At 37.1% G+C, this 59754-nt stretch overlaps 1 protein-coding gene across 1 annotated transcript; it reads right to left on the reverse strand.

The window, feature by feature from the left end:
* Positions 1–15845: 15845 nt before the first annotated feature.
* LOC118481208 (ras-related protein RABF1-like) lies at positions 15846–24048 on the reverse strand. Its single transcript, XM_035976527.1, has 8 exons — positions 23885–24048; positions 23672–23745; positions 18406–18489; positions 18076–18170; positions 17517–17622; positions 17337–17426; positions 16232–16318; positions 15846–16158 (listed from the first exon to the last, which is right to left on the reverse strand). Exons 1-8 carry the CDS (start codon positions 23907–23909, stop codon positions 16120–16122), a joined length of 600 nt encoding a protein of 199 aa, XP_035832420.1. The 5' UTR covers positions 23910–24048; the 3' UTR covers positions 15846–16119.
* Between the last annotated feature and the right edge of the window lie 35706 nt (positions 24049–59754).

Below are 59754 nucleotides of genomic sequence, written 5' to 3' on the forward strand. Positions count from 1 at the left end.
TTTAGATGCCCGAAATCCTCATGGTATGCACACCATTTGGACTTATCTTTAGTCCCGGATGGTTTATCATTCTTCCTGGGCCATCTAGCTTTTTCACCTAGATTCTGCATTGCAAGGATCAGTTCATGATTATCGACGGAAAAACAATATTCTGAGATTGGAGGATATTCTTCATCATCCTCTTCTTGGTCAACAGCATGCACATTCTTGTTCTCGTTTCTATGGTAGGATTTGAACTTGTTGCTTTTGAAGGAGGATCCTTGCTTATCTTGTTTTGAGGATCCTACTTGTCTTTCCTGGATCCTCTTGTCATCCTCTAGCCGGATAAACCTGAGTGCTCGAGTTCTTACTTCATCTAAATTCCTGCATGGTGTCATAACAAGATCATCATAGAATAATGAATCCTTAAGCAGTCCCATTTTGAAGGCTTCAACAGCCGTAGCCATATCCAAGTTGGGAATGTCCAAGGATTCTTTACTAAATTTAGTTATATAATCCCTTAATGATTCGTTATGATTTTGAGTTATCCTGTATAAATCGCTAGTTAATTTTTCAAATTTTCTACTACAAGAGAATTGGTTATTGAATAAATTAACTAAATTAGCAAATGAAGTAATAGAGTAGGGGGGAAGACTTAGCAGCCACTTAAGAGCTGATCCAGTAAGAGTAGATCCAAATCCTTTACATAGGCATGCTTCCTTCAATTTTTCTGGGATAGGATTGATCTCCATCCTCTCCCTGTATTGTGCTATATGCTCCTCCGGATCCGTTGTGCCATCATACAACTTCATGGTAGGGATATGGAACCTTTTGGGTACCTCTGCGTCACAAATTGGTGGTGCAAAACGAGATACCTTGTGGCTTCCATCTGCAATCTCTGGGATAGGCTTGACTACCCCTGGAACACTTGAGATCATGTCCTTTAGTTTCTGTAATTCCCTGGCCATAGCATGATTGGTACCTGTATCCTGCATGAATCCAAGGTTAGTAGTAGGATAATTATTTAAAGTGTTACCTCCCATTGGGTTCAAGTTAGGGAATCCATATTGCTGGGATTCTGGAACAACGGAGGGACCAGTGGAAGCAATGGTCTGCATTGGAATGAAGTCCCCTTGATGGACATCTAGACTTCCTGTTTGCAAACTTTTTAGGGATCCTGGCATCTGTAAGGATCCTGGTATCTGGGATGATCCTGGAATGAAGGAGGATCCTTGAACCTGGGATGATCCTGGAATGAAGGAGGATCCTTGAACCTGGGATGATCCTGGAACAAAGAGGATCCTTGGCCCTGGAATGATCCTGGAATAAAGTAGGATCCTTGAAACTGCTGTGCCCCTGGATAGGCTCCCGGATTCATGAAGGATCCCATGTATTGAGGATAGGATCCTATTGGCTGAAAATGTGAATCTGATGTCTGAGTCATTGCTGCCGAGTTGAGACGTGATCCTCTTGACTCCCCTATGATTTGCACGTCGGGGATCCCTGATGGCTGGGAAGTGATCATTGGAGTATCGAAGCTCAAGGATTTGGGCATCAGTGGAGAATGATCCTCTGCCGCTTTCTTTTGTCTTTTGAGATCTCCAATTTCCCTGAGGATCCTTTCGTTGGTTTCATCTTGCCGCTGCATACGATCCTTCATCTGCAAAATTAAAGCAAATACATCACTAGTACTGGGAATAGAAGAATTCATAGCAGAAGAAGATAGAGGTTTAGAGGAAGTGGGAGTTGATCTCTTCTCAGTATTTTTCTGAGATCCTGCCGGTGGAGGAGGCAAGGTGATCTGTGATGAGGTGACTGCAGACATCGCCGTGGACGTGTTCTTCAATGATGAAGCCATGTAACTCTTTGAAATGATTTCGAACAAAAGATTTTCTTATGAATGAAGCACCAATTGCCCCACGGTGGGCGCCAAACTGTTTTGGTCAAAAATCACACAAGGATAATGTAACCAAACTTTATGTATACGGGGTATGATGCTTGGTTAATAATGAAAGTAAAGGATCACTTCTGTGATTAAGGATGCAAAAACACAATGATTTATACGAGGAAAAAGCCCTTGATCAATGTATGATCTCCGGCATAAAAAACCTCGGGTGATGGCAACTACCGATCACCAACTTCAATATAATAAAAATATGATTACAACTTTGGATGATAATGAGCTGAGTACAAGGATCACTGAGTGTCTAAGTGTTTGAGAGTTGTGTCGTATGTTGTGTGTGTTCTTCCGAATGAAGAAGAGTGGTATTTATACATGTGTAGGTGACCTATTTTAGGTAAAATGACTAGATATCAGCTCATTACTGTTTTGGTCAAAAATCACACAAGGATAATGTAACCAAACTTTATGTAAACGGGGTATGATGCTTGGTTAATTATGAAAGTAAAGGATCACTTCTGTGATAAAGGATGCAAAGACACAATGATTTATACGAGGAAAAGCCCTTGATCAATGTGTGATCTCCGGCATAAAAAACCTCGGGTGATGGCAACTACCGATCACCAACTTCAATATAATAAAAATGTAGTTACAACTTCGGATAGTAATGAGCTGAGTACAAGGATCACTGAGTGTCTAAGTGTTTGAGAGTTGTGTCGTATGTCGTGTGTGTTCTTCCGAATGAAGAAGAGTGGTATTTATACATGTGTAGGTGACCTATTTTAGGTAAAATGACTAATTATCAGCTCATTACCCCTTTAGAAATAAAGACAATCTAGCCTAAATTGCTGCCCATAAATCAAGCCTAGTTTCCATATCCTGTGCAACGTCTTTCTTCGATTAAGCTCTTGCCATATTTGTGAAGACGCGTTCCTGGATCATGATGTCTAGAGCATATCCTGCTAGATGTTCCTGCAAAACAATATTGTATTGAGTGGAAATAGCCGTTAGTATGAGGATCACCATAATGTCCCATGATCCTGATCCTGAAGTTCTGCTGAGGATCACTGTCTGCCAAAGAAACAAGGATCACTGGTTAGGATCATGTATAAGGATCACCTATAAAAATACAGCCCTAACAATTGCCCCCAAAATATAAGGAGTTAATTGTAAATAGACGAGTTATATTTTGTTTCGATCTTATCTCTAACGGGCGACTCCAAGAAACTAGCCGTTATGCTCGGACTAGCCGTTGTGATCATTACGTCAGAGATGTGACAATCCTGCAGATCATGATTATAAATAGGAGATAGGGTGAGGATCAGTTTGTATTTAAATTCGAGATACACTCCCCTTATATTCTGTACCGAAGGTTGTTCAGGTATCCTCTTCTTCTCTCTTTCCCTTCTTCCTTTTCTTTACTCTGTTTTTTCTACTCCGTCTCTGTTTCTATTCCGTCACAAAACATGTTGCTCCGAAATTCTCCACACAAGGATTCCAAGAAGGATAGTCCCTTAAAAAGCCAGGGGATTATCAAGGATTCTCCTACGGAGAGGTGTTGCTTTAGTGACGCTCACGTAGACAAAATTCGTCACTGCTTTCCGGCGAATGCCGTTTTTAAATCCTTTGATCCTACTGCTTTGAGCGACTATATCTCGGATGTCTGGGTGGCTTTTCCTGCTACCCCGTTTACTATAGGGTACTCGTATCCTTTTCCAGACTTTACCCAGTCTTTCTTTTCCTTAACCGGCATCTCTTACATCCAAGCTATGCCGATGATCTGGAGGGTTCTTTATACCTTTGAGAGGATCATCGAGCCGGAAGGGATTGATCTGGGGATGGCGGAGTTAGCTGAGTTTTACGATCTCACCACCTTCGGTTCTCACCGATATTTGTTGAAACGGAAAGCTGGGGAGGATCACCCAATCTTCAAAGTTACTAAGAATGATACCAACTGGAAACGTCGGTTTTTCTTTGTTAAGAGGGATTCAATCCCGGATGGGAAGGATTTGCCCAAGGAATGGGCCACTCATGGTAGGGTAGAGGATCCTCGAAGGATCACTATCAATCCTGTCTCATATGATGAGGATCGCTGATGTCTTTTTTCCTTTGTCTTTTATACAGCTATTTCCATTGCTCGTCTGAAATTAACCCCTGCTGCAAAAGAGAGAGTGTTAGCTTTTAAAAAGCTTGATCCTGAAGTTAGAAGCTTCCAAATCACTATCCAAGATTCTCAAGAGATATCCTCTGCATCTGCCACAATGTCAAGTAAGTATCCTCATAAAAAGTAAGTTTTATGTAAAAGTATTTAATTTAATAAGGGAACTTATCTTGTTTTCGAATTGTGTAGGTGCTGGAAAATCTGCCAGGTCTGCTAAATCTGCCTCCATATTTGGGATAAGTGATCTTGCCAATGTCACATCTTCAAAGAAGAAGAAGGCTCCTGCTGCCAGTCCTTCAGCATCAGCTCCCAAAGCGTCTATCCGGGGCAAGGGAAAAAAGAGGAAAACCTCTGAAGATCTCCAAGGATTTCCCCTCCTCCGTCAGCAATTCCTTGATTACGTGAATGAGGTAAGGATCACTGCCCCTGTTGGTCATCCGTTTTGTATATCCTGTTTGTGTATCCTGTTTCTTCGAGGATCATCCGGTTCTGAACTTACCTTATTCCCTTCTTTGCAGAAACTTGCTGAGATCGAGACCTATCTTGGCCATGTTGAGGATCAAGAGAGCCAGATTGCTGACCTTCAACAAATGGGCGTGCTTAAGGATCTCAAGATAGCAGATCTTGAGAAGGAACTCCGGGCCATGAAGGCTGAGGCTGCTCAGAGGTTGATCGATATGGATAACGAGAAGCAGGAGATCACCCAAGATGCTAAGGTGTCCGCGGCAATTGCTATGTATAAGATACAACTTCAGATGGCCGAGGAGGCTCAGGATCCTACCTTTGACAAAAGCTCGTGGGATGTTGAAGGTTGGAAGGCAAGGCTGGCAGACCTGGAGGATGAGGATGAGGCTGAGGAGATCCCCATGCTGGAAGGTGGTGATGCTGAGAAGGATCAAGGTGGAGATGCTAGTGGTGATGAAGCAGCGAAGGTGTAGGCTGCATGATTGGGCGATGATGGATATTTCGAGACTAGGCCGGAGCCCAATTTTTTAGGATTGGTAGTGGTTTTTTGTGGTAGTGGTGTTTGTGAACAATTATGGTTTGTAATCTCTGAACAATAGTTTCTTAGGGCTAAGGATCCTGGATCCTTTGAACAATAGGTAGGATTACAAAAGGTGGAGGGATCCTCTGTTTGAAGCCTTTGTGATCTTGCCGCTTTTATTTCCTGCAAAATGCTAAGACCGCATAGACAATGGACACCCTTTGCCAACCCATGTGGACGGGCCACGTTTTGCTGGTAGAAATGTGGGTTGGCAATTTTGACAATCTTTTGAAAGGGTTAATGATCCTTTTATTTAATAATATAACTTAACTTTTCTGGCTTATCTTGTGTTGTTATCCTTCAATAATCCTCTTATTTCTCAATTGCTGTGTTTGTTAAAATAACAAGAGTTGAAAAAGTGTTTAATAAACTTAGGATATGATCCTAGATCAAATATCCTCATATTGAAAATTCTCAAAGTGTTTTAGTTCAATGATCATAGGTTCGGTTGTCAAAGTATAAGGGTTGGTTAGGATAAAGAGTATAATCAAAAATAGTCAAGGATCATACCTGAGGATCCACGTTAGGATCCTAACCTTCAATCAAGACAATCATAGATAAGACTTTGATAGTTAATAAGGATTAAGGACCCTTATATGTTTAGACTTCCAAAACCTGAAAAGTGAGATATAACTTGGGACTAAGCCAATGTAATAGATAGATTAGTAACTGGGGACATGCCCAAAGGATAACTGAGAATGATCCCAGAGGATCACTGGGGACAAGCCCATAGGATAACTGGGGACAAGCCCGTAGGATAACTGGGGACAAGCCCAAAGGATCGTATGTAAACTGGAGTATGGCCCTTTCTGGCAACTATCCAAACTTAGTGACATGAAAATGTCAAAACCTTAGCTAACGTGAAAACGTTAGAAACCTTAGGAACGGATGTATGGTGCGTCCACCATTATACGTAGGATCCTAAATATAGCCAGTACAATGAGGTTGTCAGCCCCGAAAGCGGGTACTGGTCCCAAAGACGTGAACTATACCAGGATCATCGTGCGCTGCTGGCGGAAACTGGGGATAATCCCAAGGATAACTGGGGTTGGACCCAAGGATCTGTGGTGCTCTTGGAGATCTTTGACGATTTGCTGAAGATACCTGAACTATCATAACTCAAATGGTTTGTGAGTAGAGGATGAAGGATACATGATCCTTATCCTTAGGCAACAAGTAAGAAAATGCAATAGTTTTAGGATAAGCATATTACCAGAGTAAGGATTACTGATATCTCCGGGATCCTTCAAGGATATTTCAATGTAAGGATCACATGCATGAAGGATCATATTCACATGAAATATTTCTTTAAGTGAACAGCATTCCAGGCTCTTGGTAACAAGTTTCCTTCCATGGTTAGCAGCCTGTATGCCCCCTTTCCTGCTTCAGCTTCAATCAAGTAGGGACCTTCCCATTTTGGTGCTAGCTTCCCGTCAGCAGGATTGATAGTATTTTGAAATGCTTTTCTCAACACCATATCTCCGACTTGGAACTTCCTTATCCTGACATTTTTGTTGTAGGTACCAGCCATTCTTTGTTGGTAGCTTGCCATCCTTATTCTAGCTAGATCCCTGATTTCTTCAATAGTATCCAAATCCTGAGCTAGGATTGCAGCATTTTCTTCAGGATCGCGAGCAATTGTTCTAGCAGTTGGGATCACCATCTCTGTTGGGATCACTGCTTCTGCCCCAAATACTAAAGAGAAAGGTGTTTGGCCAGTGGCATTCTTGGGAGTTGTCCTATCAGCCCATAGCACATAAGGTAACTCCTCTGCCCATTTTCCTTTCTTGGATCCTAGCTTCTTCTTCAGATTGTTGATGATGATCTTGTTGGATGATTCTGCTTGACCATTGGCTTGTGGATGAACTGGTGTTGATGTTATCATCTTGATTCCCCAACTGTTACAAAAGTTAGTGGTTCTGCTTCCAATGAATTGGGAACCATTATCACATACAATTTCAGAGGGAATGCCAAATCTAGTTATAATATTTCTTTTGATAAAGGATATAACTTCTTTTTCTCTGACTTGAGCAAAGGCTTCAGCTTCCATCCATTTGGAAAAATAGTCAGTCATGGCAAGCATAAATACTTTTCCACCAGGTGCTTTAGGGAGCTTGCCCACTATATCCATTCCCCATCTCATGAATGGCCAAGAGGATGGTATGGGGTGTAGTAATTCAGCTGGTTGGTGAAGGATATTGCTATGTCTTTGGCAGGGATCACACCTCTTAGCATACTCTATAGCATCCCTTTTCATGGTTGGCCAGTAGTATCCTGTTCTAAGGATCCTCGAGAATAATGCCCTGCCCCCAGTGTGGTTTCCACAATCTCCTTCGTGGAAGTCTCTCAACACTTCTTCAATTTCAGGATCTTCAATACATCTTAAATATGGTCCTGCAAGGGATCGTTTATATAGCACATTATTTAAGATTGCAAATTGAGATACCTTAATCCTGAAAGCTCTAGGATTTTCTCCCGTTGGAATCTCCCCATGTTGCAAGTATCTCATGATTGGTGAGATCCATGATCCTGAATAAGATTGGGCTTCTTCACTAGGGATCATTGCAGTATCCTCTTCTATTTCCATGGCCACCTGATTTTCAATAGCAGGAGCCAGGATATGGATGATAGGGATACTTATATCTTCTGGAATCTTCAAGGATGATCCTACGTTGGCCAATGCATCAGCTTTCGTGTTATCCTCCCTTGGTACCTGTGTTAAGCTAAAAGAAACAAAAGAGAGTGCCAATTCTTTGACTATCTCTAAATATTTTGTTAGTTTTTCACCTTTAACAGCATAGGATCCGTTAAAGTGATTAGTGATCAATAATGAATCTATATATACTTTGAGATATTTTACCCCCATATCCTTAGCAATTTGTAAGCCAGCAATTAAGGCTTCATACTCAGCCTCATTGTTAGTTGCTTGGAACTCACAGGCTATGGAGTGGGGTATTATGTCCCCCTGTGGCGATTTTAGTAGGATCCCTAGCCCTGTGCCTTTGATATTTGAGGATCCGTCGGTGTGTAGTATCCAAGGATCCTTGGTCTCATCCAACTGCTGAACCTCCAATTCTGCTTCTTTTTGTAGATCACTACTGAAATCAGCCACAAAGTCAGCTAGTGCCTGAGATTTAATAGCTGTTCTTGGCTCGTATCTTATATCATGGGCACTAAGCTTTACTGCCCACTTAGCCATTCTCCCTGACATATCTGGTTTCCTGAGGACATTCTTAATTGGAAAATTAGTTCTAACAACAATAGTATGGGTTTCAAAATAATGTCTTAACTTAGTCGATGCCATGATTAATGCAAGGATAAGTTTTTCGAGGTGTGAGTACCTGGATTCGGCATCAAGTAGACTTTTACTTACATAGTAGATAGGATATTGTGTACCTTCGTGATCCTTAACAAGGACAGCACTTACAGCGGTTGAGGATACCGCCAGATATAAGGATAACACATCTCCTTTTTCCGGTTTTGCTAATGCTGGTGCTGAGGACATATACTCTTTTAGGGCTTGTAAAGCATTCTCATGCTTCTCAGTCCATTCGAACTTCTTATTCTTCCTTAGGATATCGTAGAATTCTTTGCATTTTTCTGAGGATTTCGATATGAACCTGTTCAAGGCTGCTATCCTGCCTGTCAGTCTTTGAACATCCTTGGCATTGGCAGGAGATTTGATATTTATTAATGCTTTGATTTGTTCCGGGCTTGCTTCAATGCCCCTCTGGGTTACCATGTATCCTAAGAACTTTCCTGCCTTAACACCAAAATGGCATTTTGAAGGATTAAGTTTCATGTTGTAACTATCAAGGATATCGAATGCTTCTTCCAGGTCCCTTAGGTGATCCTCAGCTTTCTTTGACTTGACCACCATATCATCTATGTACACCTCCATAGTTTTTCCAATTTGATCTTTGAACATCATATTTACCAGCCTTTGATATGTTGCACCTGCATTTCTTAGTCCAAAAGGCATGGCAATATAACAATATAAACCGGTTGGGGTCATAAAGGCTGTATCCTCTTGGTCAGATGGTTCCATCTGGATTTGTTGGAATCCAGATGATGCATCCATAAAAGTTAACAGTTCATGCCCCGCTGTTGCATCCACCATAGAGTCAATGTGGGGTAATGGGAAAGGATCCTTGGGACATGCCTTATTCAAATCAGTGAAATCGACACATACCCTCCACTTTCCGTTTTTCTTTTGGACAACAACCACATTGGCTAACCATTTTGGATACTTTACCTCTCTGATCATACCTGCTCGAAGTAGTCTCTCTACTTCTTCTTGGATAATGGCATTCCTTTCTGGTGCAAACTTCCTCCTTTTTTGATGGATTGGCTTGATAGACCTGTCAATGCCAAGTTTGTGAGTAATAATATCCTTAGATATACCTGTCATATCTTCATGTTTCCAAGCAAAGGTAGATTTTCTTCTTTTGAGGAAGGATATCATGTCTTCTTTCATGTTGCCAAGGATCCCTGATCCGATATAGATTTTTGATTCAGGATCACTAGGATCCAAGAGGATTTCATCTGCATCTTGTTCCCTTGCCTCCAAGACATTCCTTGGAGGATACTGTAATTGCTATTGTTCCCTTGGCTTCGAGGTTGGCTTCATAGATGAGGTATAACAATCCTTAGCCTCTTGCTGATCACTGTCGATCTTGATTATCCCCCATGGGCTAGGGAGCTTCACACATTGATGGTAGGTAGATGGGACTGCTTTCATGTCATGTATCCAAGGCCTGCCAAGGATAACGTTGCAACAGGATAAACAGTCAATAACACAAAATTTTTGGTAATTATGTAATCCTTCCACGTAGATTGGGAGTTTGATGTCCCCCAGAGTTTTCTTCGTTTCTCCACTGAATCCTACAAGCACGGAGGATCTTGGTGTGATGTCTGATTCTGGGATTCCCATCTTCTTCAGGACATCAAGCTGGATAATGTTCACTGAGCTCCCTCCGTCAATAAGGATCCTGCGGACAAAATGGTTAGAGATAAAGAGAGTGATCACTAAACTATCATGGTGAGGATCCTGAAGGTTAATGCGATCATTCTCATCAAATGTTATCATCTTCCCTTCTGAGACACTTGAGGTTCTAATAGGCCTTTCTCCATTATCCATTTTTGATTCTTTTGCATGTCTTTTGGCCGCTGAAAAGGATGTATCACAAATGTCCGATCCTCCGGATATAAAGTTAATCACTTGTGCGTCTGCCGGAGGTGCTGGAGCCTTTTCAGGGATCCTTTCAGGATCCTGGGTCCTTTGCTTTTTTCTCCCCAATAATTCTTTTAGATGCCCCTTGCTTAGCAGGTATCCAATTTCTTTTCTTAAGGCTATGCAATCTTCAGTTAGATGCCCGAAATCCTCATGGTATGCACACCATTTGGACTTATCTTTAGTCCCGGATGGTTTATCACTCTTCCTGGGCCATCTAGCTTTTTCACCTAGATTCTGCATTGCAAGGATCAGTTCATGATTATCGACGGAAAAACAATATTCTGAGATTGGAGGATATTCTTCATCATCCTCTTCTTGGTCAACAGCATGCACATTCTTGTTCTCGTTTCTATGGTAGGATTTGAACTTGTTGCTTTTGAAGGAGGATCCTTGCTTATCTTGTTTTGAGGATCCTACTTGTCTTTCCTGGATCCTCTTGTCATCCTCTAGCCGGATAAACCTGAGTGCTCGAGTTCTTACTTCATCTAAATTCCTGCATGGTGTCATAACAAGATCATCATAGAATAATGAATCCTTAAGCAGTCCCACTTTGAAGGCTTCAACAGCCGTAGCCATATCCAAGTTGGGAATGTCCAAGGATTCTTTACTAAATTTAGTTATATAATCCCTTAATGATTCGTTATGATTTTGAGTTATCCTGTATAAATCGCTAGTTAATTTTTCAAATTTTCTACTACAAGAGAATTGGTTATTGAATAAATTAACTAAATTAGCAAATGAAGTAATAGAGTAGGGGGAAGACTTAGCAGCCATTTAAGAGCTGATCCAGTTAGAGTGGATCCAAATCCTTTACATAGGCATGCTTCTTTCAACTTTTCTGGGATAGGATTGATTTCCATCCTTTCCCTGTATTGTGCTATATGCTCCTCTGGATCCGTTGTGCCATCATACAGCTTCATGGTAGGGATATGGAACCTTTTGGGTACCTCTGCATCACAAATTGGTGGTGCAAAGCGAGATACCTTGTGGCTTCCATCTGCAATCTCTGGGATAGGCTTGACTACCCCTGGAACACTTGAGATCATGTCCTTTAGTTTCTGTAATTCCCTGGCCATAGCGTGATTGGTACCTGTATCCTGCATGAATCCAAGGTTAGTGGTAGGATAATTATTTAAAGTGTTACCTCCCATTGGGTTCAAGTTAGGGAATCCATATTGCTGGGATTCTGGAACAACGGCGGGACCAGTGGAAGCAATGGTCTGCATTGGAATGAAGTCCCCTTGATGGACATCTAGACTTCCTGTTTGCAAACTTTTTAGGGATCCTGGCATCTGTAAGGATCCTGGTATCTGGGATGATCCTGGAATGAAGGAGGATCCTTGAACCTGGGATGATCCTGGAACAAAAGAGGATCCTTGGCCCTGGAATGATCCTGGAATAAAGTAGGATCCTTGAAACTGCTGTGCCCCCGGATGGGCTCCCGGATTCATGAAGGATCCCATGTATTGAGGATAGGATCCTATTGGCTGAAAATGTGAGCCTGATGTCTGAGTCATTGCTGCCGAGTTGAGATGTGATCCTCTTGACTCCCCTATAATTTGCACGTCCGGGATCCCTGATGGCTGGGAAGTGATCATTGGAGTATCAAAGCTCAAGGATTTGGGCATCAGTGGAGAATGATCCTCTGCCGCTTTCTTTCGTCTTTTGAGATCTCCAATTTCCCTGAGGATCCTTTCGTTAGTTTCATCTTGCCGCTGCATACGATCCTTTATCTGCAAAATTAAAGCAAATACATCACTAGTACTGGGAATAGAAGAATTCATAGCAGAAGAAGATAGAGGTTTAGAGGAAGTGGGAGTTGATCTCTTCTCAGTATTTCTCTGAGATCCTGCCGGTGGGGGAGGCAAGGTGGTCTGTGATGGAGTGACCGCAGACATTGCTGTGGACGTGTTCTTCAATGATGAAGCCATGTAACTTTCTGAAATGATTTCGAACAAAAGATTTTCTTATGAATGAAGCACCAATTGCCCCACGGTGGGCGCCAAACTGTTTTGGTCAAAAATCACACAAGGATAATGTAACCAAACTTTATGTAAACGGGGTATGATGCTTGGTTAATTATGAAAGTAAAGGATCACTTCTGTGATAAAGGATGCAAAGACACAATGATTTATACGAGGAAAAAGCCCTTGATCAATGTGTGATCTCCGGCATAAAAAACCTCGGGTGATGGCAACTACCGATCACCAACTTCAATATAATAAAAATGTAGTTACAACTTCGGATAGTAATGAGCTGAGTACAAGGATCACTGAGTGTCTAAGTGTTTGAGAGTTGTGTCGTATGTCGTGTGTGTTCTTCCGAATGAAGAAGAGTGGTATTTATACATGTGTAGGTGACCTATTTTAGGTAAAATGACTAATTATCAGCTCATTACCCCTTTAGAAATAAAGACAATCTAGCCTAAATTGCTGCCCATAAATCAAGCCTAGTTTCCATATCCTGTGCAACGTCTTTCTTCGATTAAGCTCTTGCCATATTTGTGAAGACGCGTTCCTGGATCATGATGTCTAGAGCATATCCTGCTAGATGTTCCTGCAAAACAATATTGTATTGAGTGGAAATAGCCGTTAGTATGAGGATCACCATAATGTCCCATGATCCTGATCCTGAAGTTCTGCTGAGGATCACTGTCTGCCAAAGAAACAAGGATCACTGGTTAGGATCATGTATAAGGATCACCTATAAAAATACAGCCCTAACAATTACCCCTTTAGAAATAAAGATAATCTAGCCTAAATTGCTGCCCACGAATCAAGCCATGTTTCCATATCCTGTGCAACGTCTATCTCTGATTTAGCTCTTGCCATATTTGTGAAGACGCGTCCCTGGATCATGGTCTTTAGAGCATATCCTGCTAGATGTTCCTGCAAAACAATATTGTATTAAGCGGAAGTGGCCGTTAGTATGAGGATCACCATTATGTCCCATGATCCTGATCCTGAAGTTCTGCTGAGGATCACTGTCTGCCAAAGAAACAAGGATCACTGGTTAGGATCATGTGTAAGGATCACCTATAAAAATCCAGCCCTAACATTATCCTTGTGTGATTTTTGACCAAAACAATATATATATAGGATTAGGTTCAAACGTGAACAAAATCCCAAGAGTGAACTGCGTGAACTGATCTGGCCCCTTGATTTTTATGATCTTGAGATTAAAGTGAGTGGCATAATGGTAATTATTTGGTTAATTTTTTTCATTTAATTAAATACAAAAAGGGTATATGTGTAATTTCAATCTTAAATTGATTACATAAATCTCTCACAAATCAAGTAATCAATTATCCTCTTAAATTGATTGCATAAATCTCTCACAAATCAAGTCAAGGATTAGGAAAGATGTAACTTAATTCAATTATTAAAATAATTATTTGTTTAAATGCGATGTACACATGTGTATTCTGATTTTGCCCTCTTTTTAATGCGATGTACACATGTGTATATCGTCTGTTTTTGTGATATCTCATAATTTTTTTTATTGAATGTTGATGTACACATGTGAATTATTGTACACATATGTACCATGCTGAGTACACATGTGTATTGTTCTATTTATATCCAAGTACACATGTGTATACCGTTGAAATACGAAGGTTACGTAGATCTTAAAAATCAAAATTTGAATTCTGGTGATGAAATCTCAAATAAAAATTAAAATTGAAATCTGGTAATTTGTTGTTTGTTTTGATAATTATCTTATTAATAAATAAACATAATGTGGATAATGAATTTAAATTAGGAAAGATATAACTTAATTCAATTATTAAAATAACGATTTAAATCTAATTTTTTATATAATTACAATCCTACCCTTAACAACTAAAAAGGAAATCAAGGATCCATATCTGTTCACGCAGTTCACTCTTGAGAGGTTGTTCACGCTGGAACCCTACCCAATTAACCAAGTGACGTGATTTTGGTTAATTGGAAATTTAAACACCCGAATTGAAGCGTCGTTTTCATCGTTTGGAGCACCGTTTCGAGGCAAGTTTTACATCAATGGACTCGTATCGTCGTTCTAATCAAAAGCCCTAAAAATCTGTTTGTAATTTGGAAAAAAGCTTAACTCCGTTAAGGTTTTTTTTTTTTTTTTTTTTTTTTTAACGGGGGACCATTGTAGGAAACATATGTGAAAGGTGGGACTGTTGGGGGAATATTCTGAGGTGAGATTATTAATGGCTAATAAGGTCTAGATGGGATTATTACAGGGCCAATTTCCCTTTTTTTTTTTTTTTTTTTTTGAATTGCTAGTAGTGGTATATGGAAGTTTCAAAACTTGCTAGACGTGTGACAAAGAGACTCTTTCCAAAGAGACTACATGCTATAGGCTACAAAACAAACAAATAAAAAAGTTGTTTCCAAAGATACTACAGGCTACAAAACAAACAAACAAACAGCATGTGACAAAATAAATAGATAAATCAATCAAAAGAGAACAATACGTAACATATAGACACAAATAGTGAAAGAGATTAAAAACACATGAAAAGTACACAAAAAGCGTGGGATCACCTAGAGGCATAAGACCAACACAAAGCACACTTGTGCCCTCCTCTTCGCATGCCAAAATCACCTCAATCTCTATTCTCTTATCTGATATACTAGTCAATTCTAAGCATTTTTTTTTTTTGGGAAATTGGTCTGTAATAATCCCACCTGAACCTTATTGCTCCAAGTGACTTGATTTTGGTTAATTGGAAATTTAAACACCCGAATTGAAGCGTCGTTTTCATCGTTTGGAGCACCATTTCGAGGCAAGTTTTACATCAATGGACGCGTATCGTCGTTCTAATCAAAAGCCCCAAAAAATCAGTTTGTAATTTGGAAAAAAGCTTAACTCCGTTAAGTTTTTTTTTTTTTTAACGAGGGACCATTGTAGGAAAATAGATGAAATGTGGGACTGGTGGGAGGAATATTCTGAGGTAGAATTATTAGTGGCCAATAAGGTTTAGGTGAGATTATTACATGCCAATTTCCCTTTTTTTTAATCATAGATAAATGATAAAAACTAACCTAAAATCTATATTTTTTCTTTAATAGGTTATGTTGAATAGGGCTGATCAGGTTTCGGGTTGGACCGAGTAACCAGAATTCCCGACCAACCGACATGAGACCGGAACTGATTAAGCATATTCGGTTCGATTCTCAATCTTAATTATGAGGTGAATTCGGGTTTGGTTCAGAAATCTGAAGCATCTTGACATAAAAAAAGGTCATATCCTGTTCTGACCCAATTTGGGACCTATACAACCTGAAAAGAGTCAAAAGACCAAGATGAACCTATCCTATATTATATTAGTGAAAAGAGTCAAAAGACCAAGATGAACCTATCCTATATTATATTATATTAGTCCAATATTTTGTTTTAATTATTTGGAAATACCTGGTTGTCTGGTTCATGATAATCTTATTTTATAGCTTTGCTTAGTAATCAACAATGGTATGTTTGAATCAAAATATAAAATAAATATTTTATCACCCTATATTTTTATAGCATGTGGTTAATTTGCAACAACATATCAAATTCCAATAACGATAAAACAACATTCGCTCACTTCACACGTATGTTGTTTTACAAGTTAACTGAGCTCGCCGAGGTGGTGAGACACCGAGACGTGCCTTCTCGGTTTAAAAACAGTTCTTGTCTGACAAATGCAACACGAAATCAGCGTTAATAACGCGTAAACATCAAACATTATCTCACAAATATACACACACAATCCCTGGTTACACCGCAACCAGCAATAACAACTTTCACTTGATGTTTTGAAGTTATCATGACGATGAAGGTCGTGGTAACCTCTTTGCAATTTCCTGTATCAATAAGATTACTTGTTCAGCAAGAAACGTAAAGAAAAGGAAGTATAGATGCAAGTTACTGCAGTACCTCAAATAGCTGATTGATGTTGTCAGCTGTTTTTGCAGAAGTTTCAATGAAGAACATCCCGTTCTTTTCCGCATATTCAGTTCCATCCTTGAGCATAACAAACACCACAATGTTAACCAACGGCGGTTCAGTAATTTTTATACATAATTATTGGTTCAATAGTTCATATATGGTTATAAAAATTATACTTTTGTAATAGTAATCTAATGGTTTTTTAAATAAAATGATTTAGAAGGTTTTATGCATTCAAGATAGGGGTGGCAATTCTTGACACCATCCGAAACCCGACCTAAACCCGGGACGAAAAAAAAGGGTTGGGTTGACTAACACGATCTGTTTAAAAAACAGGCCGGGTTCGCATTGACCCGTATTAAAAACTGGTCAGGTTCGGGTTGACCCGTTAACCAGTTTAACTATTTAGAAAAAAAAAAACTTTTATATTTTTTTTTGTTTTTTCCATTTCTATTTTACATGGTTAGTCATAATAATGTTAGTTTTGACACATTACAATTTATATTATTTATTTCACACTCATACTCACCATTAAACATGTTATTGGCAACCTGCTTAAAACCCAACAACTCGCTTATTAATCGTCAAGTTGTATGACTCATTTAAAAATACGGGTTAAACAGGTCGTGTTCATGTTGACCCGAATTTATATGTTTGCGGGTTAGGGTTGAAATCTTTGACCCGAACAATAATATGGGAAGGGTTCGGGTTGAACATTTCAACCCACCAACCTGCAACCCGACAAGATTGACACCTCTAATTCAAGATACACTTCATACGACTTCCCAGATTTCCCAGGTTCGAATCTTGGTGTCCGCAACCCACGGCCAAGCTCTTCGCTCTCGGTTGGGTATTCACTCCCAGGCAGCTATGGGGCTAAGCTAGCTTGTGGAGTGTGATCACTCCAGCGGTTGGGAGGACCGTGGAATATCCCCCCCCCACCCCCCCCCCCCCACTTCATACGACTTCCAACGCGTTTGGTCATTTCCTTTTAAGCTATCTTTTTATATCTTTACACGTTAAAGGGATACAAGCACAGCCAAATTCGACCCATTAAATTTAAATAATCTATGAAAACAAGAACGTCTCTTACTTGAACTGACACCTCCCGTTTATCTTGAAGATCAGCCTTGTTACCAACTAAAGCCAAGACAATATCTGGGCTCCCATGCTTTTGTAGTTCCTATGGAACACAATCTTTATTCAGTTGCATGTAAGAGACCAATTAAAAAATGATATTAAAAAAAACAAAAACAAAAACTGATAGATAAACCTTGACCCAATACTGAGCTTTGTGGAATGAGTGAGGATTAGTTATATCATATACAACAACCGCAACAGCTGCACCTCGGTAATAAAGTGGGGCCAGTGCTGCATATCTGGACAATACGCAAAGAAAAAACTTTTATCATGTTAACGATAATATTAAGAGTTAAATGCCATTTAGCCCCTGTGGTTTGGGCCATTTTGCCAGTTTAGTCCAAAGGTTTCATTTTTTGCCTGTGGGTCCAAAAAGGTTTCACTGTTGTCATTTTAGTCCACTGGGTTACTTCATCCATTATTTCTGTTAACGAGAAGGGCAATTCGGTCATTTTATATGGCCGAATTCCCTTCTAGTTAACAGAATTGCATATAAAATGATCGAATTGCCCTTCTCGTTAACAGAAATAATGGATGAAGTTAACCCAGTGGACTAAAATGGCAACTATGAAACCTTTTTGGACCCACAAGCTAAAAATGAAACCTTTGGACTAAACTGGCAAAATCGTCCAAACCACAGGGACTAAAATGGCATTTAACACTAATATTAAAAACTAATCGTGCAATGTTACCTCTCCTGGCCAGCAGTATCCCATATTTCAAATTTTACGGTTGTTGAGTCCTGTAAAGCTATTGTCTGTGACAAGAATGAAGCTCCAACAGTCACCTGAAAATCAGTTAAGTGGTAAACGTAAGTAAATCCGCATGATTTTCTTCCCAGTGTATATATAAAAAGGCTTGAACGAGAGGATTTAGAAATTATTAATCGTTTTGGCAAGAGTTTGTGCTAGGCTGCAGAAGCTTTTACCTGTTATTCAAACTAGCAGATAATATAATAACTTTGAAATCATATCTTAAACCTTTTTTAAACGAGACGTAGTAATATATAATTATATATCAACCTTGGATGTTGGATCAAACTGACCACGGACGAAGCGAAGAACAATGCAGCTTTTTCCAACGCCAGAGTCTCCTAATAGCACCAGCTGTAATTAAAAAAAAAAAACGTTGTTAGTGTGGAAGACTTTGAAGCACAGCTCACTAATTCATTGTATCGAGTAAATGTTTATTAAAACTTGCATGCATTATTGTTAATACTTTATGGATCCAAGATCATAATAGGAAAACAATATAGATTCACAAGTTAAGAATAAGTTGTGCTTAGAGCATAGTTATTAAAGCGCAGGCGCAAATAAAGCCTCGGGCCCAACAAATCGCCCTGAGTGCGCCTCGCGCCTAGGCGCAAATAAAGCCCCATGCCCAACAAATCGCCCTGAGTGCGCCTCGTGCCTTTAATAACTATGGCTTAGAGCTGCTTATAGCGGTCCAAAATCAAATAGCGGTCAAGTGCCGATGTTTGAGATATAGTTTATCGCGGTGAGATAACGGTAATTTTATGTCACATAGAATTTATATATATACATATATCATAGTTACCAAAGGCGCGAAGCGCACTCTAGGCGCATAGGCACCGATTAGGGCCTAGGCGATAGGCGCAAAAAAAGCGTGGGCCCGAGAAAAAAAAAGCGCACTTAAAAGAAAAAAAATTAAAAATATATTTCGTAATGAAAAATAATATTTTCTTCAAATAAATTAAGCAAAACTTGAATGTAACTCCAAAAAAAGAATATAAAAATAAAATAAAATTTGCCTATTAAGAATTTACTTAATAAAAAAACATTATGTATGTCTCCTAATTTACTTTCAACAAGAATGTGGGTCGTTCAAAAAAAAAAACAATAATTGCCTATGAAGAGTTTAGCATTTAATTAAAAAGAAAACCGGGTTAATTAATATTAATTGAGTAATAAATGTAACATTAATTGCCTATGAAGAGTTAGCATTTAATTAAAAAGAAAACTGGGTTAATTAATATTAATTGAGTAACGCCTTAAATGCCTAGGAACTAAAAGCGCATTAAATGCGTGTCACTTGGAAATCGCGCCTAGGCGCACAAAGCGCTCGCCTTTAATAACTATGGCATATATAAAACGGAAAACATATATAATATTAATAGTAATAGTAATATCAAAACTCAAAACTCAAAAGTGCCAATATTTGAAACATGATCTAATCGTAAGCCATGAAATCTTCTTCCGAGTCCACATCAACCAAGGCATCTAAAATAACGGTCAATACCGGTCAATAGCGGTTCTGCTATTTTGGAAGGCCCGATAACCACTATCCTACTGCTATTGACTACTTAGGCTGTAAACGAACCGAACGAACACAAACAAGGCTTTGTTCGTGTTCGTTCGTTAAGCAAATAAATGTGTTCACGAACTGTTCGTGAACACTTAACGAACAAGATTAAGCAAAAAAACGTTCATAAACACAAATGAACACAAACAAGCGTAATGAACATATATTAAAATTCGAATAATATACAATAATATATTAACTATTTTATGAATGGGAATTTTAAAGTATTTAAATAAAAGGAAAAAAAAATAGCAACCTTAATGAACTATAGAGCCCAAATGAACATAAAACGGACATAAATGAATGAACATAAACGGGCATTTTATTGAACGTTCACGAACATAAATGAACGAACATGGCCTTTGTTCATGTTTGTTCATTTATTAAACGAACTTCCCGCCGAATGGTTCACAAACTGTTTGTTGAACGTTCGGTTTTATTTTAAGCTCAAATAGCCATTTTTTTCCTGCTATCAATTATACCAATCATGATTTTAAGTTACCGATATATACCTCCAACTCAGGATAAAAAGAACAAAAAAAGAAACAATATAAAATACACTAAACGGTGTCTCTTCACTGAGATTCCAGATCCAATGTGAGTCTCACAACTTCACATGTATGTGTAAGGTCATTGTGGTAAACTAGGGCTGCAAATGAACCAAACATTCGGCAAACAGTTCGTGAACCGTTCGGCGGGAAGTTTGTTTGTGTTCGTTCGTTTACTAAACAAACGAACACGAACAAGAAATTGCGTTCGTTTAGTTAAATGAACAAACATGAACAGAGGTCGTGTTCGTTCGTTTATGTTCGTGAACGTTCGGTAACGTGTTCGTTTGTGTTCGATACTTCATTAATATTTTTAGTTTTTATATTTATTTAAATACTTCAAAATTCCAACAAATTAAATATCGAATAAGTGTCGGTGTATTATATATTATGTTAATTAACGATTGTTTGTGTTCGTTTGTTTCCATTTGTGTTCATGAACATTAGTTTGCGCTCATTTGTGTTCGTCAACGTTCCTTGCCTAAAATTAACAAACAAACATGAACAAGTTCATTTCCTTAACAAACGAACACGAACATAAAATCTCGTTCGATAAGTGTTCGTGAACGGTTCGCGAACACATATATTTCTTAACAAACGAACACGAACAAGGTCTTGTTCGTGTTCGTTTGGTTCGTTTACAGCCCGTAAACTGTACGGTGTTGAATATTTACTCAAATTGTCAAGAGATCTTGATAACAGACTTCTTTCAGCAAGCAGCATACGGTTGTCATTTTGTCAATTGAACTCCATTCACCATGATAATGTCATTTAAGAGTAATTCAATTGAGCACTTTTGAAGAAAGTTTTTGCACTGAATGGGGATTGGTTTGGAAGTTGCAATTGCCATTTTACAGAGGTTAATCAAGAGCTTCCATTATAGAAAATTATCCAGAAAAAGGCATCAAAAGACACGAATCATAGAGCTACCTCATGTTAAAACCATATTTATTAAAGGCGTGAGGCGCATTCAGGGCGATTTGTTGGGCCCGGGGCCTTATTTGCACCTAGGCGCGCTTGGGAGCTCGCTTTAATAACTATGGTATTAACTTAGTTATTAAAGTCGCGAGGAGCACTCAGGGCGATTTGTTGGGCCCGGGGCCTTATTTGCTCCTAGGCGCGCCTGGGCACTCGCTTTAATAACTATGGTTAAAACTAGGAAAGACTTTTCACGCTAAGCTACATCATTTTAGAAAAAAAAAACCCATACAAAAAAGATGAACCGTGAAGAATAATGGTCCTATTTGCAAGAGACACAAATTCGAAAATGTTGTATGTTCTGGTTTACAATGTATTCAACTTAACAACCTTTTGAGACTTACAATATAGGATTAGGTTCAAGAGTGAACACTAGTGTATTTGCGAACTGAGCGAACTAATCCTGGCCATACAGTATGTAAATCAATGGGCAGGATTTGATGATCAAATACACTAGTGTCTTTTACGATTTGATGATGAAATCCTAGCCATACACGTGTGTAAATCAATGGCCAGGATTTGTTCACTCAGTTCGCAAATACACTAGTGTTCACTCTAGAACCTCACCCTTACAGTATATGTATAAATAATTGCGTTTATACAAAAGTTAGTAACACCCTTTAGTCACAAAATATGGCACATTTTCACCTTTGGCAGGAAAAACAGTTATACGAAGCATAATTGTATTATGATAGTCATTTGAACACTGTTTATTGACTAACTGTGCTTATTAAAGTTGCATTTGTTAGCGAACTAATAATTAATGATGGTCATCAGATTGGATGGTTAGCTTCAATAAGGTCATCAACTTGGATGGTTAGCAACTTAGCATAAACAAGCTCATGTTGACTAGTTTTGATGCAAATCATTGCCTATACCGATCAACGCCTAGACAGTTATTATATAAGCTGACCAACCATGGTCGGCTTTCACCAAAGCTGCTGCTTTACAAAGCATCTACGCTGACCGTGCATCAATACTTTATTCTTTTATGTATTATATATATATATATATTTCCAAAAGAGCATTCATGAACACAAATGAACACAAACTATTGTTCATGAACAGAATGGAAACAAACAAACAAGCGTTTATGAACAAAATATATAATACACTGATACTTATTAAATATTGCATTCGTCGGAATTTTGAAGTATTTAAATAAAACATCAAAACCAAAAACACTAGTGAACTATCGAACACAGAAAAACATAAACAAACACATTACCGAACGTTCACGAACGTAAATGAATTAACCCGGTCTCTGTTCATGTTCGCTCATTTAACTAAACGAACGGAATTTGTTGTTCCTGTTCCTTAAACGAACAAACACAAATGAACTTCCCACCAGCGGTTAACCGAACTATTCGCTGAACGTTAGGTTCGTTTGCAGCCCTAGGCCTAATTCTTATGGAATCTTAATAGGTGATTGAAGTTGCAAGAACGCAAGCAAAAGTGAAGGAATCCGATGGAAATCCCGATAACGTGTCAAAATTTGAAGCTGCACTTGTGTTCATGAACAATAATTTGTGTTCATGTTCATTCTTTCAAGTCTTTGCCATATTTTTGGATTCAGTTTAGTTAATACAAGTGTGCACTCCACACGGGCGGACTTACCTATAGAGTACCGGTGTCACGTGATACAGGTGAAACTTTCTTTGATGTGTTATATATGTAACCGACGATTGAATAACATAACATATTTCCAAAAGAGCCCAAACAGTAGCCAATCTTGACTACCCGACCCGACCCGGTAAAAATTTCACGGATATACGAAGACCTAAACATAACAATAGTAAAAAAACTGTGGGTCCGCCACTGACTCCATATCTCCTAACCTGTATTATAACTTAACTTAAAAATCCCTTTGGTCTCATTTCGTAAATCCAACGACATTTAATAGAATTAGAGCATTAACGTCCACGAAGCAACTTTATTGTTGTGAGGTAATGCACATTTAGTATGTGTTTATCAAGCTGCTAGCTGATCAATCGGGCGTTTAAGGGCTTTATCACGAGACTCAACAATGTATGTTAGATACATTTAAAACCAACTGGGGTAGCCCAGTTGGCCACCGACACCCACCTCTTCCCAGAGGTACCGGGTTCGAGTCTTGGGAGTGACATATGTCGCCCAGGGTAAGAGCTCGGCATGGGGAAGTCACCGCGGAGCTAGCTTGGTCGGGTAGCGGCTCCCGGAGTGAGATCACTCCGGCGGTTGGGAGGACCGTGCACTATCCCCCCCCCCCCCCTACATTTAATCCTATAACTCAATCTGGAAATAAAATAGGTGACTTTTCGAGAACCTGATTGTCAAACCTAAGTAACTCAAACTAATTATTATGTATATTATTTTATTTTATCATAAGAATCCGAAACTCTAATTAGGTTAAAATGAAAATCATATTCAAATTGAAACATAACCTTTAATAATCACAAACCTTAACACGTAGATTTTTGGCATCAGAATCACCGGTTTCCGGATTAAGCCCACCTACCCGACCCGCACTCCTATCTGCAAACCAGTTTTCCCAAAAAAAATAATAATCTAAAAGCAGTGAATCAACAAGTATAATATGGTAGTTTTGGGAGCTCAGAATGAATTAGTGAATGAGTAAAAAGAAAACCCTAAATTGGAATATGAAGAAGAAGACCTGGAAGGGAGGAGGAGCAACCCATGGCGGGCGTTGTTTGTTTGATGGGTGTGATTTGAAGAGTGAAAAAGGAAACAACAGATTGATGGAGGTTTGAATCTTTGATTTCGTATATGTGGAAGATTGGAAGAGTATTTCTTCAGCTGCTTGTGTTTTGTTGCTTTGACGACATCTACTATTTTTTATTTTTATATTTTGAGTAAATTACAAGTTTTGTCCTTTATGTTTTTCCAAAATTGCAAGCGCTGTCATTTGTCTTTAAAATTGATGAGTTTGTCCTTAATGTTTGCAAATCTTGCACGTTATGTCCTTTAGGCCAAACCCAGTTAATTTTTTTTGTTAAATCTGGTCATGTGCAAGGCATGTGAGGGTACATTTGTCTTTTCACCATTATAGGGACTATTGTGTAAAAGAATTTATCTTTAGGGACTATTGGGTAAATATAAAAAAGATATTTAAAATAAAAAATATATATAAAAAGAAAATAAAACTCTGTCTTCTCTCTCTCTCTTCTCTCCCTCTCACTCTCTCTAACCCTTGTCTCTCTCTCTGTCTAATGCGGTGGTGAAGGCTGGTGACGGAGATGCAGGTGACGGAAACCCTTGTCACTCCGTCTTCTCCGGCGACATGTACAGGGTAAATCGCTCCGTCTTCTCCGGCGACATCACATACCGAAGGTCCTCCGTCTTCTCCGGCGACATCACATACCGAAGGTCCTCAATTCAACGGTAAATCGCTCTAATTCTGGTGGTGGTTGCTGATTTGGGTGGTTTGTAGGTTCTTGGGGTTAGGGTTTCAGTGGGGGTGGTGGGTTTAATGGTGTTTGTTGCAGGTTGGGGTTAGGGTTTCAGTGAGGGTGGTGATGGTGGAGACGGCGGTGAAAGGGTGGTGATGGTGGAGACGGTGAAAGGGTGGTGGGTTTAATGGTGTTTGTTGCAATTTGGGTCAAAAAATTGATTTAGAACAGGCAAGAACGAAACGTGACCGTGTGGTTCAAAAGTGTTCTTGTACAATTCATCTGTTTGATCTACTCTACTTCGATTGTACTAGCTTTTTTTTTTTTTTAAGTTTTAATCTAAATTCTCTCAAATTTGCTGAATTTGAGGTTTTTGGTTAATGGGTATGATCAAGATTGGTTAAAGTTTGAATCTTGATTCTTGTAAAAATCTGGTAATTTGGTAAATTCTCCAAAATTTGCTGTGAATTACTGGATTTGATGTTTTAGGCATCTGGGTATGATCAAGATTGATTAAAGTTCTAATTTTGATTATGGGTTTAATCTATAAATTTGGTAAATTTTCTGTAATTTGCCGAGAATTACTGAATTGGAGGTTTTAGGCTTCTGGGTATGATCAAGATTCATTAAAGTTTCAATTTTGGTAAATTCTCCAAAATTTGCTGTGAATTTCTGAATTTGAGGTTTTAGGCATCTGAGTATGATCAAGATTGGTTAAAGTTCTTATTTTGATTCTGGGTTTATTCTAGTAATTTGGTAAATTTCCCAAATTTGCTGAGCATATCTGAATTTGAGGTTTTAGCTTTATGGGTATGATCAAAATAGGTTAAAGCTCCAGTTTTGGAATCTGGGTTCTCTCAAATTCGTGCAGTTGTGCGGTGGGAGTGGGTGATGGCAGATGGTGGAGGGAGGTGGAGGTGACTGGTGAGGGTGGGTGTTTTAGAGAGAGAGAGAGAGAGTAGAGAGAGTGGTTTATATATATGTATATATATATATATATATATTTATTTTCTAAAACCTTTTTTAAATAAGGGGAAAGACAAGTGGGAGGTGAAATGACATTTCTACCCTCATGTGCCCTGCACATGCCCTCATTTAACTGAAAAATATAACTGGGTTTGGCCTAAAGGACATAACGTGCAAGATTTGCAAACATTAAGGACAAAACTCATCAATTTTAAAGACAAAGGACAGGGCCTGCAATTTTGGACAAACATAAAGGACAAAACTTGTAATTTACTCTTATATTTTTATATTATGTTGTTTACCAAAATATTTCAGAACTAGTGTTTAACCCCCGCGTTGCGGGTGCGGGGGTCGCAAAACCATGCTAGACGACTAAAACGGGGAAAATCGTAAAACATAAACGCAAATTTATATCACCACGCAAAGACAAAATCGAACTTATATTGCGAGCTGATGTAAAACATAGATAAACTCGAATTCATACCGAGAAAGCTTTAACTTCAAGACCTAAAATAAAAAGCAAAACTTAAAAGATTAAAAATGAAATATACAAACTTGTGGGGCTAATAATGTAATATAACTTAACTACAAGACAAATATAACAAAATACAAAAAAAAAATCAATACAACAAATCATATTAAAAGTATACAATGGCATATTTGTAAATATATTTTACTTTAGGGATTTTCTTAGTACTGTAGCTAAGATCTACCTCAATTGTATATATATAATAATGAATTTTCCTTTTTGACTTATGATATACTACGTAGGGATTAGGATCAAATACAAAGGATCCTAATTGTAAGAAGTGTAAGGAGGATTTACAGAGTGACAAGTGTCCAATAACCTAAAAAAACCCACTACACAAAAAAAACCTCACTACAAAAAAAAAAAAAAAAAAAACCTTAAACATCCACCACCACCAAAAACCTAACCCCCCCCCCATCACCCACCCTAAAAAAAAAAAAAAAAAAAATTCCGAGGGGGTGGAGGGTGGGGGTATAGGTTTTTGGGTGAGGGTGGGGGTGGGTGTTTAGTTTTTTTTTAGGTTTTTTTTGGGGGGGGGGGGTTTAGGTTTTTTGGGGGGTTTTTTGGTGAGGTATAGTTTTTTTTTTTTTTTTTTTTTTTTTTTTTGCCTGGGGGGTGGGGGGGTGGGGTGGGGTTGGGGGTTTAGGTTTTTGGTGGTGATGTAGTGGGTTTAGTTTTAGGTCATTGGACACTTGTCACTCTATAAATCCTTCTTACACTTCTTACAATTAGAAGCCTTTGTAGAATAACTTGACCCTACTACGTAGATGGAATTCTTGAGTTTAATAAAGTAACATCATTACCATTATTACTCCCTCCGTTTGATGTGTCTTATTTTGATTTTTCAAAGTCTTTATTTATAAACTTTGACTTTAATTATATATTTTTTTTTGGTTATATAAAACTTGATAAAAATTAACCCGATAAAAACACTTGTAAAACACACTCTAGGGGTGTGCACGATTCGGTTCGGTTATTAGCATTTTCCGTAACCGTAACCGAAGTCATCGGTTAACCGGTTCGGTTAATTCGGTTAATTTGTCGGTTTTCGGTTCGGTTCGGTTAATTTTCGGTTAATAACCAATTCAAACAAGGGCTAATTTTTTTTGCTTAAAAATACATGTAATGGAGGTATAAATACATGAAATAGATGTATAAATACATGAAATGAATGTATAAATAAATGAAATGGAGGTATAAAGCATGAATAGATGTTTAAATACATGAAATGGAGGTATAAATAAATGAAATGAAGGTATATATAAATGAAATTAAGGCATAAATAAATGAAATAGAGGTATTATTACATGATATGAAAGTATAAAACATGAAATACATGAAATAGAGGTATAAAAGTTAGAAATATATAAAAAAATAAATGGTTCGGTTCGGTTAATTTCGGTTAACCGATGGTAAAAAAATATCCGTTAACCGACTTTCGGTTAATTCGGTTTCGGTTAATTTCGGTTCGGTTTTGTCGGCTTTCGGTTCGGTTTCAGTTAACGGTTCGGTTATTGCACACCCTAACACACTCAAATCATATAACTTTCATCAAATATTATCTAACACAAACAAAATTATTTAAGGTCAAAGTTTATAAATAAAGACTTTGAAAATTCAAAATAGGACACTTTTAATGGGATGGAGGGAATATTATTATTAACTTACGGTTAGGATATAATAGGACGAAAATACCACTGCCTCGATATTTACTAAGCGTTGTTGAGCTGCTTGAGTTCATCAATAATCTGCAAATGGCGGGGAAAAAGAAAAAGGCGGTTTATATTATATTGGCTATGGTCTGCTGGTCGTTATGGAAAGCCCGCAACAACATAATTTTCAACAACAAGGTGTGTCATTTATCAAAGATAATCGGGGAAGTCAAAGCGCTATCCTTTCTGTGGATAAGCTCAAGGGCGGTACATCTAAACCTGGAATGGCTGAAATGGAGTGAGTTTAGGGTGGTCTGGTAATGTATGTGTAGTTGTAAAAGAAGTCGTTGTGTCCCTTCGGTTTGTTTCTTATTTCCATTTCTTTGTACTGTATTGTCTTCTTCTTGAGCTCCTTGCTTAGTTTTTATATAAACCGCCTTTTCCAAAAAAAAAAGAATGCTAGAAAGTAATCTTGATCATCAATTGATTTAATCAAGAGCTAAGATTAAATGAGTGAAATTGAAGAGAAGAAAAGAGACACGTGGATTTGTGTAAGGACATTCTAGTCAATTCAGGACAATAGTTTCTCTCTCCTCCAATTCCTCCCCATTTTTTAAACGTTAATAACTTTTTCATACGACATTATTTTTTATAAAAATTGCACCAAAAAAAACGAGCATTTTTTATCTTTAAAACGAGTATACTATTACTATATTTTCGAAAAATTTTTTCGAAAACCCAGTTGCGTAAAATGCAATGGAAAAAAACCCAGTTGCGTAAAACGCAGCGGAAAAAAACGTAAAAAATGACTTTTTTTTCTAAAACGCAATGCACAAAAAACACAAAGAAATGTCTTATTTGTAAAACGCAAGGGCCAGAAAACACAAAGAAATGTCTTATTTCTAAAACGCAATGGCCAGAAAACACAAAAGAAAGTGTACTTTCTAAAACGCAATGGACTAAAAACACATAAAAATGTGTTTTACCTAAAACGCAATGCACCAAAAACACAAAGAAATGTCTTATTTCTAAAACGCAATGGCCAGAAAACACTTAAAAATGTCTTTTTTCTAAAACGTAATGGACTGAAAACACCTAAAAATGTGTTTTACCTAAAACGCAATGACTAAAAACACTTCAAAAATGTGTTTTTCTAAAACGCAATAGCAAAAAAAACACATAAAAATGTCTTATTTCTAAAACGCAATGGCCTAAAAACACAAAAGAAAGTGTTCTCTCTAAAACGCAATGACTAGATTCAAAAACCCAGGTCGTAAAAATGCGGTTCAAAAATTTCTTACATAGATCGAAGCCGATTTCTTCACCGATTGATGAAATTTGAATGTTAGAAACACTTATCAGCGATCGAATCAAACGAATCGAGTGATTCGCTTCAAAATCATAGGGAAAAATGAGATATTGTATGAAATTAAACTGGGTTTCTTCAAAAAAGTTGAAGAACACGTTGATTAGGTGTTTGAATCATTGATTTGTGACGAAAATCGCACTATAATGTAGTGATTATTGAGATAGAAAAAGAAGAAAAGGTTGAAGATGGTGGGTTTGGAAAATGGTGGGTTTTTGAAGTTACTGTGGAGAAGAAGGAAGAAGATTGGATACGATTGAGTGATTGACTAAAATACCCTTCCTCTTTATTTTAAATTTTGTCACATGTCATTATCCTATTGCTTCATATCCTTCCTAGTCAAAATAAACTTTCTATTTGATCATTTCCCTATTAACCTATAAATAAGCAACTTAATTATGCTTAAGGTTGTGATACCTTTAGTTTTGGGAGTTTTTCAAAAAAAAAAAAAGAATTTTCCTTTTTAACCCTAAAGTTTTAATCTTTGACAATTTAAGTTTAAACTTGAGTAAATTACAAGTTTTGTCCTTTATGTATGTCCCAAATTGCAGGCGCTGTCCTTTGTCTTTAAAATTGATGAGTATTGTCCTTAATGTTTGCAAATCTTGCACGTTATGTCCTTTAGGCCAAACCCAGTTAGATTTTTTGGTTAAAACTGATCATGTGCAAAGCACATGAGGGTACTATTGTAATTTCACCATTTAAGGGGCTATTGTGTAACTAATATATAGATTAGGACTATTTTGTAAAAATAGAAAATATATTAAATTAAAACCATATGTTTCCTCTTTGATTTTCAGCTTCAAAAGCACCTCACCAAAAAGACGGCTTTTAATCACATTTCCAAATCGTTCATCATTGCCTTCAGATTTCATCATGTAGAGCACCCCAAGATTTCTTCACCCGCTTCTTGAAAAGCAGTCACCCATGTCAACCGAGTGTGATCTTGAACCTGACATTGAAGTAGATATCTATAATCACATTCTTCAAACTCTTGATTGCAACGGTCACATTGCCATTTTGAGTTCCCTGACTTTGTTACTTTTTTAGTGCATTGTTTATCTCCAACTGTAGGGACACTCAAAATCAAGCTGTTACTGTTAATCAGCTTCGTCTTCATATTAACCTTGCTCGCGAGGTGTACGGTGTCGTTTTTCGGATGGAGTCAACAAAGTGTTCCTCCTGTGGTTGGTTCAGAGGAGAAAGAAGGAGGGTTTCAAGGATTTTTGTGTTTACGCCGGTGGTTGCTTAGGGGGTATTTAGGTAAGAAAGCCACCGCTCTTACCTCTCTTTCTCTGTTGTCATTGCCGCCGCTGCAACCTTTTCCGGCGAGCCACCGTTGTAATCTGTGCACTGATTTTAGGTAAGAAAGCCACCATCCTACTCGTTTTCATTTTCCATTCAAAAGCCCTAAGGTTTTATTCGTTAATTGTGATCATATAACTCGAATTTGACGTGAAACAGGATGCACAAATTAGGGTTCATATTTGGGGAAGATGACTCAAACTATATATCATGGATGCTCTTATGTTAATTGAGGAGAGAGAGGATGTGTGCTTATGTATATAACATATAATAATTATATATTGTTTCCATTTATTAAAAAACGAAATTACAAAAATGCCCTCATGTGCCTTGCACATGATCAGATTTAACAAAAAAAATTAACTTGGTTAGGCCTAAAGGACATAACGTGCAAGATTTGCAAACATTAAGGACAAAACTCATCAATTTTAAAGACAAAGGACAGCGCCTGCAATTTGGGACATACATAAAGGACAAAACTTGTAATTTACTCTTTAAACTTTTAATCTTTGTTTCATTTTTTAACCCTAAAGTTTTAATCTGTGACAATTTAAGTTCCATCTTATACAATTTAACCCCTTTGATTAATTTGATTTTTCACTTCTAATTCAAAAGTTTCCATCTTATACAATTTAACCCCTTTGATTAATTTGATTTTTCACTTGCGATTTAACCACTTTGAATTTTTTTTTACTTATGTGTTGTAATCTTGGCTTTGGGGGTTTTTCAAAGAAAAATGGTTATGCATATTCACCTTGGTTTTGGGAGTTTTTCAAAGAAAAATGGTTATGCATATTCACCTTGGTTTTGGGAGTTTTTCAAAGAAAAATGGTTATGCATATGGTTGTTGTAACCTTGGCTTTAAGGGTTTTTAAAAAAAAATTGATTTTTTTACTTTTCACCCAAAAGTATTTCATAAATTACTTTTAACCCAAAACTATTTGTTTTTTTACTTTTAACACAAAACTTTTTATCTTTTGCAATCTATCCTCACAACTTTTTTTACTTTCAACTTTGGTCCTTTATAGTTTTCATTTTCCGCAAATTTTTCGCTTTATGCTTCGTTCTAAATTTTGTGACTTAACACATCGCAACGTGCGGCTTTGGTTTAACGTTTTTACGTTTCGTTCTAAATTTTGCGAGTTAACACGACGCAACGTGCGTGTGTGGGTAAACGTTTTTATATCGTCTATTTTTTCCCGTTCGACAGGTTCAAACATAAAGGACAAAAAAGAATCGACTTAGTTATGACTAAAGAATCGACTTAGTTATAACTAAAGAATTCCCGTCACATTGTGGCGGGTCGTAATTCTAGCTAAATTTTAATTTATAACGTTTGTTTTGTCATGATATATCTTGAATTTGTGTAAAATAATTATTTTTTTAACAAGGACTTTCATTAAATAACGACACCTAATAAAACGCTAGAGCCAGAGGTAAACACCCATTATAAGGAAAAACTACACTAATCGGACCAACATAGTTATTTGTGTAAAATAACCATGTTACTCTTTTGACAAATTGCAAGAACTTTGTTTATGTAATTTACTAAAAGATTGTAAGAAAAATAAAATCTAATCTAAAACCAACTCGCTTGAAGTTAGTTTTCAAAAAATTAATAAATTTAACTGTAAGTTTTAGTTTGGGCCAGTTTTGATATGATCAATTGATCATATCAGTTAGTTTGACTTAGGGGCTGTTTGGTAGCCTCTGAATGGTCATTAAGAGGCTACCTCTTAATGGAACCATGAAGAATTTTACCAATGAGAAAGTAGAAGAATGTGATATGTGATGATTTACCATTCAGAGGTTACCTCTTAACCATTCAGACTTGAGGTTACCTCTTATTCATTCAGAGGTTTTAAACCATTAAGAGGTAGCATCTGAATGGTCATTAAGAGGCTACCAAACAGCCCCTTAGGGTGAATGGAGTGGCTAAACATTTGGAATAGATAAATTCCTAATTCACCCAATCACATAGCGTCATGTCAAGTGTTTACCTAATATTAAAAAACGTTGGCGGTGGTTTACATAATGGGATTTAGGTAAAGTGTTTAAAAAAAGGAAAAATGCGTGATTGGTTGAGAAGAAATGGACCCCACCACACACCCTCTCTCTCTCCCCCTTTCCCTCCCTTCACCGAGTCGGTGAACCTTCACCAATTTCGCCCCCAAAATCGATAATCTTGATCGGTAAACAAATGTGGCGGTGGTCACCGATCGGTGCCGAACATCTTTACCGACTCGACACCGTTCACCCTTATGTTTTTTGTTCGATTAATGGATTTTCTACTCAACCTAGTAGAAGTATTACCGGGATTCTTTAAGACGAAAGTTTCATCAATTGTTCATGTAACAATATATTACCCAATTATAACTAGTCCCGGTTTATTTTTAGCTCTATTTAAGTTAACATTTATAAAAGAAAAAATCACACCGTTGGTCCTTGTGGTTTCTGTCAAATTTCAATGTCGGCTACTCATTGTTTTTTGTTGCAAAATCAGGTATTAACGTTCTAATTTGTCACAATGTTGAGTACTAAAATCAAACATTGTCACAATGTTGAGTACTTAGGCCAAACTTTGTTAACTTTTTGTTAAGTTTTACTAAAATGCCCTTTAATAGTTAAAGTTTTTAGTCATTTTGTAAAACTTAGAAACTGCAGAGACTATATGTTAAATGGCCAAACTTGTTAAATCAAACAAAAAGAAAACCCGCCTTTCAGGGGGTCTTCTCCGACAAAGTCGTCGGTTCCGTCAATATCAGATCCGTAAAATTTGCTCATTTAACTTGTTTTTTTTTCGTTAATGTTTATCACTATCATAATCAAAACTGTCAACTCGTTTGTTTCACGTATAAACTGCAAATTATTCTTATCCGCTAACCCGTTTAACTCCGAAATTCTTATCATCCTCTCAATCTGTTATATCTTTAATTCGAGTTTAAATAAACGCCTCTTGACCCGATGCGACCTCATCCCCACACGATTTCACAACCAATTTCACATCTACAACTGCTATTTGTTCGTTATATCATACAAAATCAAAGCTCCATATTTATTTCAACTTATAAAACTGATATATTCCTATATCAGATATTTGTTTTAGTTATTTTTATAAATCTTAACTTGTTTTATCATTTGGATTAACTTAAAAAGTTTATTTTACTAGTATAATATTTATAAACTTTGAGTTTATAATTAATAAACTTCAAATCCATTTAATTTTATAAAAAAATATAAATAAAATAAAGAGGTTTAAGACGAAAAGGTTGATAAAAGGTATAGAAATCATCTTAAAAATAGATTACATTAAATTATTTTAGTCAAATATACTTCATTAAAAAATAGCCCCTCTAGTTATCAAATTGCATTTTGAACGATTATGCATCAGTTTTGATAATCATCCATTTAAAAAGTTGTATCAACTCACTAGACATTTTTTAAATCAGTACACATACGAAAGCCGTAAAGGAGCCGACAAAAACTTTATTTTCAAACCAATTTGATTTTCAATGGAACTTATATTGAAATCATCACAAAATAATTAGTAAATAACATTATATATTTGTATATTTATATTAAAAAAGTTAGCGAAAACGCCGCATTATATAATGTATATATGTGTGGGTCTTTAGGGGACAAAAGTGAAAGAGCACTAATTTTAACGTTATTTTACTTATTTCGTGAAAATAACGCTAAAAGCGAGGAAAGTTAATCAGGCTATAGGGTGTGATCATGACCTTTATGACCACCATGACCCTCCACGTCAACGCCATGTCACTCACCTCTAATCCACAATCTCAAACCACTACCCTAAGGGTGTGGTCATGACCCAAACCACTATCCCTTTATTTATTTTAATTTATTTTTATGTAAAGAAAGACGAAATGGAATCTTGAAAAATGGAAACTAGGACCATGGTTGCCTTTGTTTAGTCCATGGGAACCATGATGGATAAAACAAGGGGGTGGTGTAGCCTTCTATTCATGTTCCTACATGACGAATCATGTCTCAACCATGACCCCCGCACCCTTTAGCCTCATAGATGCAGTTATATCTATTTATATTGTTATCTAAGTGTTTAAGTTATATATAATAATTAACACAAAATATACACGGGGCAACTTTATTAACTTTTATAAATACAAGAGTGAATTGTAAATTTTGTCCTTTATGTTTACACCCAATTTCAGACGTTGTCATTTATCTTTAAAGTTGATGAGTTTTGTCCTTAATGTTTTAAAATGCTACACGCTTTGTCCTTTAGCCCTAACCCAGTTAATTTTTTTTGGTTAAATCAAATCATGTGCAATGCATATGAGGGTATTTTTGGCATTTCACCATTCCAAGGACTATTGTGCAAATAATTAACATTTAGGGACTTTTGTGTATATAAATGAAGAACATACATATAAATAAAAAAAACTCTCTCTAACCTGCAATCGATGTTGAAGATCTGGTGGTGGAGGTCGAGGTTGTTGGTGGTGGATGGTTGCAGGTTGTCGGTGGAGGGTGGTGGTTGGTTCACTACAGGTTATTGGTGGTTGATGAGGGCTATGATGGTGGATGTTTGGTGGTTGGAGAAGGTGGTGGAGGGTGGGTGGTAAAATTTATTGAATTATAGGGATAAACCCTAATTTATTGAATTAAAATATCTTCTTTATTTAGGCAACTTTTATAGCCACTTTTCCAAGCCTTCAGTGCTGTCCAGCTGGCTTCTAATTGGCTTTCACATTTTGTTACCTGAAACGCGTTTAAAAACATTTTATTAGCAAGAAATACTGGCGAGTGAATCCCAGTTTAATCAAAACAAGTTTTATCATTTTACAGTATTGAGGGCAATCCAGCAATTGCATTTGCTTACATCTACTTTAATTACCACCCACGGTACTGTCAATCCTGACTGGTGGTAATGTTACTACTCACAGTGTAGTAACAAATTTTGTATACAAAACCCCAACATACCGACGATAATTGTAGAATTACAAATACTCAATCATTGTGAAATATAGTTTGAAACATTTGAAGTTTTGTAAAAACAGTTTACAAAAAGAAGGATTAACTCACAAAAAGGTTTACAAAAAGAAGGATTAACTCACAAAAAGGTTTACAAAAAGAAGAATCATTCACTTTGCTATTTTAGGTATTTCCCTGTGACTTCCTGGTTATAATCTATTAATTAAACATTGCACACGCGTTAGTATAATAACCCAATTTACATTAGTTATACCCTCCCCGAGACAGAACTCCAACGACTGAGTCAGGCAGAGCCTTGACATGCGTTACGGAGCACTAGATCAATCGAGCAGCGTATCTAATACGTAACCGGGGGTTATGATACTTACATCGAGGCAGAGCTTCGCTATTTTAATGGGTATTATACCCGATATTACTTCTACTATTTCAGAAATTGAGAGAGAGATTCGAGTTATGAACGATTTGGGACTGAAGCCGATCGATCCTATTTATAGTTCTGATCTAGCACTTTCTCGCGCCGCGCGAGAACTGAAGGCAAGGACTTTGCGGCCCGCGAGCTAGGCAGGGTAGGCCCTAGCCTTAGCCAGTGACAAGTTAGTTTCGACACGAGTGGGGACACGTGGCGGCTCAGGGGGCGGCCTGGTGGCCAAGCTGTCGCGCCCCGCGACAGCCTTGCTTGGCTCTGTCGCGCCCCGCGGGAGCAATAAAATATTGTTTTTATTTTATTTTTATTAAAATAAAGGTATTTCGGGCCTATTTTTCGTATACGGGGTGTATTTTAGGGCGTATAGGGATGTTATAAATATTTTAGGAGGGTTGTTATATCCTCCCCACATTGTTTTAGAACTCGTCCTCGAGGTCTACTGGAACAGGTGTGGATATTTCTTCTGCATCTCTGATTCAAGCTCCCAAGTGTATTCTGGTCCTCTCTTGGAATCCCATCTTACTTTGACTAGAACCAATCTCTTGTGTTTGAGATTCTTGATCTTTCTGTCTTCAATTTGTAGAGGTCTTTCTACAAACTTAAGTTTCTCATTTACCTCTATGTCATTAAGAGGTACCACTAATGATTCATCTGCTAAGCACTTTTTGAAATTACATACATGAAATACATCATGTATTCCTGCCATTTCTGCTGGCAGCTGTAGCTGGTACGCTACAGGTTCTATTCTTCTAATAATCTCAAAGGGTCCAACATACCTAGGGCTTAGCTTTCCCCTTTTGATAAATCTAACTACTCCCTTCCATGGCGAAACTTTTAATAATACCTTATCTCCTACTTGAAACTCCAATGGTTTTCGCTTGTTATCAGCATAACTCTTTTGACGATCGCGTGCTGCTTTTAGTCTATCCTTGTAACGCCCTAACACGTAATAACTTAAAAACGACGCAGCGGAAAAAGAGCCTTAAAAATTTCTTTCACAATTAGACACATTATTTACATAAAGGCTCAATTACGAAACGTCAAGCATTAACTAAAGGAAATATACAACATTTACTTCCGATTAACACTTTAAGACGTTAAGTGACCGTTCTTTTCGTACAATCCTTGCTCTCGACTCGCTCACTTCTCTTCGTTAGTGGTAGAAGAAATCCGTGTAATACCTGTGGACATCACATACAACATAACCATTAGTCATTAACAACATCATACGACATGATTCTCATATAGTCTAATAATGAATGACATTTAACAATAGGAACTTTGATTCATTCAACTATCCTCTCGTATTTTCTTGTTCCAAGTTCGACTTCGATACCTCATGAACCCGGTGTTTTTATACCTGCATTACATTTCAACCTCAAAGCACACCATTAGAAATCGTTAATGCCCAAACATAAGGAAACCATTCCTTCATACATTTATAACATCTCGCATTCACAAACGTATACATTCCTAATTCCTACGTGCATTCATAGCAACCCACCTTCGTACATACATACGTTACAACATACGACCATACAATCTTATTTACCTATATGAGTGCATATACGGTTAGAGGCTCCTGCTTACTACTTTTTCACACATACTCTTATGTTATCATGTCAAAATTTTAACTTTACTTAATATAGGCATTATACATATCGACATACACACTCACTTGTTTCTAGATACGTTTACTTATAAATTTTCCTTCACTTACACGAGGGTAATTCCATACTTTTACTATCCGGAGAACAATAACATTCATTTATAACAAAACCACTATTTAAGGTATTCATTTGCAATCATATACGCGTTTACAATTAAGTCCGGGTGCTGAAACGAACTAGAAAAACAAGTTTTGCCAGCTTACTGGCTCTCGCGGGGCGCGACAGATACAACCCCGGGCGGTCGCGGGGTGCGAGAGTGATCGCGTTGCGTGACGGTAAAGCTGGTTTGATGTCGTGTAGCGCGACAGCCCCTTTTCGACAGAACCATTTCTTTTGCTGCTGCACTTTTTGCCCAGCTATGCATTCTAACCAATTCTCAACTTAGAACTTACATAACTTATGACCTAGACGTCCGTTTTGAGTAATTCTTGTTTCTACGCGTCCGTAATTTAATTACGGATCCGTTTCCATCCTAACTGACATCAAAAGCTGAATTATAAGAAAAAGACTTATAGATCCTTCATGCCATTATTCGACCCGTTTAATTTGATCATTTTAGTTCCGACGTAACTAACTACTTTCAACCCCATTAATCTTTCCTACCTTGGTAATTCTAATCATTACTTAATCAAACACGATTTCCTCGCATTCGTAATTATTAAATAATCCCCTACACATACTAATAAGTGAGTCGGAAGTCACTTACCTCGTGCGTCCAAGTTTGTGCATAGCTTCCTTATTTACCCTTGACCCATTGCCCTTCCATGCTCGTATCCATATTGACATGGCTCCTAAACTTTCATGTTATCATCAACACTTTCTAGTTAGCACACATACCATTTGTACTTGATTATGAGCATACCATTTGCATAATTCACATTTGACTTGCATTAATCAATCCTAACAAGCATACGACATGTACCCGATTTCACATCCTTTTAAACCCATATAATCCATCATGTCATTCCATTATTACATATTTATATACCATGTACCATACGATTATCTATAATCTTATAATCACAACGACAAGTCTAGCCATATTCCTTGTGCGTAGCTGACTTTCAAAAGTCAACGATTTATAATTTTAACTTTTGGCTTAATCTCATATACTCATGACATCATAATAGGCTTTTTTGGGGTGTCCGTTTACTGTACATACGGGCTTGCAAAAATTACATTCTTTTTATGTGACATGCCCCTCGGAGGGATTATCCTTGTGTTAAATTTTTAGAGTCTAACTCTCTACCAAAAATTTATAAAAATTCATTTACTAAGCTGCAATCAGATTCGTCACTTCTATCTGCAGCTTACGAAAAAATTCATTTAAAATTCCTCGTTTATCAGATTGACGAAATTCCAGTTGGAGATTTTTGGAATCACCTGAAGCTACATACAGTGAAAATTTGAGATCATAACTCAATTCCTAAATTGAGTTATGACATTCGAAATGGGCTGCAAATTCTGCCAGAAAACGCAGCTTGAACCTTCGATACGGAAAAATTCATAAAACGTTCATTTTTCGTCGAAAAAATGCAATTCCAGTTGGGTTTGAAAGGTTTTTCCTGGGAGTTCATCACAAACTCAATAAACATCAGTTTTTGACAAGATTTGACCAAGTTACAGCCGATTACATTCAGCTGTAACTTTCTGGACAGATTTAGTTTTCATCAAATCTTTTCTAAATATATCTCATTCTAACTTCACCTAGCCATTTCATCAAACACTTGGCGTGCGTACTAACATCTAAGCATAATGTGCAAGTATTTTCATTCTTTTTCTTCCTAATTCTTTAGTTTCAGTTATCAACTCAACAAAGCATCAAACTAACTTCATACCATATTCAAGCTAACTAGCAAGAATTCATCATCTATAACATAATATCAAGAATTTAACAAAGATTAGACATGGGTGACATACCCATGTCGCCATATTCACTATCTATGGTGGGTTTCACCTCCACACACCTAATTGATCAAAATCATGCATAACACATACTCCATACAAGGATTATAACACTTATTCATGCTCAATTTTTGCATCAATTCATGGATTAACCATAACCCATATAATCAAACATCACCAAAACATAAAATTAAACTTTCTTAATGTGAAGAACACATGGATGATCAAGAATCCTTGTACATACAATAGAATTGGTTGAATTCCCCTTTCTAATTTGATGATTCTTGTGAATTAGGGTTTCACCCTTTTTCTTCTGCTTGGTTTGATTCCCAGACAAACACACACAGTGTGTGTGTTTTAGATTTTCTTTTTATTCTTTTAATTAATTCAAGTTTCCACTTTGGCAACCTTAGTCCCTTAGGTGTAATACATCATCATAATTGCTACCAATTTCATTTCCTTTACTTATCTTGTAGGCATTTAACTAAGTTTAATAGCTTAGTTATTGTATTTCATTTATTTAACATGATAGCACACCTACGAATTTAATAATTCGAGTTTTGGGGTGTTACAATCCTTGACTTGAATAATCTTGTCCGTTGTTTCTTGTACAATCTCTGGTCCAGACAGTTGCTTTTCTCCAATTTCTGCCCAACAGACTGGAGTTCGGCACTTTCGTCCATAAAGTGCTTCAAATGGTGCAACATTGATACTGGTATGATAGCTGTTATTGTAGGAAAAATCCTTGACTTGAATAATCTTGTCCGTTGTTTCTTGTACAATCTCTGGTCCAGACAGTTGCTTTTCTCCAATTTCTGCCCAACAGACTGGAGTTCGGCACTTTCGTCCATAAAGTGCTTCAAATGGTGCAACATTGATACTGGTATGATAGCTATTATTGTAGGAAAACTCTATCAATGGTAAATGATCATCCCAATTTCCTCCGAAATCAATTACACAAGCTCTAAGCATATCTTCCATTGTCTGAATTGTCCTTTCACTTTGTCCATCCGTTTGAGGATGATAAGCGGTGCTTAGATTTAACTTGGTTCCTATTGCTATTTGGAAACTTGTCCAAAAATGAGAAGTAAAATGGCTATCTCTATCAGAAACAATAGACAAAGGAATTCCATGTAATGAAACTATTTCATTTACATACAACTTGGCTAATTGTTCCATACTGAAAGTTTCCTTCATTGGTAAGAAAGGAGCAGACTTGGTTAACATATCTACAATCACCCAGATTGTATCATTACCTTTTCGTGTCTTAGGTAATTTGGTAACAAAGTCCATTGTTATCAATTCCCATTTCCATATTGGCATTTCTAATTGCTGCAATAAACCTGATGGTTTTTGATGTTCAGCTTTGACCTATGAACAAGTTAGACACTTGGCAACATAAGCTGCTATATCCTTTTTCATTCCTATCCACCAGAAATTCTTTCTTAAGTCTTGATACATCTTATCCTACCTGGATGTATCGTATACTTAGACTTATGAGCTTCTTCTAAAATTCGGTGGCGTAAGTTTCCTTGTTTGGGTATCCAAATCCTTTTCTTATGGAATCTCCAAATTCCATATGTTCCTTGTTCTAATTCCTTAATCATTCCTTTCAATTTCTCAGTATCATCCTTGATTACTGATTCTTGTACTTCTCTAATTTGTTCATTTAAATCTATCTGCAGATTTAATTTAAGAGAACGCACTCTTCTTGGCTTTTTGGGATATTTTCGACTTAAAGCATCAGCTACTACATTAGCCTTTCCTGCATGATACTGGATATTACAATCATAGTCGCTAAGAATTTCCATCTAGCTCTTTCTCTCATATTTAGCTCTTTTTGCCCGAAAACATATCTTAGACCCTTATGATCGGTGAAAATGGTAAACTTACTACCGTAAAGGTAATGTCTCCAAATTTTAAGGGAAAAAATTATGGCTCCTAACTCTAAATCATGGGTTGTATAGTTCTCTTCATGATTCTTAAGTTGTTTAAAGGCATAAGCTATAACTTTTTGACGTTGCATCAACGCACATCCATAGCCTAACTTAGAAGCGTCACAATAGACTATAAAGTCTTCAGTTCCTTCCGGTAATGCTAATATGGGTGCGTTGGTTAATCTTTGCTGAAGAATTCTAATAGATTCTTCCTGTTTTGGTCCCCATTCAAACTTAACAGCTTTACAGGTCAGTTTTGTTAAGGGAATGACTATTCTAGAAAAATATCGGATAAACCTTCTATAATAACCTGCCATTCCTAGAAAACTTCTCACCTCCGTTGGTGACTCAGGGCTTTCCATTTAGTGATCGCCTCGATCTTTGTGAGATCCACATGGATTCCTTCATGATTAACTATATGTCCAAGAAATTGCACTTCTTCTAACCAAAACTCACATTTTGAAAATTTAGCATAAAGCTTTTCTTTTCTCAGCAAATTTAGGAGTGCATGCAGATACGCTGCATGTTCCTCTTTACGCTTAGAGTAAATGAGAATATCATCTATAAAGACAATTATGAATTTGTCCAGATATGGTTTACATATTCTGTTCATCATGTCCATAAATGCTGTGGGGGCATTGGTTAAACCAAATGACATGACTGTAAATTCATAATGGCCATACCTTGTCCTAAAAGCGGTCTTAGGAATGTCATCTTCCTGTACCTTTAATTGATGATATCCTGAGCGCAAATCGATCTTTGAAAAGAATCGAGCTCCTTGCAATTGATCAAACAGATCATCGATTCTCGGTAATGGGTACCGATTTTTAATCGTGACTTTGTTCAATTCTTGGTAATCAATGCACATACGCATTGACCTGTCTTTCTTCTTGACAAACAAGATTGGTGCTCCCCATGGCGATGAACTAGGATGTATGAATCCTTTCTCCAGAAGTTCATCCAATTGTTTCTTTAATTCTTGCATTTCTGCTGGTGCCAAACGGTAAGGTGCCTTGGCAATCGGTGCTGTCCCTGGTAGCATATGAATTCTGAATTCAACTTCTCTATCCGGCGGTAGTCCTGGTAGCTCCTCAGGAAAAACATCTGAGAATTGAGATACTACGGGAATATCTTTCAATTCTTTTCCTTTAGTATTAATGATTATGGAAATCATATACACTAGTGATCCTTTTCTTACATAACTGGCTGTTTTCATCACAGAGATGAATTTCGTGGATCTAGATGGCTTATCTCCTTTAATTGTGATCTTTTCACCATTTGGTGAATTTACTTGTATTGACTTTTGATCACATAAAATACTGGCTTTATTGGCTACTAATCAATCCATTCCTAATACAATATCAAATCCAGCCAGATTCATCGGGTAAAGATTAGCAATAAAATTTATGGTTTAAAATTTCTATTCTTGCTCCCTGCAAGAATCAGTGATCTTAATGGATTCTCCATTTGCTGTCTCTACTAGACATTCTTGTTGAAGTTTAGTTAATGGTTGATTGAGAAGTTTGCAAAATGAAGTATTAATAAAACTTTGGTTCGCACCAGAGTCAAATAATATTTTAACAAAAACATCATTAACTAAAAACGTACCGGCAATCACGTCCTGAATCATCTTTGCTTCTTCTGTTGTCAGAACAAATGCCCTAGAATTCTTAGTAGTCTTGTTGTTCATGGCTAGAGCTGGTTTCCGACAGTTTAGTTTAATATGCCCCTTTTCTCCACAATTGAAGCATACTCCATTACTGGGTTTCTTCCTACAGTCTTCTTCCTTATGTCCTGGTATCTTGCAGAAATTGCAGTATGTGGAGCATCTTCCTAAATGCTTCCTCTTGCAAGCCTTACAATAAGGTGCAGAAGTAGAACCTACGTTCTTCCCACAGTTGGAATTTCCGTAGCGAAATTCTTAGGTAAGTTTTTGAACTAGGTTCTTCCTCTGGTTCTCTTCTTGTGTACGTACTAATTCATCAGTCAAGGTATTTGCTAGTTCTACAGCTTCTTCTATAGTTTGTGGTCTAGCTGCCTTGACTACGTGTCTAATCTCACTGATTAATCCCCAGATGTAACGGGAGATTAACACTGGTTCTGGTGAAGCTAGGGTTGGCACTATTCTAGCATATTCGAAGAATACGGTAGTGTAACCCTTACAGTCTACTCCAGTCATTCTAAGGTTCAGGAATTTATTAGCTATTTGTTCTTTTTCATTGGGAGGACATAATTTTCTTTCAACCAGGTTCTTAAACTCAGTCTATTCCATATTATAGACTCTGTCACTCCCCCTGGACTGGAGAATAGTATTCCACCATTCTAGAGCGGCATTCTTAAAAAGATTGGAAGCAAACATGATTTTGTCTTTCTCTGCACACTTGCTTATTTTTAAGACTGCCTCAGTCTTTTCTATCCAACGTAGAGCTGCAATAGCTCCTTCATTGCCCGAGAATTCTATTGGTTTACAAGACCAGAATTCTTTGTAAGAACAACCATAAGACATGGTTCTTCTTCTTTTTGGAATAGGCAATTGAAGTAAGGGTCCATTGTTTACGCTGTGACTGGGTTCAGTAGGTGGCCGTTTACTTCACTATTAGTTTTATTATTTTCCGCTTCCTTAACCGTTTTGATAATATATGGCAGAGCGTCTATAATCCCTTGTGCCACTATGTGTTGGATGGCACTGTTATCTAATTGGTTGCCGTTATTATCGTTATTCGGGTTCTCCTGATTCACTTCGTTGTCCATCTGGATTATAAACATTTATCAAGTATTAATATCGCAGAGCAAGATTTAATGCGAACAATTATACTCACAAACACATTGATCAAAACCGTCGTGCATTGCGACATTTACTCTATTTGATACTATATCTATTACAAACCGTAACTGAAATTTAAAATACAATACTAGTTATGCATCAGTAGCTATTGGATTATCTATTTTAGTTGATTTTTTTTCAAACTACTCGCATATATATATTTATATCTATATTATTATTATTATTATTATTATTACTAGTGGGGGTTCATCCAATACTGCATGTTACGTTCGTCGTACTTCCAAACGAGCCTCTCCCCTTTTGTCTTATTCTTTCACCTTCATCTAATAACTCCTCACCAAAAGTGTGGAGTTCCTGCACGTTTTGGGTACTCATGGGTGGTGCTGGTGCTGGTATCGGGTCAGGGTACTAGGGCATCGGTTCTTCATATGCGTATGGGTTCTCTAGGATCTCTCGAATATATTGGTCGTTATCCCAATATGGATCTAGAGGGTCAAGGTTAGGGTATTGTGCTACTGGGTTTGGATAGGTTCCTCCGGTGGGTAGAGTTCTCGATCATCCCTATGATCGTCTTCCTATGGGTCATAATCTAGGGGATGGGGTGCTGGGACTCTAGGGATTTCGTTTGGGTCAAAGGCAGGTACGGGAATCCGGTCTCCTGGGTTAGGTTCTATTTCCATGGGTTAAGTTGGGAACAAGGGTAGTGGCTGTGGTGCAATGATTTGTTCTAAGTTCGGGTCTGCGGCGGTGGTAGCTAATATGTGGAAATTGGCCAATCGTCTATTAATTATGTCCTGGGTCTGGGCATTCATCTCCCTATTTGCTACTGCTAAGGCCCTCTGTTGCTGTAACTTCCTCATTCCTTTCATACGCTCGTGTGCTCCCCGACTGAACCATCCTCTCTTTTTGGTAGGGAATGGTTCTTCGGATTGCGCTTTGAATATGAAAATCCCCTCTTCTGTGTCAGCTGAATACCCCGAGGGGGTAGGCTGGGAAGAAGTTCCTTCATCTCTAGGAGAACTAGATAATTGACGATAAGCATCTGACGGACCTTGATCACTCATACTGTAAACTAACAAATTGTCAAATAACACAAAACAATAATATACAGATATGCACACCATCACATAGATTATTTCCTAACAAAATAGATAAAATTTTGGTGTCACCAGAACACTTCTGTGGCTGAAATCAGTGGCTGTAGCTCTGACACCACTCTCTGTCGCAACCCCGACCCCTATCTCTGGGAACGGGTGGCCGTGAACCAGTATCAGTGGTATCGGGTTTATCAATTTGGCAGCGTAATTTACATCAGGACCGTATTTAGGAAATATTTTATCAGAGTAAAACACCACATTTTAATAATGCTAAATACATGGGAAATTCCCAAGTTTCCATTACAAACATATTTATAGGGATAAACCCTAATTTATTGAATTAAAACATCTTCTTAATTTAAGTAACTTTTATAGTCACTTTTCCAAGCCTTCAGTGCTGTTCAGTTGGCTTCTAATTGGCTTTCACATTTTGTTACCTGAAACGCGTTTAAAAACATTTTATCAGCAAGAAATACTGGAGAGTGAATCCCAGTTTAATCAAAACAAGTTTTATCATTTTACAGTATTGAGGGTAATCCAACAATTACATTTGTTTACATCTACTTTAATTACCACCCACGGTAATGTCAATCCTGACTGGTGGTAATGTTACTACTCACAGTGTAGTAACAACTTTTGTATACAAAACCCCAACATACCGACGATAATTGTAGAATTACAAATACTCTATCACTTTGAAATATAATTTGAAACATTTAAGATTTTGTAAAAACAGTTTACAAAAAGAAGGTTTAACTCACAAAAAGGTTTACAAAAAGAGGAATCACTCACTTTGCTATTTGAGGTATTTCCCTGTGACTTCCTGGTTATAATCTATTAATTAAACAATGCACACACGTTAGTATAATAACCCAATTTACATTAGTTATACTCTCCCCAATTTACAACGACTGAATCAGGCAGAGCCTTGACATGCGTTACGGAGCACTAGATCAATCGGGCAGCGTATCTAATACGTAACCGGGGGTTATGATACTTGCAACGAGGCAGAGCTTCGCTATTTTAGTGGGTATAATACCCGATATTACTTCTACTATTTCAGAAATTGAGAGAGAGATTCGAGTTATGAACGATTTGGGACTGAAGCCGATCGATCCTATTTATAGTGCTGATCCAGCACTTTCTCGCGCCGCACGAGAACTGAAGGCAAGGCCTTCGCGGTCCGCGAGCTAGGTAGGATAGTCCCTAGCCTTGGACAGTCACAAGTTAGCTTCGACACGAGTGGGGACACGTGGCGGCTCACTGGGGTAGTCCCTAGCCTTGCTTGGCTCTGTCGCGCCCCGCGAGAGCAATAAAATATTGTTTTTATTTGAGTTTTATTAAAATAAAGGTAGTTTGGGCCTATTTTTCGTATACGGGGTGTATTTTAGGGCGTATAGGGATGTTATAAATATTTTAGGAGGGTTGTTAATCGTACATTATGTACACTATAACCACAACCGTCAGATCATCTCATTTAAACCCCGTGCTTAATTAATTTACGTCATTAAATTAATCAAATTAAAATATACATACATATGAAACCGCCAAGGTTAAAATCGTCCATTGCGAAATCATAATCCTTGATAATCAACAAAGATACTCACAATCATATCGTAAACCCAAAATTCAAAACATTGCATTCTTCTTCCCCCAAGTTCCGTTCTATTTACCGGTGCGATTCAACGAGGATTGATAAGTTTTGAGAAATGGAGCAAGGCCAACAACGATAGACCATAGTCAAAGAAGATGAATCCAGGTATTAAATGACATATGCGATTTTATAATGGGGTTTACCATGGTTTTGAATGACATATGCAATTTTGTATAGTTAGCTTTGTTTTGTAAGGGTTTTATTTGAAACATATGATTTTATAAGATTAGGTATTGTTGTTAACTACGATTTTGTTTGGGTTTTTGTCTGGTAAGGTTTTGTATGATTAGGTAGTTTTGGTAGTGGTTAGCTGATACATATGCGATATTATAGAGGGTTTTGTATGACATATGCGATTTTATATGATTAGCTTTGTTTGTTAAGGTTTTTTGTCTGAGGCATGCGATTTCATAAGGTTTTTTTGTCTAAGGCATGCGATTTTATATGATTATGTAATTTTGGTAGTGGTTAGCTGGTACATGCGAATTTATAACTTAATCATGTGATTTTATAAGATTAGTGAGTTTTGGTATATGGTTAACTGATACATGCGATTTTATAAAGGTTTTTTTGTCTGAAGCATGCGATTTTATATATTAGGTAGTTTTGGTAATGGTTAGCTGATACATGCGAATTCATAACTCATTCATGCGATTTTATCAACTTAGTGAGTTTTGGTAAATGGTTAACTGATACATGCGATTTTATAAGGTTTTTATCTGATAGCATGTGATTTTGTAGAAATACAGTCTGACGGTGACTTTGAAGAGCCCATATCAACATTGAAAGACGTGAACAAAAACAGAAAAAGAAGGGTTGTGGAAGAAAGTTCTGAGGATGATGACTTTGTTGAGCCACTGCCAAAAAAGAAGAAAAAGGACAAGAGATCTAAAATACAAAAAAAATAAACTTCAAAAAAAGTGGAACAGGGAAAAAAACCAAGCCAGCCGGAACGACCTAGAACAGAACCTAGGGCTTTCTTTGAATACAGCAACGAAGCAATACTATTGAGATGTCAACCTACATCATATATGGATACTGTGAAAAAATTTTCAAAAGAACAGGTTGATGAGGTGAAGAATATGGGCTTTGGTGCTATTCTAGATATGAATATCAACCATATTTCGACACGTTTGGGATACCAAAAGGACCTAAGCCAGTTGTCATAATAGTCGATAAAAGAAAAGTTAAAAAGAGTAAAGAACCCAAAAGTGGAGATAGTGTTATGGATAAATTCATCAGTCAATGGGGGGGGGGGACACAAGAATTACCCATGGTTTAATTGCAACAGCAATGGATAATCAAAGAGATGGGGGGGGGGAGCCTATTTAGAATAAATTTCCTAGTGTACTGGATGAAGTTTTTTTGCGGAGATTACAAAAGCCACAACTGCAAATGATAGATGTTTGCTTGGGGTAGAGGCTGTTGAGGATATACCACATCTAGATTGGTGCTCATATCTACTGGGCACGTTGAGTCGTACAAGAGCGGGTTGGAAGAACACAAAAATACAGTTCGTGGGACTTGTTGCCTTTCTTATGGTATGCTTTACTACATTTGATAACATATTTAGAAGAAGATAAAATAAATACATATTTTAAGTAAAAATCAACTCCTTTTTATATTTATACAACTTCTATACACGCATGAGTACACCAAGAGGCTTCAACTGTTCGAGAAAGTCGTGGAGATACCGGTTATTCGTTATATCACATCTACGGAGATTGATAATGTCGAGGACATATTTCGGATAACGGACCTCTGTGGACAAATGAAAGTGAAAATGAAAATGAACAGGGTCGTTCAACGGAGGAGTATACAATACGACCCGTTGACAACACAAAAAGCTACCGAAGAAGAACTGCACGTGCAGTAGAAAATGTAGAAACCGAGGAGGACCTTAACGAGAACACTGATGATATGATGGATTTTAGTTTTGACATCCAGGAACCGTCTTAGTTGAACCTTGTGATGGGAGTTGGGACACAAACACAGAAAATGCTGGACTATTGCAGCACTCCTGTTCCACTTTCACCCACCGTAGTCTACGGTTCAGACCAGCAACAAAATCGAGAGGCTTCGAACATCAATAAAAAGGTAAGCCCATCAGATATTAATTTCATTTAATCCATTTATTTTAACATCTAGATTGATAGTATTTTAACTTAAAAATATTACAGAACCTGTTGAAAAGAATCAGGATCAATGTCAAAAAATATATTGAAATGGTTCAAATTGTTCAAGAGATGAACAACTTAGTCTCAGATGTAAAAACCAAGTGTTTTTCGGATTCGGAGATTATGGAGGCCTGTAAGCAGTGGGATGAGACACTTCGGAATAATCCCATTTGTGTGCCGCTTGATTCGGTTCAAGAGCCTAAAACTGCATCGTCTGATGTTCATCAAGAGCCTGGAACTGCACCTTCTGATGTTCATCAACAGCCTGAAACTGCACCTTCTGATTTTCATCAAGGAGATAAAACAAACGAAGAATGTAGAGAGAATGAAGAAGCTCAACAAGTAATATCCAATGTTGTGGACAGTGTCAGACAGATGGAATCAGAAGGTAAACATGTGATTTCAACTTAACACGTGCGATTTTATATAAACATTGTATTTCCTATACACATGCGATTTCTTAAATACACAAGCGATTTCATGCATATTGTATTTTTTTTCCGCATGCCATGTCATGTATAGCATGCGATTTTGATTCTAAGTTATTAAAATTCAATAATTTGTGTCTATAGGGGTACTACAGCCAGATGATGAAGGATTGACAAATACAGATGATGGAGGAGTAACAGACACCCTTATTGCAAATATTCAAACTGTGGAAACGGGTGTATACGCTTACAAACCACCTGTACAAGGTAAAAAACACTTTACCTTAGAGAAAAAAATAAAAGAACAAAATCTTATATTTTTTTAACTTAAACTGGCCTGCAGAAAGTGGTGAAATTGAAACTGGGATGGAAGGAACAGTGAACTTAGCTGAATCTACACAAAAACATCCAGAAAAAGTTCAAGAAAAAAATACTTCCACAGGTACAACAAATCTACTCAGCTCAAAAAGGATAAACTTTTGACATTTTTTACTAAAAGCATTCGAAAACACACTTGCAGATTCTGCGCCAAATAATGAGGATAAATCTGAAACCAAAGTGGAAGCAGTTACTTTAGGAGAAACTACACAGAAGGACCCACAACAAACCGATTCAGGTATCGAAGTTGAAAAGGAGCCAGAAGTGGTATGCCCTCAGGTGACGGCTGAAGAATTGCAATCGGTTGAGTCATTTTGAGCCTGGCACCCAGCCTGGTAGTACATAAGGGAAAGAACTCAGGTAGGGGGAGAAAAAACTCAAAACCAACTCAAGCTGCAAAACAAAAAGCCGGTAAAGAAGTTGAACCAAAGGGGTTAAATGAACTCCTTTATAAGACAATAGAAATAGTCAAGCTTCAAAATGAGAAAAGGTATGCAGACCTTGGACAAGCATTTTGTTCCCCTTTCTGCAACAGAGTGGTAAACATGCACGAAACACTCTTAAATCAAGAATTGAGTGTGATCCGATACACATTTGCTACATTTGCAGGAATAGAGTAAGTAAAACAATTATATCAACTAAAAAAAAACATCTACATATATACTCAAAAATATTTAATTATTTAATTTTTGCCATGCAGATCAGTATTTTACCGATCAAAAACTGGGGTGTTCACCGTCAAAGGTATCTTCGAAATCTTTTTCAGGGGTCAGTACGTAGCATCAAATGGAATCGATGCATATGTGGATGTTCTCAACCTTGAAGAGAAGAAGAGGGATAGAAAATCATCACCATACAAACACATCTTGTTTAGCACAATGATGGTATGTTTGTCTAAACATTTTTGCATTTTGATATCAAAACAAAAACTGCATATTCAATGATTTCACATACTAAGTATAGGTAAATCGCATGTAAAACAGTTGACATTTCCCGTGAACAAAAAATAACATTTCGCATACTAAGAGATTTCGCATACAGTATATAAGCAATTCGCATGTGAAATATTTTCAGACATTATTGTGCATGTACTAATTTCGCATGTATAAATACCTTGTAAAACATTACTTAACATTGCTTCTGATTACATAACATACAACCGGATATCATGTATAAGGAGACTTACACAGACAACCAACGGCTAAACGTATTTGCCTCAAATTTTGAAGACATATTACTGAAATATGAGGTAAACAAACCTGAATCGGTTGACCTCGTGTTTAGTCCGGTACTTCAAGGTGACCACTTCTATGTCTTGTGCTTCCACTTGAAAACCGGCAAAATTGAGTTGATTGACAATTCAACAATTAAACAAGATTTTAAGGATAGATACAAGGGGCTTCCAGACACACTGGTAATACCAAAACTTCTTCATATACATGTTATATTTATGTAAAACTACTGACACAATGTTGCTATATTACAGAGAAGGGTACTGGTTTTATACCTACAAAAGGCCATAAAACCAACACCAGCTATAAAAGCACTTGAAACATCAGTGATAGAAAGAAAAGAGATGGAATGGAGGACGCTTACTAACAGTATAGATTGTGGGGTGCTTACGTTGCGTCATATGGAAATATACAAGGGGAAAACACCATGGTTTTCTGGGTTTGTGAATGAAAATGAAGTAAACAATTGACAGAATTCACAACTTCACCCCCTGAGACACAGATATATGAGTAAGATCATTCTATCCGAATACAATTTGGAGCGTCAACGAATAATTAAAGAGACAAATGCTTTCGATAAAAGGCCGAACAAAGAAAAGTATATCAAAGATTTGGACAAAAAAATCCCAGAGAGGTTGAAAGCATTTATTGGAAAGGACATATAGACTTATTTGATGTTGATTTTCTGTTGCATTATTAGACTTGTTAAATTACATTTATGTTTTTAAAATCGCATGTTTTAAGTATAAAATCGCATGCTTGGCATTGAATTGCTTATAATATGCAAATATTGAAATTACACGTGCGAAAATAAATCCCATGCAAATCTCACAACATGCGAATTATATGGAACATAAGAAACTTGTATGTTTTATTAAATAAAACACTAAAACAGAAAACTACAAAGATACAAAATAAACAAGGTCATTCAAAAGATGAAAGGAACTTTATTTTTATCTCCATCGAGCATCTTAAGATAGTTATTGCATCTGCCAACTCTTTCAACTGCTTCTCATCCCTCTCACCCAGATCAACCATGAACATAACAACAATTTCTCGAAGACTACTCACTTGCATCTGAGATAGCAAGTTCACAATTTCATGTCTTTTCTTCATGTTTTTTGTTACACGAGAAATGTTGGTTTCCAGCATCTCTTGACATGATCGATCCTCTTGAATTTGTTCCTGAATCCATTTTCTCAGGGACTGTTTGATACTTGAGTCAGAAGAGGATGTTAGGAGGTCTGCCAAGTGGTTTGAAATTGTGATATAAAGATAAACTTTATAATAAAAAAACAATGTAAAATTATTGATATGAATTATTGATATCAATTATTGAACTGAATTATTTAATATGAACTATTGCACGGAATTATAGAACACACTGTGCGAAATTACATGTCATTACTTTTATAGCGTGCGAAATATTGAACTCAACATGTTAAGACTTTATAGTGTGCGAAATGTTGAACTCAAACATGCGAAATTACATCTTAAGACTTTATTGTGTGCGAAATGTCCAACTCAAACATGCGAAATTATCCTTATGATCCAATGTTTAATACATGCGATATGTTAAAAACAACACATGCGATATGTTAAAATCACCAAATAAACTTGAAACATCTTATCTTCAATCTCATTACAATCTAATAACATGAAAACACCTTCAAATCAAATAAAAACCCATCCCTCAACCGTAACCCTTTGATAAAAACCCAAAATAAACATCCTAAATGACGAATTCAGCATTTTCGGTATCGATATATGTGTTCCGTATACGAATCAATCAAAAACCTACTATCGAATTGATACCAATCATAATTAGAAAGATGGTTGTGTAACGAACTCGTAATCTGCTTCCTTGTTGACGGAATTCCCTAATTAGCCCTCGGATGATTGAACAAAATGTCTGATATACCCTTATCTAATAAAAATGAATCAGGGACACGTGTATGGCTGTGGGAATCACGTACGTAATGTAGGAGGGGATTTGTATTCTACACTTCCCCCCCCTCTCTCTATATATATATATATATATATATATAGGGCTTGGCTATATAGGAAACTCTATCTTTTTAAGAAAACTATGCAAACCCATTGTCAACCATTGATTACCTTTCATCTAACTTGATCAATGGCTCTCATAATTTTGGTAAGAATTATATTTAAAAGAAATCTTATAATACCCATTAGTACAACTGAAAGGGCATTTTGGGTAGTGCAAATTGAACTTTGGAAGACTTTTTGGCATTGGAAATGACAAAACCCACTTGTGTAGTACTAGTATCATCATCTCTCTCCTCTTTCTTCTAGTCAAATCTTTCAAAACACTATTGTCTCTCTCCTCTTTCTTCATCATGTGAAAGAGAAAAGCTTCATGGTCTTCAATGGTGATCCTTCAATGGTGATCTTCATTTGAAGATAATTTCAGCATCATCTGGTCTGAAAAATCACAAAAACACACGCACGAGTGTGTGTGTGTGAGAAGAACGATGACAAGATGAATGTTTTTAGAGAGAGAAAGTTGATGTTTTAGATAGAGAAACAACAATCTTTATCACAAAGACACACGCACGAGTGTGTGTGTGAGAAGAAGGTTTGAAGATCTTCTTCGTGTTCATCGAATGGTTATAGATCTGGTAAGTGTTCATGAAATATCATTTCACACTTGATTTTTGTTGAAATGGTTGTTAATATGTTTTTGTGTGCTGAAAGTGTTTTAGTAATGGTTAATGGGGTATCCATGGTTAATGTTCATGTATTTTAAATAAATCAAAAACTTTAGGATGAGATTTTGAACGAGTTTTTTTTGTTGGTTTGGTTGCTTGTTAGGGGCTTTTGATCTTAACAGCTGTTCTTTAGTTGGTTTGGGTTGCTTGTTTGGGTTTATGATATGAACAGTAAGTGTTTTTTTTTGTTTGGTTGCTTGATTCACAGACTCAGGCCCATAACATGTGTTAAGCCCCCTGTTAGAATGTTATATAATGTGTGTTGATTTACAGAAACAAACCCATAAAGATATTCAATTGACAAGCTTGATGGATGTAGGCGTAGTTAATGCGTGTTCTAGTAATGGTTAATGTTCATGGATTTTAAATAAATCCAAAACTTTAGGATGAGATTTTGAACGAGTTTTTTTTGTTGGTTTGGTTGCTTGTTTGGGGCTTTTGATCTTAACAATAATTGTTTTTTTGTTGGGTTGCTTGATTTATAGAGACAGACCCATAACATGTGTTTAGCACCTGTTAGAATGATATATAACGTGTGTTGATTTACAGAAACAGATCCATAAAAGATATTGAATTGATAAGCTGGATGGATGTAGGCGACGTTAATGCGGGGACATTGAATAAGTCACATCCTTTGGGAAAGAAGTCTTCGTTCATTTATAACATGTGTTGGTGGTTCATGCTGTAACAGAACACCATGATGTAACATGTAATATGAAACGAGCCATTTATGGTAACACATGTATTGGCAATTTTGGAATATATAATATGAAACAGGTCATTTGTTTTACACATTTTGGAATGTATAACATGTGTTAAGCCTCTGTTATAATCTTTTTGTAAGCTGACATGTATTCATGTATAAGCTAGTGGTTTACAAAACACCATGATGTGTATATAGTGATCTAACATATGTTACAATTTGTCTGTTCGGAACATGTAATTGCTTAACATGCGACAAGGGTGAAAACAGTCGACGGGGGCGATGAGTTTAATGGGGAGCTTAGTTAATATCGTAATCTTGTTGTAACCTCACTTGTATACATATGATAACATGTAAGCATCCATTATAACCCGACTTGTATTCATGTATATGAAAGTGGTTTGCAAAACACAATGATGTGCATATACTGATCGTAACACATGAACAAGTTAATATGGAACATACAAGTTAATATCGTAACACCGTATACCTGGGATAAAATGTGTTAAGCCGACTGAAAATGTATAACATGTGTTAAGCATCTATTATAACGTGTGTTAAGACTTCCATAATGGATGAATAAACTCCAATAGTAACTTAACAAACAACAGAGTAAACCTGATATAACGTGTGTTAAGCCTCTATTATAACATGTGTTAAGACTTCCAGAATGGATGCATAAACTTCAATAGTAACTGTAACAGTAGAGGTACAAATACGGGCGCCTCTACCATTATAATCTTGTTGTAACCCGACTTGTATTCATGTATATGAAAGTGGTTTGCAAAACACTATGATGTGCATACAAGTTAATATCGTAACACCGTATACCTGGGATAAAATGTGTTAACCCTCTGTTATAATCTTGGTTTAACCTAACATGGTGTCATGTATAAGCTATTGGTTTCCAAAACACCATGATTATCACACCCCGATTTTTACCACGTGTCACCGGTGGGCCCGGTGGGGGTTGCGTGACGTAGTTGATATCATCATAGTCAAACCACACAATTTAAATGCATAGCGGAAGCAAAATATATTACAATCCGATATGAAGTAATATCCAAGTATTACAAACGGAAAGTAAAAGATCCACAGGCGGATCACAAAATAAAATAAAACATTGTTCAACAGACTTCAGGCATCTAAGCTTGCGAGACTTCTATTTGATGCTAGGAGAAACCAACCTATTACGCGTAGTACCTGCACTTAGTCTTTTTGGGAAAATACGTCAGTTTTCACTGGTAAATACAATTTAACTGACTCATTTTGAAAAGGTTTTAAAAATTGATTTGAATGCCCGAGGCACAAAACATTTTATAATTTGGGATAATTATTTGCTTAATAATCTTGTAAAAGAATTACATGTTCGTTATGCGTTCAGTAGCCCGGGTCTTGCCGGGTTAAAGCTCAATAGACACACCACTTAATATAATTCGCCGCGAGACTCCTCCCGTGCCGACGATTATACACAATAAAATGCACTACGGGTGTACGCCTACACCCGTGTGCTAAGGTTGTGGCCATTCATGGAATGATGCCAAGGATATCCGGGACATGGTCATTAAACCCCCAAAGGCGTTAAACAAACAAAACAGCATTTTTAAAAACGAGTTAATTTGACAGCACTTAACCATCAACTGGTTAAGGTCAATTCCCCGACCAGGCGGTATTTTATATACCGTACCCCAAGCCCGTATAGGGAAAATAAGTTAAACGTATTTACCTGAGCAAATTTATACAATTTATCCCAGCCATATACCACCAGGAAAGTACAGATAGCTTTTACTGGGCTCCTAAATCTGGAATGAAGGTTTTTAATAACCTATTAGATTTCCAACAGGTCTTTAATTAAGCTTATGCTTAGACCGGTTAGTTTTTTTTTTTTTTTAAAGAATGAATACGGTTTAATCGTATAAATATGCGAAGACCGTTTTAGAATGTGGTTTTATCCCAATAAGCTTGCATACTTGTTTAATATGGGTAACTTAATCACATTCTGGAATTCGAGACTGAAATGATATGGATTGACTCGTTTCGGCTAAATTGGGTAAACTAGTTACATAAACCGATCCGAACGCGTAAAGTGCGTAACGAGTAACCATAAGAGTCAAATGCAAGTTTCTGAAGTTAGTATACCTAAAATATGTTGTGATATCAGAATGATACCTTCCGTTATGCCCCAAAAGGTTTTAAACCAAAACTACGCTTCATAAGGGCATTTTGGTCATTTTAAAGGGTGTACAAGGGTTTAAATGACAACCTGAGGTACAGGCCTGGTTTCATCAGTGAATATACTTAATTTACTAAGTTATAACAGTAGGGTATCAAATCTATGTGAAATTTATTACCTTTAACCTTACTATGCACCGTAGGGGCATTTTGGTAATTTCACATGTGCTAAAAAAAACCAATACTGGAATTCTGATCTCAAGATGTTCTCCTACTGTTTAAAATATAAAATTTTACTGAATACATCGGTAGGCTTCAACCTCATATGCCTAAATAGGTTCTAGCACATACTTATGCGTTAAAACGCTTAAAAAGGCGATTTGGAGCCATTTCCGGGTTTTATATAGAAAGCTGATATTTTAAAAATTCCAGAAGGCTCAAAATATTTTATTTAACATATTAGATCAGTAGAAAAAGGTTTGGGGTCCTTCGGATTTATAAAACTCATTTTATAGCCCAAAAGGGCAAAACCGGCAATTACCGAATCAAGCCTATAATCCTATGTTATGCTCAGCCTAAAAATAAATAAAAATCTTTAAAAATCCCAAAATATTACTTTATATCAGTAGGTAAAAAGTTTGGTATCAAAAATTGGGTTTAGATAGGATATATGCTAATTACGCCGTTTAATTAATAAAAGGCTTTCTAATTACGCTATTGAGCATAACTTCTAATCTAGACCTCAAACTGATGTCAAATTTTAGGGACAAGTTTATAATTTAGTAGTGAAGGTTTCTATCCTTTCACATTTTCAAAAAATATCGTTTTAAGGTCAAAAGGGCATAACGGTCAACAATTCGGCATATAACGGAAACTTGGAATAAATAGGATAACTAAGGATTCAGGTTGTATAACCTCAGAGGGTTACACTAAACTATAACATGATCCTAAAGGAATCCTAAGGCATATCTAAATAAGCCTGATTCGGGTCAGAACTGAAAGTCAAAGCAAAAGTCAACTTTCGCGACTTTCGGCTCCGAACCGGTCCTATACTTAGAATTGTTGGGTTGAATCATGTTTAGACATGTTCCACTAATATTTACCGAGTTATTAATGTGGCAAAACTGATTTTATGACTTTTAATTTAATAGTTATGCATTCTATTTAAAACTAACCCGTTTGACTTTCATTTGACCCGACAATTAAACTAAGTAAACGTAGTAATTAGGAGGTGCCCTTGCAAGGGTTAATCACCTACCTAATTACGGTCACGTAGCCATGTTCATTACGAACCATGGCTCAACCGATTAAAAGTCAAAGCGTTTATCGAACGCTTGACCTTTCGGTTATAACCGCTAGAAAAATTAAACTAGGCACGAAAGGGGACTTACGAAGGGTCCAAGCCAGGAGGTTTGATCTTAATTTCTCAGGTATGAGGAGCCAAGTCCCCAACTTAGAGAATTCAAGATCAAGGTGTGAATAAAACCCAAATCAAGTGGGGTATTTATAGATTTTTGAGGACCGTTAGGATCGTTCCTCGTAAGCCGTGATCTAATCTGGACCGTACACCTTTACCCCCTGATTTCTAATACTATGGGTGCCCCAAAACAGCCCATAGATTTAAGAAAACAATGTGCGAAACCAGAAACCCAGCTGTTTGAAGAAAACAGGCTGTTTTGCAAGTCTGGCAGCTCACACGGCCCGCGTGGAGAATCCAAACAGATTACGCGGCCCGCCTGCAAGTCCATAACAGCAAACAAAGTTCCAGAAATTACAGAATCAGTCCCTAAAAGCGTATAAGGTCATTTCAGGCACGTTTGAGGTCCGTTAACCTCATTTTAAGGCTCTACTAGGATGATTAAACATAGAGGACCAGAAACATGTTCAAAAACATGTCGGATGTCGGTTCGTTTGGCCGTACGGTCACGTTGTGCGTCGAATTACGACGAAACACGGACGGACGCTAAAAACGATCCAAAATACGCGACGAGAGGAATTTTATCATGCCACACACTAAAATAAAATATTTTAGTGCTTACATAAATTTTTGGGTGTCCGGGGATATTCAGAACGCGAGATATGCGCAAAAGTGCAAACTTGTGCACTTTTGACACTTTTAGTCCCTGCATGACATAAAAGTTTATTTTTGCGCACCGAACACTTCTAAGCCCATATCTAAGCTATATAAAGGATAAATATAGTATGTTTAACTTATGAACATATTCCGGAAGGTCCGTTACCATACGATTCGACCTCCTTTTGCAGTTTGACGCAATTAGTCCCTTAATTGCGCAAAGTAGCGCGAAATGCCGATTAATGATATCTAAGCCTTCCATGGCCCATAATAATCATTCTCAAGCATATATTTAAATATTACTACGCTCCCGCTTGCTTAAATGGTCACCGAATGGCGTAGATTCAAAAGTTGACGCTTTAGGCCCCTCTATTGCGCAAACTTGCGTATTTCATCATTTATTAGCATTGAAGCCTCATCTAATCCATATTAGGCATCCTTGATAGTATTATTAAACATCACGATGCTTCGGGTTTGCTAAAAGGCCATTCAGAGGTATAATTAAACATATTGACGCTTTTAGTCCCTCTAACTTGCAAAGTTGCGCGTAACTTTACTTATAGGCATAAAAACCTTAGTTGGCCATTACTTGGCATTCCCGAGAGTATAATTAAATATCATGAAGCTCCCGGTTTGTTAAAAGGTCACTCAGAGGTAAGAATTAACATGTTGACGCTTTTAACCCTTCATTGCGCAAACTTTCAATTAATTATGCAAACGACTACACTTTATCATTAAGTGGCACATTTGTGAACATCATCATCATCGTGAGAGGTTATTTAGAAACTTATTTTAGGTATGCTAACACTTCCAGTCCTTTCAAAATCAAAGTTTTTTCGATTTTTTGAAAAATTAGTCCCTAAACTTCGCTGTTTGACTTCATCAGGGTTTATTACACGTGTCAATACATCATTGGACGTGATTTTACGAGGTGTTACAATGATGTGTATATACATACTGTAACATGTGGT

This window comes from Helianthus annuus, chromosome 8, assembly GCF_002127325.2.
Source record: "Helianthus annuus cultivar XRQ/B chromosome 8, HanXRQr2.0-SUNRISE, whole genome shotgun sequence".
NCBI classification, from domain to species: Eukaryota; Viridiplantae; Streptophyta; class Magnoliopsida; order Asterales; family Asteraceae; genus Helianthus; species Helianthus annuus.

Coding starts and splice junctions, on each gene's coding strand:
- LOC118481208 (XM_035976527.1), bottom strand. CDS start 23,909: ATGGGTTGCTCCTCCTCCCTTCCAG. Junction 23,746..23,884: donor TTGCTCCTCCTCCCTTCCAG/GTCTTCTTCTTC, acceptor ACTGGTTTGCAG/ATAGGAGTGCGGGTCGGGTA. Junction 18,171..18,405: donor AGTTTGATCCAACATCCAAG/GTTGATATATAA, acceptor ACTGATTTTCAG/GTGACTGTTGGAGCTTCATT.